Consider the following 55,654-nt stretch of genomic DNA (forward strand, 5'->3'; position numbering starts at 1 on the left):
TAGGACAGAAGTGCTTGGTCAGTCAACCAGACTCAATGGGAAAAGCAACCAAAGTGTGTGTGTACACTTTATGGGAAAGTCGGTGGCCTCGCTTCGGCCTCAGAGTCCTTGGATCACACCAGAAAGTCCCATGATCAGAGTTCCTGGTGAGTTTCCAGATGAGACACCTTCATTCACATGTCAAGGGGATCGCTCAGAAACGAAACTAAAAAGTAGTTGGAACATTTCCTCGGCCAGAGGCAGAGGTGAGTTGATTTGGCCCCTAAGGACTCATTGTTTTCTATGTAGAGCCTTTAAAATAGAGCAAAGAGAAGCAGCAAAAGAGTGATAAGCGGTTGATTCCCTTTACTGACTGCACCAACGAACCCCAGAGATCCCTCAAGAGATGATACTGGCCTTTTCCTTAACCAAAGGTGTTGAAGCGAAAGAGACAAAGGGTCTCTGGCCAGCCGCCAGTCAAGTGGCGGAATCCTGAGCCACACCTCATGTAAATGAGGCATAAGACAATCGACCAATCAGAGGAGACCTGTGAGTCACGGCAAACCTGAAAACTACAGTCCTCACGCAGGTCTGTTCAACCCGCGAAATTCAAGCGTTGCTGGGAGAAGCTGGGGGTGGAAGGAACACTCCACATTCCGCGGTGGGAATGTTTAGACCTTTTGGAACATGCAGCCGTCCACCTTCCGGGTTCTGGCGGCTTAGGTGATGGGGAGGCAAATAGCAGTCCTCCTCCGTTGCGATGTTTCCTAGGGGGCATGTCCTACTCTGGAATTGTCCTTAGGGCCCTAGTTAACCTACCTATCAATAGGAGCGCAGCGTAAAATCCGTGCACTTGCGTGCCAGCTCGTGTGGCTTTGGCCGCACGCCGCTCCCGGTCCCGAGAAGATACCCTTGGCTCTGGGACCGAGGCCCCGAGGGGCGGGGTCGAGCGTGCGTCACTGCGTGCGTCAACCGCGGTGTGGCCCACAAGTCCAAGTGGGGCTGCCAGCAACTTCCGGGCGCAGAGGGGCGGGCAGGGCAGTGAGCATTTCTAGGGAGTCGGTCCGGGAGGCCCTCGTGGCTTCTCCGCTTGGGATTCGGTGATCCTCTGCAGAAGCAAAGGATAGGATGAAGGAAAAGGCTGGAGGGACCGCTGCGGGCCACACACGCCCGGGGAGTCGTCCTCTCCGTCCCGGCTGGCCGAGAAGGGCGGGGGAGTTCGTCCTCAGAGCCACGCCTCGCGCACGCGCGCCAGGAGCCAACCGCACTTGGCGGGCGCTTACGTGACGCGGGGCGGTGCCGTGGAGGCTGAGAGGGAGGGTAGCTGCAGGAGGTGGGGAGGGAAGCGCAAGGCGGAACCGACGGCGGCGGCGGCAGCAGCAGCATGGCTGCGCTCTACGGGGGTGTCGAGGGGTGAGTGCGGCTCGACGGCAGGAGCCCGGGACGAGCGGCGTAGGGCGTCCCAGGCCAGAGGGCGGGGCAGCGGATCCTTGTCAGGCCGGGAGGTGAGGTGGCCTTGCACCTCAAGGTCCGGCCAGTCTGGGCTGCTGGGCCTTGTCGAGGAGAGGTGTGTGCACGCGCAGGGGCGCCCCGGCGAGAGCGACCATGCGTGCCGCGCAGGGAGAACGCAGTCTCCCGGGCACACCTCGGGTGGGGGTCCTTTGTGTTTCGTGGCGGGACCACGCCCCTTTTCCCTGCAGGAACTACCCACTCTGCGGTGTTGTCTGGGGGAGCGGCTCCTTGCCTCATCCCCGGTCCCAGGGAGAGTTGCGGAACAGGTGTCAGGTGTGAAGTTGCATGGTGGAGAGTGGGAAAGAGGTAGAAGCTAGAACAGAGATTTTTTTTTTCCCTTTTTATTGCCAGAAGGTATCTTGCTGCCAAAGCCTCGGGGCTTCAGTTACCACAGATGTCAAGTGAGGACAGGGATGAACAAGATGATTGATTACCAAGCCTCCTGACAATGACAGAATGTGAATTTGGTTGTGTCAGATCGGGGCAAAATAGAAAGCTCTTATCTCAGCCAAAGCACTTTTCATTTAAAGATGGTCTAAGATTGGATTCACTCCCCTGGCAGCCACATCTTCCTGACTTTCATATGGGTTGTTAAGGTGGATTCTCTCTAGCCTGTATCCATGGCACTTTTTTTTTTCTTCAATGTTTGCATTCAGCCTTGTTATATTCATCTAAAAGAACTTGTCAAGAGATTGTTTTGGATGTTGAATCTGCCACCCCTTGAAACTCATGCCATCTTTGATTAGTAGGTCATCTTTGTTCTCTTAATTTTAAGATACTCCTAAAAGTACTGATCAGGAAACACAGCTCACCACCACAGATCTCTCTCTAAACTCTCAGGTCTCCCCTGCCATTACCATTAAAATACTTAATGGCTTAAGCATGTATCTGTTCTCCCTGATATTGGGTAAGCATTTCTCACAAGCCTATCTTGCAGCTGAAAGGCAGTCATTAGTTACTGTGAGAGGAGCAGAGGGGGATATTCCATTGTCTAGCTATATTGCCCAAGTATTGCTTCATCCAGGCTGTGGTGTGGCTTGGAGCTTGAGCTAGTGAACATCATAATCTAGTAAGAAGCAGAAACGACCAAATGTGCGTGCATGTGTATGTATGTGTGTGTGTGTATATGTATGTGTGTGTACATGAGCACCAGGACTGGGGTTGAATGTAGGACCTTGAACTTTTCCTGGGCATTTTGGCTCATTGGTTAGTGCTCTGTCACTTGAGCCATGCCTCCACTTCCAGGTTGTTTTTTTTGCTGGTTAATTGTAGTTAAGAGTCTCAGATTTGTCTGACCAGGCTGGTTTTTAACCACAGTCCTGGGATCTCAGCCTTCTGAGTAGCCAAGATCACAAGGGAGAGCCACTGATACCTAGCTTGAATACACTTGATAAAGAGGAACCTTACATAGCAATGATGCACTGTGAAGGCTTAACTAACGTGGGCCTTGTATCAGAAAAGTTTTTAAGGTCCAGGTCACAGTTAATTAGGTTCTCACAGGATAGATAGAATATCTTCAAAGGAAGGTAAGTGTGACTTACATTTCAGTTTCAAGAGCACAGCAAACAACTAAACCATAAAGGTGGGTTTGGGAGTAGTTACTGGGTTGCAGAAATTGTCTCTTCTGTTACACTGGCCTCTGCCTATAACAAGGACTACACAAGCTGAGCTCTTACCTGCAGGTTTTCCTGGGCAGAATTAAGTGCCCTCTTATGTTCTGTAGGGGAGGCACGCGGTCCAAGGTCCTTTTACTGTCGGAGGATGGGCAGATCCTGTCAGAAGCAGATGGACAGTGCACAAACCACTGGGTAAAAAAGTTATACTGATGGTACTAGAGGGCTTTTTCTGATTTTATCACTTTAACTCCTGTTGAGGTGGCTGGGATTCAGAGAGCAATCAGTAGGGGCTATACAGGTCCTCAAGCCTTCATAACTTCTCCTTCCCTGTTGGAGCCAGCTCATCGGGACAGACGCATGTGTGGAGAGAATCAACGAGATGGTGAACAGGGCCAAACAGAAAGCAGGGGTGGATCCTCTGGTACCCCTTCGGAGCTTGGTGAGTCTAGGGTAAAACTCAGAAATTAAGCCAGCAGCACTGAATGAAATAGGTGGCAAATTTGGACTAGAAGAGTTGATGACTGTAAGAGGATATGGCTTCCAGGTCCTGGTGTGGAAACTTAATCTTACCCATTCTCAAAGCTTTACTTTCCAGCTCTCTTGGAGAGCCATTGAGACTGATCTGAATCCCAGATTTGCTATTTTACATCACTGTGATCCTTAAGAGGTTACTTACCTTAAAAGGTCACTCAGTTTCCTCATTTGGAAAATGTGGATAGCAGTAGCTACCTTAAGAGTTGTTGAGAAAGTAAAGTGACCTGACACATTCCAAAATGGTTAGCATAGTCTGATCCAAATGTTAGCTATTGTTACTTCCAGTTCAACTCTTTCTCCCAAATTGATATAGCATTGTCTGAGAAGACATAGAAGTGAGATGTTCAACCTATGTATTTCAAATTGCCTTTTTTTCCTTTGATTTTTTGCTAAAAACACTGCTAGCTTCCACACTTCAACATGGTGTTTATGAATCTTTCTTTTCTTCTGTCCGTCTCTAGTTCAGGCTGTTCTTGTCTTCTGAGATGTTGTTGAATAAAGTAGAGGAACTAGAGCTGGGTGAACAGGGTATAGCCAGATGGAGAGGGCAGGAGGCAAACATCAGGATAGAAGAGGATTGAGAAAGAAGATAGGTTTTGGGTTCTACTCACTTGCTCACCTCCTCTGTGGCCTAGGGCTTATCCCTAAGCGGTGGGGAGCAGGAAGAAGCGGTTAGGATCCTGATGGACGAGCTGAGGCACCGATTTCCCTACCTGAGTGAAAGCTACATAATCACCACCGATGCCGCTGGCTCCATTGCCACAGCTACACCAGATGGTGAGAACGTGGGGGCAGAGGTGACATTGAGAACTGGTTTTCTTGGGAAAGCCCCAAGATGTAGCTTGAAAAACTTGTTTATAAATATCTGGAAGGCAGTCCCTGTCATATTCCACCCGTCTGCTTTCATGAGCACAAGTCTCTGCTAGAGTAAAGATGAGGGGACAGAAGGAGAAAGAGATGTGAGGAGTGGAGTCAAAGACCAGATTTCACTATAAGGTAGTGCCATGAGAAGCAGGCTGGGGGAAGCCAGGAGTATGTAGGAGAACATGCAAGAGATCTGATAGTGTAAAGAGTACTACAGCATGGGACTGGTGTTTGAATCCCAGCAATACTAAAGAAAAACCCAAACTAAATTCCAGCTTCTGGTATACTAGCTTACAGTCTGGGAGAGGCTAAGGAACTCCTCTAAGTTTCAGTTTCCTTATCTGTAAGTGGGACAATTGTATTCATAAAGTAACTTTCGGGTACTGATGATCACTGTAAGAACAGAGTTTAGCACAGTCTGGCACACAGTAGGCACTCAGTAAAGCAAGGAGAGTTACCTGAACACTGACTAGACAAGGAGCTACATTCTCTTAAGAAGGCACAGGTTATGGTCCTCTTGGAGTTTGTCTGAGATCAAAGCGCTCCCATTTGGAAGCTAGTGTGGTTTGGTTTTCTTATATCTGTTTGATTTTTCAAATTTTCTTTTTCTTTTTTTTTTTTTTTTTTGTGCTGGTTCTGGGGCTTAAAATTAGGGTCTGGGCACTGTTTGAGGTTTTTTTTTTTTCTCTCAAAGGTAGCATTCTACTAGTTGAGCTATAGCTCACTTTCACTTCCAGCTTTTTGGTGGTTTATTGGAGATAGTCTCAGACTTCCTGCCTGGGCTGGGCTTTGAACTATAGACCTCAGATCTCAGCCTCTTGAGTAGCTAGAGCCACTTGCACCTGGCTGTTCCTCTTTGAGATTGGGTGGTGATCTGTTTTTCTTTTTTGGTTGGAGGGGTTCTTTCTGTCCTGTGTTTTTTCAGTTGGAAGCTATTGCTATATGTAGGGCTGTGGCCTCATTGAGCCTCCTGTGCCCTTTCTCCAGGTGGGATTGTGCTCATCTCTGGGACAGGCTCCAACTGCAGGCTCATCAACCCTGATGGCTCTGAGAGTGGCTGTGGTGGCTGGGGCCACATGATGGGTGATGAGGGCTCAGGTGAGTTCACACTGGTATTGGCTCAGCGGCATGGACTTCTTCCTGTCCTGCGGTTCTCCATATCTTACCACTGCCTGCTAATTCTTGGGGCTCTCTGGGGAGAGAGCTTAACCGTGACCATTCCAAGTGCAGGATAATGATTGTCATAGAGATATGAATGTTAGGTTGACCTCTTACCTTGCTCTTCAGGAGTGTCTTGTACCCAGAGTTCAGGTTCATGCTTCAGCATTATGGCTATGCTGCCTATACAGACTTTTGGAGACCTTAGGGAAGAGTTGAATCTGAAGGTAAAGCCCATAGGTGTCAGGAGATGCCACACAAGTCTCCTGGTAGCAAAGGGGTATAGAAACATCTCCTACCTTTATTATGTTTAGCCCATATACATTTCCATAGGGGCCTTTGGGTCCCAGTTTATGCCATGACTACTGGTGTTTGTATAGCTGACCAATGTCTTTGAGTAGGAACTGGTATGATACTGGTTCACATGTTCTGTTTTTCCTCTCCAGCTTTTCTTACCTGGGTCAGTCAGATACAATGTAATTGAATCATGAAACTTAATTTGCTGTAAAATTGAAGCAGACCACTGACCTTGTCTTAGTCTGTGTTTTTTTTTTTTCCTGGTGAGTAAACTCCCTCGAGAGATTTCCCTAATATCCTTCTCTGCTCTCTGCAGCCTACTGGATTGCACACCAAGCTGTGAAAATAGTGTTTGATTCCATAGACAACCTGGAGGCGGCTCCTCATGATATTGGCTACGTCAAACAGGCTATGTTCAACTATTTTCAGGTACTCACCTACTCCGAGTGAACACCTGGAATAGAACACTGGGGACTGACTGTAGGACAGTACTTGAATGAGCCAAGGGTGGGTGAGAGACTCAGAGATGTGGGGTAGAGAGGTTGTACGTAACAACAGGGGTCACATGTGAAATGTGAAAAGTGCATTCCAGAAAGGGGTCATGAGGAAGATGTGATTTGATAAGTGGTTAGCCAGATTTCCTTCTTGGGCAGCTAAAACCTATTGGGAGGGCACAGCAGAAGGTCTGGGCTAAGATGAAACCTGCATGGGGAGGTTGGGAGGCAGAGATAGCATTGAGTCTGAACAAATGCATTGGGTTATGAAAGCCTGTTAAGAGGTGGGCAGGCTGGTGCCAGTGGCTCATGCCTGTGATCTTAGCTTTGCAGGAAGGATCGAGGATTGAGGTTTGAAAACATTTTGGGCAGGAAAGTCTGTGAGACTTTTATTTCCAATTAAAAACCAAAAAGCTAGAAATGGCTTTTTTTGGTGGCTCAAGTGGTAGAGCAGTAGCCTTGCACACAAAAGCTCAGGGATAGGGGCTGGGAAGGTGGCTCAGTGGTAAGAGTGCTTGCCTTGCATGCATGAGGCCCTGGGTTCCATTCCTCAGCACCACATAAGCAGAAAAAGCTGGAAGTGGTGCTGTGGGGCAAGTGGCAGAGCACTAGCCTTGAGCTGAAGAGCTAGGGATAGCACTCAGGCCCAGAGTTCAGGCCCCATGACTGACAAAAAACAAACAAACAAAAAAACAACCAAAAAACCCCTCAGGGATAGTGCCCAGGTCCTGAGTTCAAGCTCCAAGACTGGCATACACACAGCAAAAGGTGTGCAAGGAGACTTTAGGAAAGAACAGCCTGTACTTAGGGCATCAGGTGTTGACTACGCAGTATTCATTTGTAATGGATTAGGAGAAACCACTGCTTTCAGGTGGAGCCAGAGGTAAAAGGGAGAGAAGGAACATATGCTCATTTGATAGCATCTCTGCTTGACAGCTAGTCTTTTGTTCAGCCATTTAGGAAAGGTAGGACTAGGGCTAACATAGGAAATTGAAGATGTTGGAAGGGAGGGCCTTTCTTCTCAGAGCTGAGGGTTGGTGATTAAATAGGAACCCTGGCCTGTACCTAGGAAAGCAATAAGGGAAAGTGCAATGAAGTTGTCCTGATTCAGCCAGTTGGGTCAAAACTGTCCATTACTATGTCCATCAGTTGCTCTTAATACCATTTACTACTTTGTATAAGGTTGTAAAGGAGATACTACATTGTTGTGGATCTTGGATCTTCAAATTTTAGCCCCTCCCTAAAATGTATTCTGGTGAATCCCTGGTGCCTTATCGGGGACTTAGTTATGGATGTGCAAATTTGTTAAAAGACCTCTTCTGGAGTTTGGGAGAAGTGACTCTTTTTCTTGGTTGCAGTACTTCTCAGAGCCTTTGATTTGTAATGTGTATTGTGACTCTCAGGGGAATTGCCTGGTGTGTTTTCCTTAGATTCCTTAGTTTTTGTTTTTGTTCTTGTTCTCTTTGCCAGTTCTAGGTCTTGAACTCAGGGCATGGACACTGTCCCTGAGCTTCTTTTGCTCAAGGCTAGCACTCTACCACTTGAGCCACAGCACCACTTCCAGCTTTTCCCGTTTATGTGGTACTGAGGAATTGAACCTAGGGCTTCGTGCACTCTACCACTAAACCACATGCCCAGTCCCTAGATTCCTTAAAATAACTCTTTCCCAGAATGTTTCAGGAAATACTGAACACTCTGATGAACACAGATCTGTATTCTGCTGCCTTCGTCTTTAGTAAGCAGTGAAGTCTGAATTGGGAAAAATCACAACTTTTCTCACGTGAGAAATTTCAAATCTCTACACTTTCTAGACCTAATGAAACACAAACTCCAAAAACTAATGTAGAGATATTAGGAAGACAACTAGGGTGAACAAATTGGAGATTTTTGCTTCTCATGACTGTCTTGTGCTCCTTTCTCTGTCTCTCAGGTACCAGATCGGCTAGGAATCCTCACTCATCTGTATAGAGACTTTGATAAAAGCAGGTTTGCTGGGTTTTGCCGGAAAATTGCAGAAGGTACTGGTGTCAGGGCAGTTCCCTAAAAATCTCTTAAGTAGTGGGTAGAATGGGGTTCAGATGGGGCTTAGATGCCAGTTTCTCTCTCATCAGGTGGCCTCAGTGGTCTGCTACCTCGCTCCTAGGCTTTTATTTGTGGCAAGAACCTTGAGAGGCTGAAGGACAAGTGCACTGTACTGACAATGGTTTTATAATACCTTCCTTTCTGTCTATGATAGTTCTCATGGCCTGTGTAAACTGCATTCCTGTTTTTAAGAAATTTATGAATTTGTCCTTTGGACACGTAACTTTTTCTTTTTAAACTGATTATACCTAAAGAACTAGGGGATTAAAGAGAGCCCAACATAGAATTTACAGGTCTATACATTGCTTTCTCCTCTGGAAAGGCCACATTCTCTTCATTTAAATACCTTAGCCTAAGGGGATTCTAAGGCTCTCTTAGATGCTGGGATTGAGGTTTATTCACAGCACTGAGTCAGGAAAGGACAGACCAACAGCAACTGGCGGTAAGTAGGGTACTAATAAGGATGTTAGTCTGCTGTTCTCAGCCAGAGTCCTGAGTCCTCAGAACTGAGAGACTCATAGAAATGCAATATGAGCATTATTAGAGTCCAATGCCAGTACCCAGGTGCTATAGTGGGGGCAGTGGGGTGAGCCACCTCTGGCACCGGGTACCCGGTACCTATCTAGGGAAAATGGAGAGGTGGCAGTGAGACTTGCTTAACCCTGAGTTATGAGGCATGCAGTCATCCTGATCTAGACTTACTAACTACAAGTGCTCCTGAGGTTGCTGCTTTACCACAGAGAGAATAACCCAGGACAGACCACTCCTAGGCACTCTCCAGCCACCTTCCTTCCTCCCTGCCCCAGGTGCACATCAGGGAGACCCTCTTTCCCGTTACATCTTCAAGAAGGCTGGGGAGATGCTGGGAAGACATGTTGTAGCAGTGTTGCCTGAGATTGACCCGGTGAGTTGTGGGGAGCAAGATGGGCAGCTGCTAGCTAGGTTTGGCTCTTTCCTTTGTTGATGAGACCATCCATTAAGCCCTGTGTAAATTGGGTACTATGTTAGGATATGGAGAAAAAAGTTCTGTCTCAAACACAAAACCGACTCCTTTTTGTGAGTCAGTCTTAAATGTGTATTTATATTTAGCAAATTGATTTAATGTGTTTTTCTGTCCATCCCCCTCCCTTCTATCCTCTCTATTGTTAAATTTGTATCTTCCTTTTTCCTCCCTTTATGACTAGTTTCCTCCCTCTGCTTCTTAGCTAGAGGGAGGGTGTCGGAGAGGAGAAGATTGGTCTTAGGAAGCTACTCATTGGCTTGCTCAGCCCACAGCATCCATTTTCTGTCTTCTGCCCAGGTCTTATTCCAAGGGGAGATTGGCCTCCCCATCCTATGTGTGGGCTCTGTGTGGAAGAGCTGGGAGCTGCTGAAGGAAGGTAAGCCTGAGTATAGGAGACAGAGGGGTTGGGTAAGAGCAGAGGATGGGCTGGAGAGGGCCCTGGGAAACCTGCATATCCTAGGTGGGCCACTGATGCCCCAGGATAGGGCATTCAGCCTTCACTGCCATTGAGCCATTTTACTCTGTCCTATCCAACTTTCTTGAACTGTTTGAAGTCATGGCTAGTACATACTATGTATGTGCTCTACACTGAGCTACACCTTCAGCCTCTTGAACTCTTGAAAAGATGTCACATTCTAAATAATTTATTAATCATCTTTTAAAGATCAAGGTCAAATCTAGCTTAGAATGTGATAATTCTCCATGATGTGTCTAGTCAACATCATTCTGGCCAGAAGGAAATTATTTCTAAGTCTGGCAGCATTGTCTCAGGCATTTACATGGCTTCCACTAGGCATTCTGAAGTAGCTCAAGGACTGTCATCTAAGTTTCCAATATTAAGAAGTTCCCAACTCCACAGGCTTCGGAGCTGAGAGGGAGGTAGGTCTCTCAGGTTTCTGGCTCCAGAACCTACAGCTATTACTGGGTCCCTATGTCCTGGTGCTTCCTGAATACTGGGGACTTAATGGGCCTCTTCAGAGAAATGTCTTGGAATCTTTGTTCTCTCCTCCCTGTTGGTCCCCACATTGACTGCCAGTCTCTTCTCATCCTAACCTTCCTGTTTTCCAGGTTTCCTTTTGGCACTGACCCAAGGCCGAGAGATCCAGGCTCAGAATTCCTTCTCCAGCTTCACCCTGATGAAGCTGAGGCACTCCTCTGCCCTGGGGGGTGCCAGCCTAGGGGCTAGGCACATTGGGTACCTCCTCCCCATGGACTACAAGGTCAATGCTGTTGCCTTCTACTCCTATACCTTCTCCTAGGGGGCTTTGCCCTGGCTCCACCTGCCCCAAACTCAGTGGACATTGGGTGTTGGAAGGGAGGTGTCTTTTCAACCACATATAGAAAATAAAAGCACTTTACCTACTCCACAAACCCAGTTGGATTGTGTTATCAAGCACCCTCACTGTGTACATCTTCAGTACACCTCAAGGAGGTATCCCAGCATTCTCAGGAATTATTTTGTCCTGAATTTATTTCTAAATGCTTGGTCAATGATCTGTGTCACTCACTACACTCTTGGGCAGGTAATTTATGCAATCTAGTACATCCTTATTGCCTTACACCATATGCTTTATGGCTTCAGGTAACCTGTCATCTGTTTCCTGCCAGAGTAAGGAATAATTCCTGACTTACCAGACAGTGGAACTCAGTGGTCTCCATTCAGAACCTTAACCTTCAATGTGTATCACACCCTCTCCTGAGACTCTTACCTAGGCTATAGAAGTTAGTACAGTTCTAGCCTCTGAGATTTTTTTTTTGTCAGTACTAGGGTTTGAATTCAGTGCCTTGTGCTTGCTAAATAAGCAGGTTATACCCCTTGAGCAACTTTAGTATTCCCTTTTTATATTGGTTCAGGATCTTGAAACTAGGGCTTTGTTTTATGCCCAGGCTTGCCTGGAGTGTGATCTTCCTATTTGTGCTTCTTTTGGTTGCTAGGTTAACAGGTGCACGCCACTATGCCAGTCATAGATTGAGATGGAGTCCATTGAATTTTATATCCAGGTTGGCTTTGAACCATGATTCCCTGATCTCTGCTTCCCAAGTAGCTAGCATTATAGGCTTAAGACTCCATGCCTGGCTAGGAGAGTTTTTTTTTTAACCTCACTGGATTTGGTAATTGTAGGTAACCAGGAACTGCAGTTTTTCAAAATGAATGAACTCTTGAAAATTTATGAGGGTTGCTGAGATCCAGAAAAGCCAGTTAGGCACTGTTCAAGTGGCCTGCCCACCTACCGATTACTGGTTACACATGACTGTTTTTGTTGTGTGGTCCTGGGAGTGATGAACATCTGTAGAGAGTAGATATGATTCCTGTCCTGGCTTCTGTAGTGTAATCAGTGAAGACAGGTCTAAAGCTTCCTGTTCTGTCTGTGTTTCTTGAAGAATGAAGATTTTTTTTTTTTTCCGGTTGTGGGGCCTGAACTCTGGGCCTGGGTGCTGTCCCTTAGATCTCCAGTTCAAGGCTAGCGCTCTACCACTTGAGCCACAGTGCCACTTCCAGCTTTTTTTTTTCTGCTTATGTGGTGCTAAGGAATGGAACCCAGGGCCTTATACATGCAAGGCAAGCACTCTACCACTGAGCCACCTTCCCAGCCCCAAAGATAGTTTTGATTCACAGTGGCTACAACCACAGGGATCAAGACGATAAGCTAATAGAAGGTATGGCCATATCCTGGACATCAGTTCTCAAATGTGTACATCAATTCTAGAATTTAAAATTTGCTTTTGTCTTCTGCCCTGCCCCAACACCTCAGGATGTTTGATTCAACAGATCAAGGATGAGTAGGGTAGGTGGAGGATTTTTATTTTTAAGAGGGGGGGGTCACTGTGTTTCTCAGGAAACCCTTAACCCTTAGGCCCAAGCATTCATTCTGCTTCAACCTCCCAAGTACCTGGAAGCATAGTCATGTACTCAATGTCTTTCTAGAAATTTTCCTTTCTGCTAAATCACTTGGGTAACTATTACTGCAAATGTAAGCATCTGTACTTGAGGTAGCTTTATCTTACAGCTTTTGACTCCTGACCAGGTCTTATTAAAGGTCTTGGATACAACCTTGTTGGCCAAGTCAGGTGACACAAAGTAACATACAGAACACAATGGTCAAGGCTCTTCAGTTTCAACCCATGCAGTGAACTGGTCCTTTGAGCAATTAGAACTTAAGCTAAGGCCATTCTGAAGTGACAGCTTCCAATGTTTACATCTAGTCTTGACCAAGCTAGGGGCCAACTCTCAGCAGTCTATAGGACCTCACCTGGCAAAAAGCTTGCAGGTAACAAGGACAACAGAGGTGTCATTGCTGTACCCTGTAGTCTTAATATAGTTAAGTTGTAAGCTTGGTAGTTTTTGTATACCTGTATTTCTCATGTTTTCAGGTCTAGGCTCAAATAGTGTAAGAGTGTAAATACTGAAGCTATTAATTTCTTCAGGTAATGACATTCATTACTGTGTAGACTTCACAGTTGCAATTGGACACTGAAGGAGCAGAGTAAAAAGCACATGTTTTGGTTTTTGAAAGTGCCCCTGTACCTGAGTATTGAAGAACCATTAGCTGAAGAAAATGAATCATTTTTGTTTTTCAGGGCTGGGAATTGAACCCATGGCCTCATGTATGCCAGGCTGTACCTCTCAGCTATATTCCCAGCCCCCCAAAATGAAGACAGCTTTAGATATAGTCACATTTGTTTCTGGATAACATGTGATAAGGTTACTTATTCTCCACTTAGGCTCTATTACACAAGTTGTACCACTTAAGACTCCTACAGAAATTGTGGTACAGAAAAATATTTGTTATACCCACTTTAAACTAATTGTATTCTCCTTCTCCCAACAATATCAGGAGCAGTTCATGTGATTCTGCGCCACCTGCATCTGAGCCTAGAAGGCAAGAGCAGTAAGCACTGGACTTGGAGGCCAGCACTGTTTCCACATACCTGTGGTCTCATGGATGGCAGTCTTGGTTCATCCAGCTGATGTTGTCTTAGGTATGCTGAATGCTCTAAGAATTAAAAATGAGAGCTGGGCACTAGTGGTAGACTCCTGTAATCCTAACTGCTCAGGATCATGGTTTGAAGCCAGTCCAGCCAGGAGTCTGTAAGACTCTTATCTCCAATTAATCACTAAAAAGCTGGAAGTGAAGCTGTGGCTCAAGTGGTAGAGGTTAGTCTTGAACTCAAGGACAATACCCAGGTCCTGAGTTTAAGCCCCAGGACCAGCACTAGAAAAAAAAAATTAAAAATCAGTACATCAGGACTGGGAATGTGGCTTAGTGGTAGAGTGCTCACCTAGCATTCACAAAACCCTGGTTTTGATTCAACATACACAGAAAAAGCCAGAAATGGCGCTGTGGCTCAAGTTGTAGAGTGCTAGCCTAGGGAAAAAAAAGCTTAGGGACAGCGCCCAGGCCCTGAGTTCAAGCCCCAGGACTAGCAAAAAAAAAAAAAAAAAAAAAAATTCTTTGCAGTCTCGGGACAGCATTTAAAAATACCTGCACTTCAATATATTCAATTACATTTAGTGACATTTAAAAACTGCCCACAGTCCACAACTTCAAGGGTTATACAGCCCTACATTCACCCTAGCTATAATATTTCAAACAGTTCTAAGTGGGCAAGTCAGCTCAGTTTTCTTGTTTTGGGAAAAAGGTAGTAATAGCCAATTCTAGTCTGGTCCCTAGTCTGGTCCATGATCTTTTGGCTATATGATAGCCAAAATGACTGGGAGATTTTCAAGTTAAGTATTAAGTTGAAATAAGCACAAACTTCTACTAAACAAACCTCGGTAGCAGCCTGTGCATCTTACTAATCTGGAAGCCCAAGTGTCTAAGATTGTGCTTGGTATATAGCACATAATTGAGTGGGGTAAAGCAGATATGAAATCTCCTGTTTAGGTAGGAGCTGGCTTTTCCCCAACAGGAAAATAACTATATAGTTTGCCTACTAGCCCAAGGATTCCCTTTTTACTACCTTTTGATTCAAAACATTTCTATTACTAGCTATTAGTAAGTGCCTTTACATGCCAGTCAATATTTAAAAATTCTAATTTTCATAGCAGCTGTGAGGGTATCACACCTTTACAGAGACACAGATTCAGACCAAAGAAAGTGAAAGTGGGATTCGCTCAGTCTCCCAAGCCCATGCTTTTACTACTTCATAATCCTACTTGGAAGGAAAGCAGTTCAACTGTGTGGCTCCATTGTGTGACAAATCTTTCATACCACACAAATCCCCTATAATATAGTGAAAGTGACCTAACCTTAGAAAAGTATCACTTCTAGCAAATGCATTTTATTGAGATTTTCAACAGCTGCCATTTGGCTTATAACTTTGAAGGCCTGTCCCTTATCCAGAAGTTAGCTAGCATATAATGTTTAGGAGGAGGAAACAAACACTTGTCTAACAAGGGTCCAAAGTCTTGACCTGAGTTGGCTGGAAGAGCCCAGGAACCATCAACATTTCCCTCAAAAGGACATTCAACAGTTGCCGGTGCACTGAGGGCTCTACTGCCCATCTCCTCTGCCATAGGCTCTCCTTCTTGCCACATATATCACATATATCTACCTGTAATACATACAGCTTTGCAAATGGAGAGGACGCTGTAATTAGATCAGATTCCTCCAGTCTGGGATAGGAGAAACCACAGCCCTGACGGTTCCACTTCCTTGTTCACTCATATACTCATAATTATTAAATGGATTTATCAGATGAGTCAAAAGTCCTGATGTATAGTAGGTAACACAAAAAATTTATTAAAAAGTTGCAAATTATAAAAATGTTTGCAGCAATTAAGATTCCTGTGGAACCTATGATGACAAATCTGGTTCTGAAAAGTAGTTCCTTTAACACAGCAGCTTCCATTCCTGTTTGGAGGGTTTGATTAAGACCACAGGAATGGAAAGTCAATGTAAAAGGCTCTCAGGTCAGAAAATGTAACCTATCCATCAAAGGGATACAACTCAGCAATAAAAGGAACACACCTCCAAAACAAGTTACATGTCAAATATAACACTGAATGAAGAGTGGAACATGTGACCACACAGTATATGATTCCATTGATATGAAATGTCCAGAAAAGGTAGGTTTTTGTAGAGACAGAAAGTTAGTGGTACCTAGAGCTGGGGTGGGGACAATGAATAAATGAGTATAAAGTTTCTCATTCCAACATTCTAAGACTGAAGAAAGTTACTAAATCACTGATATGCATATTTTGAGTGAATTAGTGTGTGTGTGTTTTAAGGACTCCATCTCCACTCTTCAAGCTCTAACCATTATTAAAGGCTCACAATAAGCAGAAAAGGATTCTCCATTAGTATAGATTTAAAGTGACACCTTAGTTTTATTAGGGGTCAAGAACATAGCTCAGAAATAGCGTTCAAATCCTGAGTCTAATCCCCAGCACTCCAAAATGAAAAGTTATTTTTCTTTGTAGTATTAAATAGCTTAGCATCTTTTTTTTTTCTTCTTCTTCTTTTTTTTTTCCCCAGTTGTGGAGCTTGAACTCTGGGCCTGGGCACCTGAGCTCTTCAGCTCAAGGTGAGCGCTCTACCACTTGAGCCACAGCGTTATTTACTGGAGATAAGAGTCTCACGGACTTTCCTGCCCAGGCTGGCTTTGAACTGAGATCCTCAGCCTCAAGAGTAGCTAGGATTATAGGCGTTGAGCCACCAGTGCCTGGCTGAATGTTTCTTTTTGCATTTAAAAAAGAGAAACCCAGCAAGAACCTAGACCTAGGGAAGAAATGCTCAGCAAGTGTTGAAAATTACTTTTTCTTTTTTGTGTGTGTGGTACAGGGCCTTGAGTTTACTAGCCAGGTGCTCTACCACTGTGGCACAACCCAGCCATTTTTAGTTAATTTTTCAAATAAGGTCTTGGTTTAATACCCCCAGATAGCCTGGACCACAACCCTCCTACTTGTGCTTCCTATGTAGCTGACAGGGCATGAACTACATCTACTACCACATCTAGCTTTTATTGGTTGAGATGCTAGGTCTCACTTTTTGCTCCAGTGGCTTCAAACTGTGATCCTCTTGATCTCTGCCTCCTGATGAGCTAGGATTACCTGGAGTGAAGTAGCAAGTCCAAATAACACTCTTAGCAACAAAATCTGAGAGCTTTTTACAAATAAGAAAACAAAACAAAAACCTTTAAAAGATTGTGCATATCTGTCCTTTACAGATTTCTACCCTGTGTCATAGGCCCAGGAAGTATGAATCTCTTGGCACCACAGAGATCAGCATATCAAGTCCGGTTCTCATGACTTCCTTAAAAATGAGGTTGACAGGGCTGGGAATGGGGCTTACTTAGTGCTTGCCTTGCAGCCCTGAGTTTGAGTACTCTGTACCACATAAACAGAAAAAGCTGGAAGTGGTTCTGTGGCTCAAGTGGTAGAGTGCTAGCCTTGAGCACAGAGAGGCTCAGTCCCTGAGTTCAAGCCCCAGGACTAGGGAAAAAAAAAAAAAAGCTGAGTGGGAACAGCAGTAGGGGTTGGGCAGTGAGGACTGAAGGCTAAGTAGCATTCAGTAGTAGAGCTGCTTCTCTGTCCCTGTCACCCATAGCAACTGCAGCCTGGGAGAAATAACGGGGGAAAGACTGAACTTCTTCCTGACACACAAAGTAACTAGGGAACTCACAATCTCTAGGGGCAAAATGAGGTGAAAAAATTCACACAGGCAGAAAGCTATATGCAGAGGCAGGAGAGATGAAGGTCCTTGCTACATACAAGTCAGGGTCAAGCCTCCTGTTCTTGCTACCTACTTGCCAAACTAATAATGCTGACGTTCTCCCAGCAGTCTTCTACCAGGTGGGCATCGCCAAATCCTGGACAAACTTGTCAAATCTGTATAGATTGTCACTCCCAGCACCACCTAAACCAATATCGTTAGCTTATAATACCAAGACTTTTATTGAAGGGGCTTGCCCTTCAATAAGCACTAAGTAACCCCATTCCCAGCCCTGTCAACCTCATTTGTGTTTCCAACAGCTCTAATCCAAGATTCTTTGAGGGGATTCCCTTTGGTGAGCTCTTCACAATTTTCTCTCTAATGTGTTCATTACCAGGGTGTTTACTAGCCTCCTTCTCAGCCTCTTTAAAATCAAGACAAAACTCTGACATTATAGGAATAAACAATCTAGGAAAGGATGCTTGATATTTCACTAAAAACTTTTATTTGTAAACCATAGTTAACATTATAACCTTAAAGAGATCCCAGCTGTTGTGATTTTGAAAACAAAAAGGTACTACACAGATCCAGCCTTATCTTTATAATCTTTTTCTGGTTTGCTTATATATGATTTCCAAAAGTCAACTATTGTAGAGAGAACAGTCCCAGACCCAGAACTGCATGTGTCCAGGCTTAGACTATACCCTTACATTTTCTGTTGCAGTTCAAAGGTTTGGAGAAACTGAAAAGGCATTACCTTAATAATTTTTTCTCTTTAAAGAGAAATTATACTTCTACTTTGCAGTTTCAGAATCAAATAAATACTTGGAACAATCACAGTGATCAGAAATCACTAAATAAACTAATACTGGGACCAGTCAGATTGACAACTGTTAAACATACATGTTCCATTTCCATACAAATTCTCAAACTGCCAAAAAAAATCTGAACAGAGTAGCGGCTTAAATTCGACATCAACATTATCACTTATAAATACAAAATTTGACATGAAAATGTAAAAGTGTTCAGCCTGGCTTGTACCCAGAACCTGTAAGGAAAAGTCAGAGGCACCCAGTCTTTCTCTAATGAAGACCCAGAGAATTTTTCTGCTAAGAAGCTGATAAACTCCCAACTAAGACTGGACCTGTTGGCCTAGGGGATAACTATACTCCCAACTCATAACATAAAATAGATGATGATAGAGTTGGGCCACAGGAGGAGCTCTTGAATGTAGAAATGCTTAACACATTAAGCAAAAGAGCATTTTGCTACACGCTTCCAAGCCTGGAGTTAGCACACACTGCGCCTGAGTGAGACTCAGAACTTCAGCCCTCAGATCCCATGTTCATCTGGCAAAATTTTCCTAGACAAAATACATATAGTGAAACCATGCTAAAGACATCCAAAAATATATAAAAGGAATAGGCCAGCACAGCAGAGGGTGAGATAAGCCTACTCAGGCATCAAAAGATCAGGATGGAGTAATGGCTAGACTTTTCGGATGGGTAGCCAAATGAGTACATTGTACTCTGTGACAGAGATTCCCAAGGTCTTAACAAAGGTTCTTCTTAACAATCCAGACACATTTCCAACAACCTTCAGCATTCTGAGCTTGGGCAGGCTAATGGAGACTGCAGCCAATAGCAGCAGCCCCAGGACAGGTAATTGTACTTATGCACTGCTAACACCCTTTCCTTAATAACAAGGTTTCTATATTCAGACTCCTCTCTGAAAAAGAGTTAACAGTTTCACTCTTTCGAGGTAGAGGCTTTGGGAATTAATGTGCTTATATGGCACTCTTAAGTTCCCTAAGCGACTTTCCTATGACATGTTACCTAAGGAGGAAGGCTATGGGCAGGGTGCTTGCCTAGCAAGCATGTGACCCTCAGTTCAATCCCTTGTACTAGCCCCTCTTCCTTCCCCAAAAAAGTCAACAATGGAGCTCATATTAAAAAAAGAACTTCAGCTTTCCAGACCCTTAGTCCTTGCCACCTCTGTCCCATATCCACATACTGAATTTACTCTGACTTTATTTCAAGTTACATTGTCTTACCTTAGAGACCCATCACACAGCACAGTAGCAGGTCATACAGAAGCCACTGTATCCTCAGGCCCCTATAGTCCCTGGCCTGGGAGAATGACCATTACTAGACACATTCTCTTTCACACATTGCCATCTACAAAGTTCCTGGTGCCCAGTTTAATTCCTCAGGAGTACAGCAAACCTACCTTATGCATGGGTTTACTTTAAGTGGCTTTGTCCTAGCCTGTCAAAAATAAAATGAAATCTCAAAATGAAATTTAAATTCCTGTTTGCATATTACACAGCTCAGTTGCAAACAAAAAAAAAAGTCAGTCCATGTCATCATCAGTTGTGTTTGTTCTGTGATCTACTGTTTTCTTGCTCTGAATTTTGTGAAAATAGCCCTCCCCAAAAGCAAATGGTATGCCCAAAGCAAGGGAAATGTTAATGTACTTAGGTGATAAAATGAAAATTTTAGGTTTGTTGAACAGTTGTATGTCTTCACTGAAGTTGGGAAGCATTATAGGAAAAAGTAACCAAACATCTTGCAGTATGGTACTGAATTCTATGAATCCTGAGCATTCTCAGTTTGTCTTCAGTGGTGTTCCCCTTGGAACCAAAGACCTGCTAAGAAACCCTAGTGAATTAGTAACAGATAGGAAAGACAAAAGAAGCACATCTAGAGTCAACTTAGCAAACTGGAAAAAACTTGATAATAACAACTTTAAATATCCCAGAGGGTCTGGTACCTTGTCATGTGAGTCAAGCAGGACCCAGAGGGTGTTTTTGTGTTACTTCACATAATTCTTTAGGGAGAAGGATCTGAATAGGGAACTGAGTTTGCTTGTGTCTGTGTGTCTGTCTCTATCCTTGAACAGTGCAGAAACCTTTCTGAGGGAATTAAGCTACCAGGAGAACTATTAGATCTGGAAAAAAAATTGTCTAAAAAAAATTAAGACACAACAGGATTACAAATGATTTCTCCTGGCTTTTGCTAGAACAAAAAACCTCTGTTAGTGTTTCTGGAAAAAAAAAATACAGTTAGGTATAAAGGAGACAGAATAAGACATTGTCAGGGTGAATGTGGTAAATCAACCTAATGTCTCTTTCAGTTTGTAAATGATAAATCTGATGGTAGCTATAAACTGTGGCTTAACAATAGAGGACAACAGCATCTAAATGACTCACATGACAATCACCATCATAGCCTTCCCATTTTGATATACAACTTTCATCAATCATCAAAAGGTACCATAAACAAAGAACTTTGAAGTAACTTTAAAGTCTGTGTTTTCTTAAATGGGGGGTTCAGGGCAGGCAGACACCAGCTCAGCAAGCCACTGTTTAATCCCAGTTCACTGTAGAAACTCCAAGGATTGGGGAGCTTCATATTCGTATTTACACCACTCATTTCTTCCACTTGTCCCTCTTACCGTCCAGCTTTTTAAGACTCCAGAAGTAGCTCTTCAGGTGTTTCTTGCGCATGATAGGCATACAGTAGGATAAAAATGGTATTTCTTAAATACCCAGCTTTCCTTGGTCAGCTTATTTTGCTTAAATACAGACAATAGACTACTCCTGACAAAGGAAAAACAATCACAATTTCCTTAACTCAAAAGAGACAATTAAAAACAAGTACAATAGGAAACTGCTCCAAACAAAAATCAGTAGAACAAAAGAGAAATACTCAAAGGTTTGTAGAGTAAGACTGAGCACATGAGTTACTCAGGATCACAGTATCCAGTTAAACCACTATTCCGCTCCCCTGTTGTGCACCCTTGCCCACCCACCCCCCTCTTCAGTTTTGTGCATCACTATCCCCAGATGTGGGGAAAGATAAGTCCTCTCAAAGCTTCTGTCAGCTCAGTACTTCACTCCTGGAATAAACTCCTTGGCATCTGGGTTCAGGTTACTTTTGCTCTGAAATAAGGACCAAGAAATAACACATTTCAAGTCAAGCTGTATTTCAAATTGTATTTTTTCCCTCCACTTAAAAAGTTTTGGCCTGGTGCTAGTGGCTCACATCTGTAATCCTAGCTACTCAGGAGGCTGAGATCTGAGGTTCGCAGTTCAAAGCCAGCCTGGACAGGAAAGTAACTCATCTCCAATAAACCACCCGAAGTAGACCTGTGGCTCAAAGTAGTAGAACACTAGCCTTGAGCAAAAAGGAGTTCAGGGGAGCTGGGAAAGTGGCTCAGTGGTAGAGTGCTTGCCTTGCATGCACAAGGCCCTGGGTTTGATTCCTCGGCACCACATAAGCAGAAAATGCCAGAAGTGGTGCTGTGTCTCAAGTGGTAGAGCGCTTGCCTTGAGCTGAAGAGCTGAGGGACAGCGCCCAGCCCAGAGTTCAAGCCCCATGACCAACCAAAAGAGAGAGAGAGAGAGAGAGTTCAGGGACATTGCCAAGGCCCTGAGTGCCCCATGACTAACCAAAAGAAAAAACAAAAAATATTCCAAATCTTGGCAAACTTCCAGGCATAATTATTCAAAATATGAGTTGTATGAGAACTATATAAAGTTCATAGAACATAGAGGCTGGAAATTCACTTATAGGGTTTAATTCTAAATAGAAAATAGCTTCTTGAGACGATCTTCTTTCCACAATGAACAGAATCATTCAGAACTATAGTATATAATGCAGATAGTATAAGAGAGGGACCATCGCAAATGATCATTTGAAACTAAACAAAAAAGAATCAGATTTTTATCCGGTATCCTAGCTCCTTTGAGAAATCCACCAAGGGAAGATAAAAGTTGGTAATGTTGGCAACAACACTATTTCCTGGGCTCTTTGATGAGTAGTCCATCTTTTCATTGCACTTTTTCATCAATGCCTATCTCAGAGATAAGACAGGGCAACTCAAGAGAAATCTGAGAGTCTGATTTCCAAACCCTATATTCTTCTTATACATCATCTGTGGAGCTACATCTTACCAAAATATCTTCAGAATCATGGCCATCACTGACTGACAATCCATTTAGCTGCTGCTGCAACTGTCCCATGGCTTGAGGCAGGTCTCGAGCTGGAATGAACCAGTCTTGGTCTTCCTCATCAAGCATCTCTTGGAAGCAGCGGTCCAAGAAGTCTTGTTCCTGTAGCTCCTCTTCCACCTGCAAGCAGAGGGCAGTAGCTCAGATGCACATCCTGTCCAGGGTTTTCCCCAACCTTTTCCTTCAGAAGTCTTTATAACTCACAATGATCCTCTATGGGTTCTAAGTATTAAGATACTTGTAAAAAACAGTTAGAAAAAATATAATTTCAACAATGAGACTGAGGAAATAGTTATTCAAAGTAACAGAAATTTCAGGCCTTTACAGATCTTTTCAGAGCTGTAATATTCATGCAAATATTTTTCAGTTATAGTCTTTTTTTTTTTTTTGGGTCTGGTTGTGGGGCCTGAACTCTGGGCTTGGGCACTGTCCCTCAGCTCTTCAGCTCAAGGCTAGCACTCTACCACTTGAGCCACAACGCCACTTCTGGCTTTTTTCTTTTTGCTTATGTGATGCTGAGGAATCGAACCCAGGGCCTCAGGCATGCAAGGCAAGTGCTCTACCACTGAGCCACCTTCCCAGCCCCTCAGTTATAGTCTTATGGACAATCATTTTTAGAAATTCTTTTCTTGATCTTGTTAAAAAAGGGTTTTTTTAGCTTTTCTATTTATTATCTTTAAGTAGTTATATAAATAAGTTGCCATTAACAAAGAAGTTTATGAATACAATGTCGCTTGATCAGTGTCATCCCTTTCAACATTTGTTATCCATCCCTCTTCTAGCCACCCTTTCCCTCACTCTTCTTAATTTTGTAGGATATACATTGGATTCTTTTTTTTTCCTTTCTTTGTTGGTCATGGGGCTTGAACTCAGGGCCTGGGTGCTGTCCCTAAGCTCTTTTGCTTAAGACTAGTACTCTACTCCTTTGAGCCACAGTGCCACTTCTAGTTTTTAGTGGTTAATTGGAGATAAGAGTCTCATAGTCTTTCCTGCCCCAGCTGGCTTTGAACCATGATCATAAGATCTCATTGTCCTAAGTAGCTAGAAATACAGACGTGAACTACCAGCACCCAGCTACATTGCATTCTTGACTGCATTCTCCCTCTTCATTTGTTTACCCCTTCCCCCTTGACCCCAACATACCCCGTTTGAGTACGTAAAGAAGGAATCTTCTTAAATTCTCCATTTTATAGGAAGTATGCAAAAGATGTAGGAAGTATTGTCATTAAGCCTACTACTTGGACACTGGAGATTAAATCAAAACCAATTCTCAGCTTGGCCTACTTTCCTAGTAATGAGACCCCCATGGCAAAAAAATACTTTCAGAACTTTAGAAAGATATAAAGAACACTTCTGAGTATAGCACTAGAAAATTATGTTATTAATGCAGTATTCTTGCAACAAAAAGAAATTTATGAGCCAGGCACTGTGACATAGGTCTACAATTGTAGCTACTTGGGAAGCTGAAAATAGGGGAATCATGGTTCAAAGCCAGCCAGGGCAGAAAAGATTTTTAGGCACTTTTTCAATCTATGGCTGGGTACCTACTATCATTCCAAGGTACATGGGAGGCTGAGATTGGGAGTATCCAGGTACCAGGCCAGCCTGGGTAGAAGAATCCATGATATTTCCTCTCTATGGAAGGAAAGCTTTTGGATGCAGTGGCATGCTTGTGATTGTAGCAATGAGAAGTCTAAAAACAGGCAACCTGAGGCTCAAGTGACATTGTCCAAAAAGAAATGTATTCTTTACCTGACTTATGTAACCCCTCTGTACAGCACTTTTATAATAACAATTTAAAAAATTAAAAAAAATAAGCACCTACATGACCAGGAAGCAAGACCCTATCCTAAAAATGGCCAGTGAAAAACGAGACCTAGAGGCATGGCTCAGCAGTATTTTATCAGCCTAGCAGGTGCCAAGCTCTGTGTTCAAATCCCCATTACTGGTGGTCTTACACAAAACAAACAAAAAAAATTATGAATGTATAAAAAGCTGCAGGAAGGGGAGCTGTGGCTCAAGTGGTAGAGTACTAGCCTTGAACTGAAGATCTGAGGGACAGCACCCAGGCCTGGAATTCAAGCCCCACAACTGACAAAAAAGAAAAAAGACAATAACAACAACAAAGTTACCTTACTTTTATGTAACTGTAACCCCTCTGTATATCATCCCTCTGTAACCCCTCTGAATATCATCCCTCTGTAATTGTAACCCCTCTGTATATTTAAAAAATAATTTAAAAAACTCCATAATCCTTAAATATTGCCCCAAATTAAAGCACAATAAATATATCTAGGCTATTTCAGAATTCTTTGTAGACAACGTTTACTACAGAGTACGGTTAACTCTACAGATTTTAATGTGACTTTAACAAGACAGACTCGCTTCATATCTGGCGAATTATTTTCCTATAGCCTGCCTGGTGACAAATTCATAGCTTACTATCGCCACCTTCAGGGTGGAGGTCAAACAAAAGTAATCATTAAAATTAGCTTGTATAGGGTACCTTAAGTATTCAAAAGAAAAGTCAATGGTAGCAAGACTTAAGCAAACTATTTCAACTTCAACCTCACAATTATCTACACACTAAAAAAAGATCTCAAGTAAGCTGTATGTTTATGAAATTTTAAAAAGAAATACAACAATTTTTTTTATAAATTTGTGTTTGAAGTCAACCTGGAATTTTCTCTATCCATTCTTTTATATATACCCTCTCTGAAATTTTTTACTTGAGATATTTCTCATTTATGTCCTTGTCCATGTGAATCTGTTTCCCTTACTATAGCAATAACCAATTTTCTTAGTATAAGAGTCAGGAAATCTATCTATCTATCTAGTGTGTGTGTGTGTGTGTGCATATATTACTCAAAGGATTTAAAAATTCATTATGGCTGGGTGCTAATTACTCATGCCTGTAATGCTAGCTACCCAAAAGGCTGAGATCTGAGAACTGTGGTTTGAAGCCAGTCCAGACAGAAAAGTCCATGAGACTTTTATTTCCAATTAACTACCAAAATGTTGCTCGAAATACAGTTGTGGCTCAAGTGGTAGAATGCTAGCCTTGAGCTAAAAGCTAAAGGAACTGTGCATAGGCCCTGAATTCAAACTCTAATACCGACACACAAAATATTCATTATGCATTTTCATCTCTTTCTACATCATAGTGACAGCACATTTTGCAAACTGCATTTAAGTAATTTTTTTTATCCCAACTTAACTCATTTCTCCTGTCTTACAAATTATGTGTGTAGCTAGGCACCGGTAGGTCACACCTGTAATCCAAGCCATTCAGGAAACCAAGATCTAATAAACATGGTTTTAAGCCAGCCCAGGTAGAAAAGTCCATGAGACTCTTGTCTCCATTAACCAAAGCTGGAAACAGAGGTGTAGAGAGCTAGCCAACAGTGAAGGAGCTGAGCATGAAGCCATGAATTCAAGCCCCAATACTTGGAAAAATAAAATAAAAACTATCTTAAAAATTCTGTGTATAGGGGCTGGGAAGTTGGCTCAGTGGTAGAGCGCTTGCCTTGCATGCCTGAGGCCCTGGGTTCGATTCCTCAGCACCACATAAGAAAAAAGCTGGAAGTGGCACTGTGGCTCAAGTGGTAGAGCGCTAGCCTTGAGCTGAAGAGCTGAGGGACAGCGCCCAGGCCCAGAGTTCAGGCCCCAGGACCAGACCAAAAAAAAAAAAAATTCTGTGTGTATTTTTGGAGATACAAACCATCCACAACTATAACTAACACAGTTGATATTACTTCTTCCTTTCTTTCCTGAGTTACACTTTCTAAGATCTTGAGTGATATACCTTTTTTGAAATCCTTTCTTCTTTCAAAACTCCATTTCCATTTCTATTAACTTCACACTAAAAGATATCTTTTCAAAAAGCTCAGTGACCATCACTCTTACTTTTTAAGGTCTGAAAAGTTTTTTGCCCATCATGACAACTGAGTTGAATTTTAAGGAGGAAGAATTTGGAAACTAGCTAGTAACTTTGATACAGTATCTTCTGACTTTGCAATAAAATAAGAAGAGAGAATAAGATGAAAGAACTTGATGGTTGTTAAGAAACGTCCAGCTTGCAGGGGTTTACGAAGAACTGACATCAATAAAAATCCTAGATCCAAAATATTCCTGGCTCTCAAATGAATAAAGTTCCTGAAATTCTCAATCTTCTGGCTGAATATAGAGCAACAGTTTCAAGACAATGTTGCCAAGCTAATATTACCTATGAATTATTAGGGTTAAGAGAATTTGAATATCCAATTATTAACTAGCTCAATCCTTCTAAGGGCCTGGAACACAATCCTTGAAGCTGTCATTGCTTTTCTAAAATAAGTTATAGTCAGTCATATCTCTAATCTCAGCACCAGAGAGGATGATGATAGAAGCCAGATTGGGCTACATCTTGTCAGAAAGAAAAGCAAAGAAGGAAAAAAAGGAAGGAAGGAAGGGAAGGAGGGAGGGAGGAAGGAAGGAAGGAGAGGAAGTGATTGAATTATTGGAATTTTTTGCATATTAATCTAGCAACAGTAATTCAAATTCACTCCTTTCTTGTTTTACATCCATCAACAGAAATTTACCAAAGTGTCATGATAAGATTGTAGCTTACAGTTAATCAGGAATATGAGTCTCAAGAAATTCTACCATTCTGAGGAGAGTGTTAGATGTTTATTTTCAAACTAGAGAGCCATCTTCAAGTATTGTTACAGAATGGATTAGAGGTTAGATTATAGTGAAAAAGTGTCTTTCATAAATGTGGTGGTCAATTTAATGCTTACTTAACTGAAAAGAGATATATATACAGATTACTTTTGAACATAATCATGAAATGATTGATTGAATCATCAGTGTGCAGTTTCATGATTGTAGAGGAAACCACTTAAGTATATCTCATCTATAAAGTTTCTTGATTTTAATACTTAAAAATACAAAATTTAAAACTTAATTTCAGGGGCCGGGAAGGTGGCTCAGTGGTAGAGCGCTTGCCTTGCATGCCTGAGGCCCTGGGTTCGATTCCTCTGCACCACATAAGCAAAAAGAAAAAAAGCCATAAGTGGCGCTGTGGCTCAAGTGATAGAGCGCTAGCCTTGAGCTGAAGAGCTGAGGGACAGCACCCAGGCCCAGAGTTCAGGCCCCACGACCGGATCCCCCTTCCCCCCCAAAAAACTTAATTTCATTCTCAAATATTCATTTCACATAACCATATTTCATTGTATTAAAATATTTTTCTCAGTGAAAAAAATAAGTTATAGTGTTCAGAGCTTCTAAACTGTCTTTCTTCAATAACTATACTTGTCTATATTTCTGAAAGTTACTAGTTTTTAGTATTATTCCACCCATCCTGCCTCAGTTTACTAAACTCCTGCACACAGAGTTCACAGAGGATCTACAGTGTGGACATCTGAATCTTAAGAGTCCCAATCCTAATCAGTGGGATTAAAAGGATATCAGTGAGGCCTTCCAAGGCCAGGAGAAATGATTTATACTTTCAACAACCTATTTTTCAGTTAGAGCTAGATAAAGACAAAATAAAACAGGTAGGTAAAAAAAAAAGCCAAACAACTACTCTCAAATGGAAAATATACCTTCACTCAGAGTTCTTAAATATCTATTATGTCCACATTTGTTTTGTTGTTTTATGCCACTAATGGATCTCCAACTCAGCGCCTCATGCTTCTGCTTAGCTTTTTTGTTCCAGACTGGCACTCTAACACTTAAGCCACACTTCTATTTCTGGCCTTTTTTTTCTGGTTAATTGGAGATAAAAGTTTTTCAGATTTGTCTGCTCAGATTGGCATTAAACTTTGATCTTCAGATCTCAACAATCTTAGTGGCTAGGATTACAGGCATGAGCCACTGTTAACCAGTTATATTATTTTTAAAGATGACTTCAGACTTTCATATTTCCTATAAGCAAATAAAAATCAATACAATCCCCAAAGTATAAAAAAAGGAACTCTCTACCATTCTGTGTCCACAATGCATGCAATTAATTTCACATTGATCTTTGTAGAGAGAACCACAGTAGTTCCTAGGATTAACACAAGTCAGGGCAGGATAAAGGAACTCAGCTATAATGGTTCTCTGGGTCAGGGAGAGTCTTGTTGGATTTAAATTATAGCAATCTCCTCCAGTAGTTTACAGTCCTCTAAAGAAGCTCAATAAACAAATATAGCCAGAATGAGGCACTTTTCTGCAGGAGTTACTATGTAATACAAATTACACATCGTCACAGTGTGGAGATCCCTACAAAGCTAGACATTATCAAGACTTCTAGATCAATTGATTAATCTTTTTTTTTTTGGTTGGTTGTGGGGCTTGAACTCTGGACCTGGGTGTTGTTCCTGTGCTCTTCAGCTCAAGGTGAGTGCTTTACCACTTGAGCTACAAAGTCACTTCCGGTTTTCTGGTGGTTAAATGGAGATAAGAGTCTTACAGACTTTCCTGCTTGGCTGGCTTTGAACCACGATCCTCAGAACTCAGTGTCCTGAGTAGCTAGGATTACAGGCTTGAGCCATTGGTCGGCTGTGGCCTTTTTAAAATGAATATAAAATTATAAGTATATATGATCATTCTGGTCTCATGCCACCTGAAGATGCTTCTTGATCATTCCAGATGAGGCCTCCAAATATTTTTAAGTTATTTTACTGCCAATAGTACCCATTTATTATTTATTTTGTAACAAACAGTAAAATAGTGTAGCTGTTGAGCTACATATATTGAGACATGTTTATGTTGTACTTTAAGTCTTTATTGTATGCACTCTATAATAATTTGTTCCTGTGAATGAGTGAAACCTCAGGCTTGGCTGACCTGCAGTTAAAGCCTTTGAAAATGGCAGTAGATTAAAAAAAAATGGTAGTGGATAGACCCTTCCTTTATGCTTGGCAGGGAAATGTCATTAAGTAGCCCATATTTGGTAACAGGACAGACTACCGTTATGTTAGTTCTTACACTATATGATTACTCTGTATGATTACTCTGAGAACATGCCAGCTTCAAGGATCACTGTAACTGAAGCCATTATACCTTGCCAGGAGGCCTTGTCCTAGTTACAAGCATTCTAGAAAACCTGTACCGGCCTTTGAAGGCAGCATCCCAGGCAACACATGCTTGGGTGAAATTTGGATGACCCTGCATCTCATTTAAGAAGGAAGAGGGAGCACTTCCTCAGTAATTTGGCAAGAAGCTAGCAACTGGTGTAATACAGGATTTTTGATGGGTCTTTATGTAAGACCTGTGTTTGGTAGAGCTGGAAGCTATTCTGTGATTGATAAAACTACAATCCTCCATTTGTGTGCCACATCTCCCCTCCTCTTGCCTATATAACCAAGCTTTTCTAGTCAGCCCAGAGATAGTCTCCTGTGCTACTTTCTAGTATTGCAATTTTGAGCCCAATGAAAGTGTTTTCCCAAGTGGTACTTTGTTAGTGATTTTTCTCATAGCTAGAGTGGGGTGAACTGATTAACATGAAAAAAGCTGACTGCTGTTATCATTTGCTGCTAATCAGAACTAATCATTTCATTATCTGGTGAATGCTGAGCCCCTGGTAGTTGGAACCCAGGGCAGTAAGCTCTAGTTTGCAGGAATTTGGAGATATAGGCCTCTGAGTCTGTCAGCTCTGCCTATAAACCTTCGCCACTTAAGGGCCCCGGGCTATCAATATTAGTGTGATTGCCATGTGATTACTGCAGTTTATAGGAAACACTATCATTAATCTTTCACTTCTTTCTTTACCTGCCTATTGAAATCCTCTTCATTCTCCATCCACATGTACTCTGCAAATGGGTTTTCCTTCTCCTCATGCCCATTTAACCCTTGGTCTTCTTTGGATTTTACACTGGGTGATGTACTTGCCACACTGGATCCATTCATTATGGAAGAATCTGAACAGGAACAGAAGAAGGGGGAAAATGAATATAAAAATCAAAGAAATGTAAGTCTAGAACATCTATATTCTTTCAAGAGTTTCTTTAGCTGTAAGCCAGATTTTTTAACTTAATAAACAGAAACACAGTTGTTCTTCAAGAATTAAGAGAGAAAAAATATTTAGGCCTAGTTCTTCTAGACAAGTACTATAAGCTAGGGTTAGAGGTAGGAGTTTTCCAATGACAAATTCCTAAAGATCCTAGAATCTAATCTGGACTAGCTTCCTTAACTTTTGCTTTTTGAGAGTGGTACTGAGGTTTGAACTCAGAGCACTCACTCTACTACTTGAGCTACATCCTTAGTCTTTAATTTTTAATAGAAAAAATGCTTTTTTTTTGGTACTATGATTTGAACTCAAGGCCTTATGCTTGCTTAGTTTCCTTGCTGGTGCTCTACTACTTGCATGATGCCTTCACCTCTGCTTTTTTCTGGTTATTTTGGAGATGGAGTCTCACAAACTTTTCTGCCTTGACTGGCCTCAAACCACAATCCTCTGAATCTCAGCCTCCTGAGTATTTAGGTTAAGTCATGGACTATTAGAGTCCAGCAAAAATGTATTTTTAGTAAACACTGTAAGAAGCCAGTTGGTGCTGGCTCCTGCCTGTAATCTTAGCTATTCAGGAGGCTGAGATATAAGAATTGAAGTTCAAAGCCAGCTTAGGGAGGAAAATCTGTGAGACCCTTACCTCCAATTAACCACCAGAAAACCAGCATGGTGCTGTAGCTCTAAGTGGTAGAGCACTAGTCCTGTGCAGAATAAATGAGGTCAGGGACAACAGTCAGGTGTCCTGAGTTCAAATCCCCTGACTGGCAAAAAAATAAAAATAAACATCGTTAAGAACCTGCTCTTTATTCAGATTCTGAAGCCTTATAGTTCTTTAATATGTAAGTTTCAAAATAGTTCCTGTTCATTATATTAATAACAAGGAGAAAAAATTCACTGTTCAATTATATGGAGTTAAGAGCAACTAACAATGTGATGCATATGACCTCCAGGCACAGCTATGTACTTGTAGATACATACATACACAAACATTGCCAAGGTACCCATTCTCAGTAACAGGTTCTATGATGTTGTACCATTTGTTTTTTCTTGTCCTTCCTCTCTTTCTCCCATCCCCCTTTCTCTATTTTTGGTAGTACTAGAATTTGAACTTGCACTTACTAGGCTGGTACTCTACCACTTGAGGCACACCTCTAGTTTTTTTTTTTCCCCTTGTTTCTATGATACTATAGCAATACTGTTCTTTGTAGGTATGACTGATGTTTTGTATGATAGTTTGGCTGAACAGCTTCTGTTTATCTTTTTAAATTTCCTTAGAAACTCTCCTAGAAAAAAAAAACTGCTGGGTAGAATACTGAGGATTAGGTTTACTTGTTGCCACATTCCCACAAGAATTTAAATTCCCATTGGTAGTGTGTAAGGGTCAGTTTTCCCAAATTCATGTTATTTTTTAAGCCATTCCTAGTCTCCTAAGAGAAAAACCTGGATTGTTCTGTTATCAGTTTTCTGATTTTTGGTGAGGCTGAATATTTTCATATTTTTTGGCCATTTTTTCTACTGAGGTGTATACTTGTGTGTGTGTGTGTGTGTGTGTGTGTGTGTGTGTGTGTGTGTGTGTGTGTGTGTGTTCCTTTTCCTTACTGTTTGTAAGAAGTTTTATTGCATTTGTCCCAGTTTTTACACAATTATAAAATGAGCTATAAATTAAAATATAACTAAGATATATGCCCGGCTTGAATATAATGTAAGGATAGGGGTACAAAGCTAGCCCAGGCAGAAGCCAGAAGCAGAGCTATGGCTCAAGTGGTAGAGCACTAGCACTGAGCTGAAAAAGCCCAAGGATAGTACCCAGGCCTTGAGTTCAAGCCAGGCCTGAGAAAAAAATTATTATGTTGCCTTAATCCCCTCTAGCCTTATTTATTTATTTATTTTTATAGCTCTTTATGTCTGTCTGTAGTTTTTAAAGGTGAACACAGAGCTGGATTTGTAACTCAGTGGCTCAGAGTTTGCCTACTGTGCAAAGTTCTGAGATCAAAGACAGCATGACAGGGGCTGGGAAGGTGGCTCAGTGGTAGAGTGCTTGCCTTGCATGCCTGAGGCCCTGGGTTCGATTCCCCAGCACCACATAAGCAAAAAGAAAAAAGCCAGAAGTGGCGCTATGGCTCAAGTGGTAGAGCACTAGCCTTGAGCTGAAGAGCTGAGGGACAGTACCCAGGCCCAGAGTTCAGGCCCCACGACTGGACCCAAAAAATAAATAAATAAATAAAATAATTTGGGGCTGGGAAGGTTGCTCAGTGGTAGAGCGCTTGCCTTGCATGCCTGAGGCCCTGGGTTTGATTCCTCAGTACCACATAAGCAAAAAGGAAAAAGCCGAAAGTGGCGCTGTGGCTCAAGTGGTAGAGCGCTAGCCTTGAGCTGAAGAGCTGAGGGACAACGCCCAGGCCCAGAGTTCAGGCCCCACGACCGGACTGGGGTGGAGGGAGTGTGGGGAGGGGGGGAAGAAACCAGCATGACAAATAATTAGTAAAAATAAAAGTCCTGTATATACTAAATAATTGTTTACTTGGTTTCTCGATCTCTGTATTTTTGCTACCATGTACATCTCTTTTTGCTCTTTTATCTAAATCTTAACTGTTCCCTAAAAATCATTCCAGGCTCAATTCACTCATTTCCTGCTTCTAAGCTACTGTACCTACAGAGTATAATGTTAATGCTATCATTTAATTGTTCTCTTTCAAATGCAATTTTTTTCTCCTATCAATTAAAATTCTCTACTCTTGAGAAACAAGACTGAGGTTTATACATTTTGTAATTCATCACATTAGTTAACCCATAAATAACTGTCATTTAATTGTGCTATGATAATTTTTTCCTTTTTCTCCTTCACAATTTCAAGCCTATTCCCATCTACCTGAGGGCTTTCTTTACATTTCCTCTAACAAATTGTTTTCCTCTTTTTTTCCATCTTGGCAATACTCCTGAAAGTTTTATCTGCTTCTGAGTATAAAGAATTCCTGCTAATCATCTTTAAAGTTTCTACAATTTCCTATCTACTATGGACATCAGAAACCTCATTATGTATAAGTATGAAAAGAGAATAAATGGAAAAATGACTCACTGACAGTTCCAAAATAATTTCATTTAAAATAGAACTAATTTAATTTACCATAGGTTTAAGTAGGGCACTTAGTATGAAATATATCTTTCTTGCATATTTTAGATAGATACAGGCAACTCTGTATAGATAGTATGCAAGTACAGAGACTCTCAGAGGTCCTCAACTTCAATGGGTAGCAGGTTATACTGTACTTTTATTTCCGAAGACTTTTTTGAGTGCAGTGATTTCTGTTACTATGTTACATCCATGGAAAATGAGTTCAATTTTCTAGAGCATCTTTCTTTGTCCAAAATAATAAACCCTGAGTGAATATGATTGTGAGGAAATAGAAGGCAGAGAAAGAATAACCCTTCTGATTCAAGGCAAAGCCCAGACAGCAAATTACAGATGTACTAGTTCATGAGAAAGGGGATGGACAATGACTATAAGTGAATGTGGGGATGTTACCTTTGATTTTATGACATCTGTATCTTGAAGGCTTCTAACAATCATAACCTTTATTATTTCAGTTTGGCTTCAGAGTAAGAAAGGCAAAAATAGTCATTTTATCTTTTCTATTTTATTCATTTTTTTCCAGTGCTGGGGATTGAACTCTGGGTCTTGTACATCCTGGGCAAGAACTCCACCACAGACTAGCCCCCTCCACTCAGTCTTTTGTTATAATGCAGAAGTCCTTTAGGCTTCAGAAAGAAAATTTTTCTCTGACATTCTGCCCTCCCTTTACCGCTTCCTTTTTTTCTTTAAAGCAGGCCACAGAAACTACAATTTCTCTTTCCTGGCAGGTCATAAAAGCTAAAAATATAATCTTCCTCTCTCTTGAAATTGGCTACAGAGAAATTTTCTGGCTTACCTTGTCTAGTCGTAGACCAAAGATATCCCTATTTAAGAAGAGTCTTCCCCCATAGCTAGAAAAGAGAATGCTGCACAGAGAGGCCAAGAAGAATCTGAACAGACAAGCTTTACTGGATTTCTCCAATATATTAGCATTAGATCATATCCTTTTGGTCCAATCACATTGTCACATAGTTCTTTATAGTCATGTTATACAATGAAATCTTCATTTAAAAAAACCCAAAGAGGCAGGGTTCAGAGAGCTGGTGAACAGGTAAACATGTGGAGGCATGCAGGAAGGTGAACAAGAACTCAACCATATCCTGAGAGGGTGCTGTGTTCCAACTCCATGGAATCCTTCCAATCCTCAATCTATATACCTTTTCAGCTGGATAGTTGTGTCTGATAAAATACTCTTTTTAAAAAATTTATCTGTGGGTCAGGCTCTGGTGCCTAATGACTGTAATCCTAGCTACTCAAGGAGCTGAGATCTGAGGACTACAGTTCAAAGCCAGCCTGGGCAGGGAAGTCATAAGACTCTTATCTTCAACTGACCACCAGAAAACTGGAAGTGGCTCAAAGTGATAGAGCATCAGCCTTGAGCAAAAGAGCTCAGAAACAGTGCCCAGGCCCTGAGTTCAAGCCCCATGACCGAAAAAAAAATTTTTTGTATGGGTTTTGTGCATATCTATTTAAAATTTTTAGCATAAATTGTGCAAAGTGGTTTAATTGTAATATTTACAACATGCATATAATATTACTTTGATCACACTCATCCCCCTTTTTTTTTTGTTTTGTTCGTTGTGGGGCTTGAACTCAGGGCACTGTCCCTGAACTTTTTCACTCAAGGCTAGCATTCTACCACTTTGAGTCACAGTGCCACTTCTAGTTTTCTGGTGGTTAATTGGAGATAAGAGTCTTGCGGACTTTCCTGCCTGAGTTGACTTTAAATGGTGACCCTCAGATCTCAGCTTCCTGAGTGGCTAGGATTATAAGTGTGAGCCACCAGCACCTAGCAATAACATATTCTTTATAGTCAACTTGTAAACCTGCAAAGTTCTGTGAGCTGGTTTAGAAAGTTAATTAAATTCAAGGATGGAATTGTGAAACTCTCAACTAACTGGTATCTAAAGTGGAAGCAGTGTGGTAGGACAAAGCATCTAATCTGTGGGACCTGCTGCATGCTATCTGCAGGCAAAATGTCAGAGTATAATTAAATTAGGAGATGCCCAGTTTGTGTCTGCTATAGAATGATTCACTTGCTTGTGAGGAGAAATCTTCACAAATTTTGGAATCACAGATGTGATCTGTATTGTGAACATGTATAGAAGAGACTGAGTTTGTTTTCCTTCAGATCACTAAACTTAATTTAATACATCAAAGCAGTTGCAAACACTGATAGGGTACTATCAATACCAAGAAAGTCGTTCCCTTAGTGTTGACACAGTATTGGATTGTATTTTATACCATTCCACCCATGTTTCCTACAAAATTGGAAAGTGCAGGTTTTTCCAAACACTAGTAATTAATCCATCAACAATTTAATTGTACAGTGTTTAAAAACTAATAAAGTGTTTTACAACTATGCTCTGAGGACATAATCTATTCATCTTAAAAAAAACACACAGTACTATAATAGGACCAAATAAAGTACCAAATTCAGGGGTTAAGAATACTTACTACTCTTAAGAAGTGATAAAGCTCCCTCACCCCTACCCTCAATGTTAAGGATCAAACTCAGGGCTTTGGATGGCTATGCAAGCCTCTACCTACGTTTCTCAACCCTTGGTTTTCTAGGACAGAGTCTCTCTATGTAGCTCAGTGGCAAAGGTTTATGACAGAACTCTTCATCGAGTATAAACATATTCGCCCAAACCAGTGACCAGGCCATTCAAAAATCTGTTTTGATAGGTTAAACTACTCAACAGGGAAAAAAAGCTCATGCTTGGAAACTTTCAATATGCTCTTATTTACTATTTTAGCATGTAGTAACAATAACATTTTTCTCATTAGCTTCAGGCAATGTATAAAAGCTCAATCATAGCATTATTTAAATTGGAAGAAATCCACACCAGTTTTAGTTGTAACAAAAAAATTATCAAAAGAGACCACTTTCATTTTATTTAATATATTTTTGGAAAAAGGATTGTTTTCCATAGCACACTGGGGAAAGGAGAGCTTAACAGCCCAAATATGTATATAATGAAGTAAAGACTTTATTCATTAGAATCTTTCCAAAAAGAGCAATATTTTGGGTGGAAGAAACTTTTAAAGTTAATTTGTTGGAGAAATGTGTGTCTGTGAAAAACCAGAGACCCTCAGGCTTACGGGAAAACAATGAACATTGGAAAAAAAAAAGTGGTATCCTTTACAGAGTGAAAGTTCCTAATAACTGGATTACACTTTAAGGCCTTTGGTAAAACTGATAGGCCCACTAAAAGCTTAGGAGCCTATGGATTTTTCTGTGTAAACCACTGAAGAGACAGGATTTTATGTCTAAGTTGTAAGAATGGAACTAAAGTAGGTCATGAATTAGGAAACGATTTAAGGCTAGCTCCCCATAGCCTCTAGCTCAAGAGAAGGCCTCATTGGGTAAATTAAGTATAGAGAGACAACAAATAACCAAGTGGAAAGGACAAGAAGAAAAAATAACTCTTATAAGCACTGAACTAACATTCTTTTGTTTGTAGACAGGATCTTGCTATGGATCCCAGACTGGCCTTGAACTCATTACTTAGCCCAAACTGGCTGACCCATTCTAGTTCTATTTCAGCCTTCTAGGCTCTGAGAGAATAGGTGTATCCTATCACACCTAGCTTCATCCTCTTTTTAAAATTTTCCCAATAATCCTACAAGGCAATGGCTGTCTTTAACTTGGTTTTCCCAATGAAGTCTCTGTAGTTCATTAAACACCTTGCTGCCAGGCGCCAGTGGCTCACGCCTGTAAATCTTAGCTACTCAGAAGGCTGAGATCTGAGGCAAGGCTGAGATCTGAGGATTGCAGTTCAAAGTCAGCTGGGCAGAAAAGTTTGTGAGACTCTTATCTCCAATAAACTACTCAGTAAAAGCCAGAAGTAGCTCTGTGGCTCTAGTGGTAGAACTCTAGCCTTGAGCACAAGGAGGGAGGCTCACTGGTCTCTCTTACCTGAACTCAAAACAATGCTGGATGTGTCCCATACCTAGGGTGTTTCTTATACTCCAAGATGAAACAAAGCTTCTTTCAGAACTAGATTTTTACAATTTACAGGCAGTTCTACAGTCCCTTTTGCTTATTCAAACTCTTTTTTTTAAAAAAAGGTTGGGGAATCTGCCCAACCCACAGTATGTAATACAGCAATTTCTCCAGTCTAGCCTGCAGTAACTGGTCAACTTGAAAACTGAGGCTAATAGCCGAAGAGCAATAGAAATTACAGAGTTGACAAGCAAGAAAAACTTGAAGCAAAACTCCTCTACGAAAAGGTGTGGCTTCCAGAGTTTCCTTTCTCTTCATATTATACCTACATTCATCACGGATACCTAAATAACAACTCAAAATTGTGGGCAGCAGACATGTATATATGTATATATGTATCTCCATTCCTTCAGATCTGTCTCCAGTTTGCAGTCCCTAGGCTACGACTATGATTTTGACCTTTTTCATCTTCAAAAGGATTACAACAATTACCAGGATCACCACAAACAATGTAATGAATAGTCACTAAAAAAAAGTTAAGTCTAGCACATATGATATTTTATGAAACAGACTACATTCTCCAATATTCCAGTAGGACTATAAAATAGTTCTAGTGATTTTTCTTTATGGAAAAAGTTGCTCTTATTCTCTCAAATTATTGTTTTTAAAAAACCAAGGCCAAACCTTAACAATAAATATGGCTAACATCTTTAAAAACATATAAATAAAACTTTCAATTTAATAAGCACTTAAAAAACACTTTATCAGTTAAAAAGAACTAAGAAAAAGTACACTTGTTCTTTCTAAAGTCAGGGTAAAAAGAAGTAGAAATAAATACAAATAAATAAAAAAGAACTTCTATTTTCATAAGGTTATTGACTAACTCTATTTGACTAGGTCTACAATGTCTCTCTGGTCTCTCTTACCTGAACTCAAAACAATGCTGGATGTGTTCCATACCTAGTGTGTTTCTTATACTCCAAGACCAAACAAAGCTTCTTTCTGAACTTGAATTTTACAATTTACATGTAGTAAACAGCAGTGGTTCTCAAAAATGTAGTGCCTGGACCAGTAATATCAGCATTACCAGACAACCTATCAGAAAAGCAATTTCTCAGGCCCCACCCTAGACCTGCAACTGAGGTGTGTTGTAATAAGGCCTCCAGATGATTATGATGCATATGTTTGAGAAACTAAGGTACTTAGCAGGTGGAAAACATTGTGTTTTCTTCTGTAGGTAGAAAGCCAGGGAGGATGTGTATTTTATCTAGCTATGAAGTAAAGGTATTTGCTTAAAATAACTTCTTACTACTCTCACCTTCCCTTTATCTAATTGTTTTATCTTTATGACTTAAATAAGAAAACAACCTACAGTGAGAAATTTTGTTAAAAAGTATAATCACAGCTAGGCCCTGGTGGCTCAAGTCTGTAATCTATTCAGGAGGCTGAGATCTGAGGATCACAGTTTGAAGGACAGAAAAGTCTCCAATAAACTACTCAGAAGAAACCAGAAGTATCTCTAATTAACCACCAGAAAACTGGAAGTAGAACATTCCCTTACACCTAGTAAGGAGTTAACAGTATGAATTTTTTTCATCTTCATAGTTTCAAGATAGTAATAAAATGAGGATAACCTATCTTCAGAAGCTTCTAAGCTTGGCAAAAGTTTATTTCATTACTTCTTGCTTTCTGTGGGAACCCTAGACACATTTTGTGTATCTACAATGCTACAAAATGAACAGTTAGATCTGTCCAATGTTATTAAGGATCTTGTAAGCCTTGGGACAATGAGTTTAATAGTTCTGTACTAACATCACAGCCTAGATAGAAAAAAGAGACACCAAAAACCGACTAGTAAACAAAACTAAGCTCTCACTATAAAACTAACTTGTGTTATGCTCCTCTAAACACCAAAATTACTACATTAAAAGTTCACTTTGAGCTGGGGGTATAGTTCATGGGTAATGCTTGTTTAGCATGTACAAGTCAGTGGATTCTATCAAACCAAAAATATTAACATCAACACACATAGCTTCATTTCCATGAGACAACTACAATTTAAAGAATGGGCAAAACAGGGGCTGGGAAGGTGGCTCAGTGGTAGAGTGCTTGCCTTGCATTCATGGGGCCCTGGGTTCGATTCCTCAGCACCACATAAGTAAAAAGAAAAAAGCTGGAAGTGGCACTGTGGCTCAAGTGGTAGAGTGCTAGCCTTGAGCTGAAGAGCTGAGGGACAGATCCCAGGCCCAGAGTTCAGGCCCCACAACCGGACCAAAAAAAAAAAAGAATGGGCAAAATAAACCTATGGCTCAGAGAGTACCTCATTTCAAAAAGCTGGCAATGGGCTAGGAAGGTGGCTCAGTGGTATAGCGCTTGCCTTGCATGCCTGAGGCCCTGGGTTCGATTCCTCAGCACCACATAAGCAAAAAGAAAAAAAAAAGCCGGAAGTGGCACTGTGGCTCAAGTGGTAGAGCGCTAGCCTTGAGCTGAAGAGCTGAGGGACAGCGCCCAGGCCCAGAGTTCAGGCCCCACAACCGGACCCAAAAACAAAAAACAAAAAGCTGGCAATTCCCAAGCAACTGTTTCAAAACATAAAGAAATGAAGAAAGCTTCTAATTATTTGCATATAGGTAGTTCAACACATCAAACTAAACAAAATTAGCACAAAAGAAAAAAAAACAACGCCTATTTCTATGCAATGTACACATTTCAAACAGAAAGTAAGATAAAGGTGTAACTACTGAATATTACTTTGATTTCTCAGCAAGACCAAGAATTAACAGATGCTAGACTCACACCTGTAATCATAGTGAGTAGGAAGGTTGAGATCTGGCCAACCAGTATGGGCTGGGAATGTGGCTTGGTGGTAGAGTGTTTGCCTAGGATGCATGAAACCCTGGGTCTGATTCCTTAATACCCCATAAATAGGTAAGGCTGGAAGTGGCACTGTGGTACAAGTGGTAGAGTGCTAGCCTTGAACAAAAAAGAAGCTCAGGGATAGTACCCAGGCCCTAAGTTCAAGTCCCAGGACTGAAGAAAAAAAAAAAAAAGGCCACCCAGTAAAAGCTAGGTGTGTTGGGCTGGGAAGGTGGCTCAGTGGTAGAGTGCTTGCCTTGAATGCATGAAGCCCTGGGTTCGATTCCTCAGCACCACATAAGCAGTAAAAGCCAGAAGTGGCGCTATGGCTCTAGTGGTAGAGTGTTAGCTTTGAGCTGAAGAGCTGAGGGAGAGCACCCAGGCCCAGAGTTCAAGCCCCATAACTGACAAAAAAAAAAAGCAAAAGCTAGGTGTGGTGTTATGTGCCTGTCATTTTGGCTGTGATTAGAAACTTTGGCCTGAGAAAAAAATTGAGATTTTTTTTATCTCAAAATAAACAGAATAAAAAGGCCCAGAGGCCTGACTCAAATGGCAGAATGCCAGTAGACCAAGCAAGCCAAGCAAGTTCAAATCACTAATACTCCAGTCTTACTCATAACAACACAGAAAGAATGAAATGAAAACTATTAAAATAGTATCAACTCAATAGTATAAGATAGATTATAAAGTAAACACAAAATTGCATGTAACCCTGGACTAGGGGCTGGGAAGGTGGCTCAGTGGTAGAGCGCATGCCTTGCATGCCAGAGGCTCTGGGTTCGATTCCTCAGCACCACATAAGCAAAAAGAAAAAAGCCGGAAGTGGCGCTGTGGCTCAAGTGGTAGAGCGCTAGCCTTGAGCTGAAGAGCTGAGGGACAGCGCCCAGGCCCAGAGTTCAGGCCCTATGACCGGACCCCAAAAAAAAAACAAAACAAAACCCTGGACTAGGTGTCATCTAATCAGTGAGAAAAGATTTAAAGAAAAGCATTTTCTAAACTGAAGCCATTTTGCTGGAGGATAGTTTGAAATTTTATATTAATACCCTCCAAATGTTTTTATACTCCTTTCCTTTACTTACTTTTTTCTTTTCCTCTACTCTTTTTTCTACTTCTGGGAAGTATGAAATGTACAAAGACATTCACCAGGCAGGGGTAGGTATGGGGCAATGATTAATTTAATACATGTCTAACTATTAAAATGATGATACTGGGATAAATGTATTGCCAGGGAAATATGCCAAAAATACACCAAATAAGAAAATGAGGAGGGCTGGGAATGTGGCTTAGAGTGCTTGCCTAGCATGCATGAAGCCCCGGGGGGTCGATTCCTCAGTACCACATACACAGAAAAAGTGGGAAGTGGTGTTGTGGCTCAAGTGGTAGAGTGCTAGAAGTTCAGGAACAGTTCCTAGGCCCTGAGTTCAAGGCCCAGAACCAGCAAAAAAAAAAAGAAAAAGAAAGAAAGAAAGAAAGGAAGGAAGGAAGGAAGGAAGGAAGGGAGAGAGAGCAAGAAAGAAAGAAAGAAAGAAAGAAAGAAAGAAAGAAAGAGAGAGAGAGAGAGAGAGAGAGAAAGAAAGAAAGAAAGAAAGAAAGAAAGAAAGAAAGAAAGAAAAAATGACTATGTTACAGTTCTCCATTTTTTTTAAAAGCAAAACTTGTGATTATAAAGGCGATATACAGAGGGGTTACTGTTTTGTAAGTCAGATAATTAGTACATTTTTTTTTGGACAATGTCACTCCTGCTTTCACTCTCTCCCAGGTTTTCCCTCCTGTCTCCTGCCTACAAGTTGTATAGTTCATTCTCAGCATAGTGTCTACTAAGTATCATATAGTTCTACTTTTTAAAATGCTTATATGCATTAAAAAAGTTCTAAAAGCAAAAATGAGAATACCTAAAGAATTTGGCAGGCCTGGGACTTTGAGGATATCCTGTGTAACCCAGGATATCCCACTCCCACCCCTACCCTCCATCCAAAGGCCATCAGCCAGGAAGGATATTGGTGTTGAAGGCAATAACTTCCAATTGGAATCCTCAGATGTGTGTCTATGATTCATACTACTGGAAGATTCATTATCTCTCTGGGGTTTTATAAGTTTACTGTAAACTAAACTAAGAAGATATACACAGATTTCCACAGAAATTATACCATGAAAGATTTCAGGAAATAAAGAAGGGTGGTATCATTCAGAGTGAAAAGTGATTTTGATTTCTTTTATTTATTTATTTATTTTTGGTCAGTCATGGAGCCTGAACGCTGTCCCTCAGTAATTCGGCTCAAGGCTAGCTCTCTACCACTTGAGCCACAGTGCCACTTCCTGCTTATATGGTGCTGAGGAATCGAATCCAGGGCCTCATGCATGCAAAGCAAGCACTACCACTGAGCCACCTTCCCTGCCCGCAAACTGATTTTGGAATGTAAACAATTTCTTTGGCCAGGATCTAGTGGCTCACACATGTAATCCTAGCTAATTGGAAGTCTAAGATTGGAAGGATCCAGGTTCAAAGCCAACTCTGTCATAAATGAGACCCTCCTTCTTGTCACCAGAGCCATGTGGGTGGGAGGTTGAGACTATAGGGCTGCTGAGGCAATAGTCAGAAAAATCCATCTCAATGGCCCAAACTAAGCATTCAGTGTATGTCTATTATCTTAACTACAAAGGGAAGGAAAAATAAGTGGTAGGCAAAGGCCAAGCAAAACTCAAGATGCTCATGGAAGTCTAATAAAGAAGACATAGCCATATGAACATACAATCACATTATAATAATATTAAATATAACACCAAGAAGATATATTTAAGATTTAACATATGCCAATTATTGTGTTGTTTAAACACTATAATTTTGTTAGATAAGCTTTTGAACAACAGGAAACCCTAGGACTGGTACCCTTCAGTTATCTTCTGAAGAAAAGAAACTATCTGCAAGAAGTTCTTTCTAACTCATGCTGCAACCTGTGACATAGATGATGAATGAAACCAATCCAATTTCTTTGAATTAGAGTAAGTAAGACTCAGTGTCTCAGTTAAAGACAACAAACAGGCTGAACTTGAAAGTAATTCACAACTGAGAGCCTATTTTGGCTCAAAAATTCTGCTTGATACAGGGTTCTTCCATTTTAGAAGTTTCCAGATCAATCAAATCAGATGTTATAAAAATGTTGATGGACAAAGTGCAAGAAGACAGGTCTTTCGAGCTCAAATCCTATCCTAAATACTGCTAAACTATTATTAAATAAAGTTTCAAATGCACTCAAACCAAAAAACAACATGGATGATGAAATGATCTCTCATTTACATTTATGTCTACCCTCATCACCAAGTTAATAGTATACCTACTTCTTCCCTGAAACTTACAAGTTTTTAACAAAATTAGGAAACAGACTCAAAGACCTTAACCAAAGTTGATCACTTGATAGTTGACAGAGTCCAGAATTATGATTCTTCTATAGTAGTTCTACCAGTTACTTGGGCAAATGTCCTCAAAAATCAACAAATGAAAATACGGGTTGACATAGGCCAATGGAGAGAAGTTTGGAAGAGTTTATGTACAAGAGTAGAACAGAAATGTTCTGGAAGTATTCTTGGGGATGTGAACTAAGAGGTAGCACACCTCGTTTCGTTTTGGTTAAGTAAATTTATAGTTGAACCTCTCCCTGAGCTCCAGTCTTAGCTATCTACTTTTCTTACTAGAATCTACAGGGTAGAATCTCAGTCTCTATCTTGTTTGCCACCATCTAAAGCAGAGTATGATTTATAGTGCTTCATAAATACTTGCTGAATGAATAAATAACTGGAAAAATTACCAAAGAAGCTATAGGAATATTTTATGGAGGATTTGGTAGAGTGTCATGAAATAGTATCTAGGGGTCACCCACAAGCATAATTGGCCCTTATTATTTGTGAATCTCATATTTGCACATTTGCCTTGCTGATAAAATTTATGTGTGGCCCTAAAATTAGTACTGGTAGTACTTCGGGGGTTATTCATAGATATGTATGTAGTGGCAAAAAATGGATTCTTCCTTGCATACATCCCAAACTAGGGTAGAATAAAGCATGATACTGGGCCTTCTTGGTTGGCTCTTATACAGAAATGGTAAAAGCACAGAGACAGTAGGGGGCAGTGCGGTGCAAGAAACTAATTTTGGGGTCAATGGGACACAGTTTAAATCCTAACTCCAGCACCTGTTAGTGGGGGCGGCCTCAGGTAAGCACTTTTCAACCTCATTTTCTCCTTTGTAAAATAAAGAAAACAATCTACCAGGATGAGTTGTTTTTAGGATTTAAAATTATGTCTATGTAAGACAGGTAGATCAGGAAATGGCACTTTAGGAAGTCTAGAGCCCTGGGAGATAAGGCCAGAACATAGGTGCTTCTCTGTACCCTGTACACACCCTGAACTTCAGAACCTCTCTTTGCACTTAATTGGTTATTAGGCCTTTTTTCACTAAACTGTGAACTCTTCAAAGTCCAGGTCTCTAGGAAAACATTATAGCTACATGCTCTAAAGTTGCAAACCAGTAATTACTGAACACAAATATACCTGAAAACACAACACAGAAATAACTGGTTCTCTGTGTGCGTGTGTACATGCGTGCGTGTGTGTGTGTGTGTGTGTGTGTGTGTGTGTGTGTGTGTGCGCGCGCACGCATGCGCACTGGTCCTGGGGCTTGAACTCAGGGCTTAGATGTTGTCCCTGGCTTCTTTTGCTTAAGGCTAACACTCTAACACTTGAGGCACAGCTCCACTTCTGGCGTGCGTGCGTGTGTGCGTGTGTGTGTGTTAACACTCTAACACTTGAGGCACAGCTCCACTTCTGGCGTGCGTGCGTGTGTGTGTGTGTGTGTGTGTGTGTGTGTGTGTGTGATTAATTAGAGGTAAAGAGTCTCACAGATGTTTCTGCCCAGGCTGGCTTCAAACTGAGATCCGCAGAACACAGCCTCCTGAGTAGCTAAGATTACAGGCAAGAGCCACTGGTGCCTGGCAATAACTGGTTTTCAACTGCATTCATATCAATTCAAAACAGTGACTAACTCAGAGATGTCCAATTTGTCCATGACTTTGATAACTGCTATAATCTTATTATAGAATACTTTTATTTTATTTTTTGGGGTCCGGTCATGAGGCCTGAACTCTGGGCCTGGGCGCTGTCCCTGAGCTCTTCAGCTCAAGGCTAGTGCTCTACCACTTGAGCCACAGCGCCACTTCGGGTTTTTTTTTCTTTTTGCTTATGTGGTGCTCGAACCCAGGGCGTCATGCATGCAAGGCAAGCACTCTACCACTGAGCCACCTTCCCAGCCCAGAATACTTTTATTTTTAATACTGTGGCATTTGTTAGAATGGCTTTAAGATCTTGCTCTCTTTAGAATAATATTAACAAGCCTCAAACATATGGCTCATTAGATTATGACGTAGATCTACAAATGCAAGATAAAATTTTACCATAACAAAACACAGGAAAGAAGATTGATATTTAGATATATAGATATGTTACAAGTAGGATAAAGAAAACAAGATTTTTTTCACAATAGCTTTCAAGCTTCTAGCTAAGATAGTGAACATGATGTTAAAGTCATAGCTTACATTTCTCTACTGAAAACTAACAAAAACAATTCCAGTTTATATAAAATCATGAGACTAAACACTGATGATACACAAGGTTTTGTGTGTATGTATATATATATATATATATATATATATGTATATGTGTGTTAGCTCTCTCCCTATGTCCATCCCTTCCCCTCCCCTCTATCTGTCATACACACAGCCTGAGTCCTATCGATCTTACTCTAACACTTCAATTTCCTCTTTCACAATAAAATCATCACTGTCCAATTTCTTAATATTCTTAAACCTCTTTCAAAACCAAGAGTGCTACATTAGCTTTCTCCCCATAAGAACCTCAGCATAATTTTCTTTAAGTACAAGATACTGTGATTAACTAGAAACATATGGTTAGAACCAGCACAATTGGAAAGCAAATGACTACATAATGAAGGTAAATACCAATACTCTATAAAAATAGAATGGGCAATGTTGTTTTTAAACAGACTCACTGTTACTATTCATTCATAGGTTGGTGATCAAATCAAACGATGCTGCAGTATTTCCTATATTTTATGACAAACTAGGCTGGCCAGGTCCTTACACTGGAAACTCTTAGGCTTTTTTTACTTAAGCTCTTTAAAACACAATCCAATTCCATCCACTTAAACAATGACAAATTTTATCTGTTGCTGCCAATAATCTTTTTCACCTGCATTGTCACCAATTACCATCAAAAGAACTTTTACTGAGGTATCCAAGAAAGGTATAACGATCAAATACCATCTCAAGCAAAATAATAAATAATAATCCTATTTAAGTTCCCAACCTTGTAAAGCTCCCAGCTCAGTGTATTTGGCTTGTCTCAACTTCTGCCTCTCTGGCGTTCACCTTTCAAGTACCTAAAAGAACCAAGTAGTAAATGTTGGTTTCCAAGAAAGGTGCAGGTGAAATTTATGGGTGATGGGAGAAGGGGTTAAAGGACTCACTCGTGGAAGACCTTGTAAGGAGCAGTCGCGAGGGTTTGTGTGTCAAATGACGGATGAAGAATAAGGGACGAGTAAAAGGGAGTAGCAGAAACGCAGAAAACGCGTGGGAGGGGGGGCGCCCTCTATGGGGGAGGGGCCACACACGCAACTCCTCACAGCTCCGCCAGGAGAAAGGGCGCGGGGCCGAGGTGCGGTGCGGCACTGGTCAGTTTGCCTCGCGGTATTGACCTTAGTACCAGGAATCACAAGCCCAGGAACTCGATCCACGTGTTAGAAGAGGATTGAGATAAACAGAGTATGTGTGAGAGAAAAAGGGACTCGGCACCCAGTGGGATCCCAAGGGACAGGGGTGACCCAAGCGGACGCCCGTTCTCTCGGGCGGCCCCGACCTGGGACCCCGCGGGCTTCCTCTCCTCACAGGCTCTCCAGCGGGCGCGCGCCGCTCCCTCACAGTCTTGACGGCGGCGGCAAGAGGGGCGCAGAGACACCCCTCACCCCCGAGATCCGGCGGTCCTTTCCCCGCAGCCCGGACGCCGAACTCACCTGGGCTGATCAGAAGCCTCTCCTCTGGACTGTACTCTGCCACTCCTAGGAAAGTCAAAGCCGGCCCCTCGAAAAACGCCGTCACCAGGACAGTCTCGGCCTCTAGTACCAAAATGTAAGCCTCAGCACTGGACAAGCGCCACTAACACTCCTGGTTACCTCTTACTGCACACTGGCTTCTCACCCCGCCCCCGAAACCAAGCTATTGGTTGCTGGGCACCGCCCCATTCACCTATTGGGCCGTAGAGGATGCCGCTCAGGCGCCTAGAAGAGAATATGTGATTTTTATTGGTCTACATGTAAAGCAGTGCCCACCCACTCCCTCAGAAGTTCCGGTTTGTGATTGGTTTTAATGTATGTCCTTTCGTTCTCCTCGGTGGAACACCGCCTTGCGGGAGACCCTGGCTCTGATTGGCTGAAAGGACGTTACGTTAACCCATGATAGGCATTGGGCCAAGTATGCGGCCGGCCCCAACGTGGGGGAGGAGCTCAAGAGCAGCAACTCCAGGTTTGTTTACACAGGCTTTTGCTTCTGCTTCGTCCATTGGCTGAAAGGGCAGCCATTCCTACACAGTTTAGCCACTCAGTGTAAAAGGAGGAGGGCAGGGGTGGTGGAAAGACTGGCTTTAGTGGGATTTACCTTGCTGTCTATTACCTAGACCGGATTTTGAGTAAAACTGGCTCGAATGTGGCTTTGTTTAGTCCCAGAAAATTAGGGAGTCTGCTTACTTGGGAGACTAAGGAAGCTGAAGGCACTTCCACATGTTTAGAAAGAAATCTGCCTTCTTTGGTGCTTTAAGCAAAACCTTCCCCATCCCCTTGGATTTGGGACATCCAATCGTTGACTGAGGATTTCAATTTTATTTTTCAGGAAGTGGAAATACTTTTTTTTTCTTTTTTCCCCAAGTCCTGCCGCTCGAACTCTGGGCCTTGGCGCTGTGTCAGCTTCTTTTGCTCAAGGCTGGTGCTCCACCACTTGAGCCACAGTGCCACTTCTAGCTTTTTTGAGTAGTTTATTGGAGATAAGAATCTCACAGGGACTTTCCTGCCCAGGCTGGCTTTGAACTGTGATCCTCAGATCTCAGTCTCCTGAGTAGCTAGGATTACAGGCGTGAGCCACCTGCGCCTGGCTAGGGAGTGGATATATCTTTATGGGTTTATTACTTTACACATCACTATCTCCCCACTCCTTCTGCTGACTATATACAGGACACAAATTAGAGGCTTAGTGAGTGAGTGAACAAATGATAAGGAAGATAATTACATAATTTCAGATAATTACATGCTATTTACTTAAATAACATTAGAAGTAAATAATACTTTCCCTATTTCCTTCCCTCCTCAGGGAATCTCCACCCCTCTTTTACTCTTTGTAACCTCTAGAGAGCTAATCTAGTTGGAAGGAGTTCTTTTAAAAATTAACTTATTTTTTATTAGTGTATGTTAATTGCACAAAGTAAGTTTTTCATTGTCTTATTTCCATACATGCAAATAATGCATTTTGATCCTATTCACACTCTCTTATCTACCCTTGTTTATCATCCTTCCCTCATCCCTCCTTTTCACTTTCTTATACCTTTTAGATATCTTTTTTTTTGGTTGGTCATGGGGCTTGAACTCTGGGCTTGGGTGCTGTCCATGCGCTCTTCAGCTCAAGGCAAGCACTCTACTGCTTGAGCCACAGCGCCACTTCACTTTCTTATACCTTTTATACAAGTTTCATTATGATCCTTTTTAGTACACACAGTGTACTTTGATCATTTCTTCTCTCTCACCTCCTACTGATTAATACACACTCTCAGGTAGCTCTGTTTTTTTTTCATGTCCTTTTTTCTTTAACTAGAAGTGTGTGAAAAATTTTCTAGAAAAAGATAGTACTTTCTAAGAGGAAAAAAATATAAATTAAATGATGCCAAAATATATCTCATAATTGCTGTTATATTTCATAAATCCCTTAATATAAAAAACTCAACAAGGTATTATTTATAATAACTAATGATTAAGAGTTTGTTATAGCCAATAACTAATAATTATTGGCAATAACTTTTATTGATGGGCCAGGTATCACATGAAGCCCTTAATGTATTAACCCATCATTTAATCTCCAAAACAACAGAACAAGTACTGTTACAGTTCTCATTTTATAAACATACAAACTGAGGCAGCTCATTTAATTAAGCATTTATGGCTCTCAGTGTTCCTACAGATGAAGAAGGGATTTAAAATTTTCAAAGGAGGGAGCACTGGGACCTTTCCAGTTGGTCTACTTACATGGGAAGAGGGGAGTGGGAATTAAAGGCTGTTATCATTCAAATATAAAAAAATGGAGTCAGACTCATTACAAGCTGATGAAATCACACACATACCAAGAAGGCAGGAAGAGATATATCACGCATCTAATGAGGTTTTCACGTTGAAGCCTACCAAGAAAGTCAGGAAATGCCTTAAAAGAGTCAGTAAGGTGACTGGCTTAGCCTGCATTGTTGTTAGCTGGGAGGGTTTGGGTAAGAATTTTCATACTCAGGCTAAGATTTCAATTTTGCAAACAAGGGAACAGTGGTTATAGACATATATGGGGAAAGAGTGATGGTAGGGATTGAAAGCTATTAGCAGTTAGATGGAGTTGTTTTTTAGTGTTTAGTGAATTTTAACATATTGATAGATTTGTTCAATAATCACCTTGGAGAGAAACCTGAAAAAAAAAATGGAGTTTTTATCACAAGTTCTAATTCATGCCAAACCATTTGCAAAGCAATGGAGTAAAAAGACCCTATAACTTTCTAGGGATAAATAGATCATACAAAAGTGAATCAAGCAATCTAAAATATCATGGTAAAACCTCAATGCAATTCATACAAACTAAAAAGAAATGAATGACAGAAAAAATAATGTAGGCTGGGCCCTAGATCCTAGCTACTCAGGAGGTTGAGATCTAAGAATCATGGTTCGAAGCTAGACTGGGCAGGAAAGTCTGTGACTCTTTTCTCCTATTAACAACTAGAAAAGCAGAGGTGGAGCTGTGGCTCAAAGTGACAAGAATACTAGCTATGAGCAAAAAAGCTCAGGGATAGCACACACTCCTGAATTCAAGCCCCCATGTCTTATAATTATAATCACATGAGTCAAGTAATGAGTACATTTCCTTTTGTACGATGTTGGTTCCCTTATTACCTCCCAGTCCCTCTCATCTCTACCCACAAGTTGTATGGTACACTTTAATCAGTGTCCAGTGAGCTCTACTGCTGCACCTTTTCACCATTTTTCCCTCGAGTTTTGTACCCTGCCCCCAACCCTTTTGAAGATCTACACTTGAACACATCATACATAAGGTAAAGAAGGCTGAATCACCAAAAACTAAAAATTAAAAGAAAAAGAAAGAAAAAGAGGCCTTTTGGAGTTCGTTTCAGTATGTATATTATTTTATATAAATACGAAGAGACACTTAGGCATTATACCTTTGTGTTTCTTTCTTAAGAGTAACATCTTTTGGTCTCACTGTGTGTATCTAGAATCTTGCATAATAATCGTATGTCAGTGTGTTTTAGATCTAATTTCTGTATATCAGAAAGAACACATGTTATTTGTCTAAGCTTTGCTTATCTCACTTAACATGATTTGTTCTAGCCCCACCCATTTCCCTGTAAATGACACTATTATTATTATTATTAGTAGTAGTAGTATTATTATACAGTCTTGGGGCTTGAACGCAGGGCCTGGGCAATGTCCCTGAGCCTTTTTGTGCTCAAGGCTAGGGCTCTACCACTTGAGCCACAGCGCCATTTCCAGCTTTTTTGAGTAGTTTAGTGGAGATAGGAGTCTCACAGACTTTCCTGGGTGGGCTGTCTTTGAACCCCAATCCTCAGATCTCAGCCTTCTGAGTAGCTAGGATTACAGGAGGGAGCCACCGGTGCCTTGCTAAATGACATTATTTTATTCTTTCTAGTGGCTCTGTAAAATTCCATTGTGTATAGGTACCACATTTTTTGGATCCACTCATCTATTGTGGGGCATCTGGGCTGTTTCCACATCTTGGATATTGTGAATAGTGCAGCAATGAACATGGATGTGCAGGTGTCTTTATTATATCCTGGCTCATGATGTTCAGGGTAGATGCCCAGGAGTGGTATGACTGGGTTGTAGGGAAGGTCTATGTTTTATTTTTTGAAGAATATCCATACTGCTGACCACAGTAGTTGTACTAGTTTACATTCCCACCAACAATGCAGTAGGGCTTCTTTTCCCCACATCTTGGCCAACATTATTTGTTGTTTAAATTCACAATGTTGGCCATTCTTTTGTGTGTGTGTGTGTGTGTGTGTGTGTGTGTGAGAGAGAGAGAGAGTTGTGGGGCCTAAACTCTGAGTCTGGGTGCTGTCTTTGAGCTCTTCAGCTCAAGGTTAGCGCTCTACAACTTGAGCCACAGTGCCACTTCTGGCCTTTTCTGTTTATGTGGTGCTGAGGAATCGAATCCAGGGCCTCATGCATGTAAGGCAAGTACTCTACCACTAAGCCACTTTCCCAGCCCCATGTTGGCTAGTCTTACTGGGGTGAGATGGAATTTCAGAACTGTTTTGATTTGTATTTCCTTATGGCCAGGGATGATGTGCATTTCCTCATGTATTTGTTTGCTATTCTTACCTCTTCTGAGAAGTCTCTCCTTAGCTCCCCTGCCCATTTAGTGATTGGTTATTAGGTTTGGGAACTCCTTATGTATATTGGATATTAGGCTTTTGTCTGATATATTGCTGCTAGTAAAGATCTTTTCTAAGTCTGTTGGCTGTCTTTCTAGTTTAGTAACTATGTCCTTATTGGTGCAGAAAGTTTTTATTTTGATGTGGTACCACTTGTCAAGTCTTTCTCCTATCTGTTGTATTCCTGAGACTCTATTCAAGAAGTTTCTACTTATAAGTTCTAATGTTTCTCTTACTCTGTCTTGCAGTAGTGTCAAAGTTTCAGGTCTAATGTTGAGATCTTTTATCACTTTGAATTGATACTAGTGCATGATGACAAACAGGGATCCACTTTTAGTGTTCTGTATATGGCTGCCTAGTTTTCCCAATACCAATTATCTAGGAGGCAGTTTTTCCCCCCACTGTATATCTCTGGCTCCCTTATTAAATATCAGATAACTGTAAGTGTATGCTTTTATTTCTGGGTCTTCTAATTATTCCATTGATCTTTGGGTCTATTTTTGTGTCAATATCAAGCTGTTTTTGTTATTATAGCTCTGTAGGAGAGTTTGAGGTTTGGCTTTGTGATATCACCTGCACTGCTTTTTTTTTTTTTTTTTTTTTTTGATTTGCTTAGAATTGCTTTGATATTCTAGGTCTTTTTTTGGTATTCTAGGTCTTTTGTTTCATATGAATTTTTGGATTGTTTTCTCATCTCAGTAAAGAACATCTTTGGGATTTTGATGGGGATTGCATTGGATTTGCATATCATTTTTGGCAGTATGGCTATTCTATTGATTCTATCTATCCATGAACTTGGAAGTTTTTCCATTTCTTGGTGTCCTCTGATTTTTCTTCAGATTTTTATAGTTTCCATTATAAAGATCTTTTATGTTTTTGGTTAGGTTTATTCCTAGGTATTTTACTTTTTCTGAGGCTATTGAAAATGGAATTATTTTCATGATTTTCCTTTCTGATGGGCCTTCTTGAGTCTCTTAGTTAGAATTCATTTCCTTCTTATAGAAGTCAGTCACATTTTTTGACTTGTGGCCCCTTCCCCCATCTTGCAGGCCAGAGTTGTAGCATTTTTTTCTCTTTCTGTCTTCTACTTCCACCTTCACATTTATCTCTGAATCTGATTCTTCTACTAATCTCTTAAAAAGACTCTTGATTACACTGGGGACACCCAGTACTCTAGGATAATATCTCTATCTGAAAATCATGAACTTAATCACATATATAAAAATCTCACTTACTAGGTAAGGGTATATAATCTTAGATTTTGACAATTGTGTAAAGCTAGGGTTAGAGGCAAAATTCAAATCCAGGAAATACACAGCCAAAGTTCCTACTCTTAACTAATATGTTCTGCTATCTCTGATAATATTTACATAGTTAATATCAAACATAACAAAATTTGGTATATAACCACACTGAGAGTATACAGAGTAGGAAAGTATGTAGTGAGTGGCATATTCCCCATATTTCAGACCAGGGAGGCAACAGATTGGATAATCTAAGTGAAGACATTCCAACAATAAATACTTAAGCATATTATTACTATATGCGGCTATAAATATATGTATATCAAAAGAAGTAGCTACTTGGGTGCTAGTGGTTCATACCTGTTATCCTAGCTACTCAGGAGGCTGAGATGTGAGGATTGCAGTTCAAAGCCAGCCTGGGCAGGAAAGTCCCTGAGACTCTTATCTCCAATTAACCACCAGAAAACTGGAAGTGGCCCTGTCCCTCAAAGTGGCAAAGTAAAAACCTTGAGCAGGAAAGCTCAGGGACAGTGCCCAGGCCCAGAGTTCAAGCTCCACAACTGACAAAGAGAATGAGAAAGGCTAACCAGGAGCTGGTGACTCATGCTTGTAATCCTAACTACTCAAGAGGCTGAGATCTGCAGATGGTGATTCAAAGCCAGCTCAAGCCAGCCATTTGGCTCAAGTGATAGAGCACCATCCATGAAGAAAAAAGCTAAAGGTCAGTGTCCAGGCCTGACACAGGAAAGAAAGAAAGAAAGATAGATAGATAGATGAAGCTAAAAATGTTGCAAGTATTGCTTCAAAGGCAAAAGCAATCCTTGAACATAAACCTTGTAAAACTGATTAATTTAACGAACTACATGTAGGTATTACTTTGACTAAACACATTTATATTTAAGCCAGCTAAGCTAGCAAGCTAAGATTCTTTGTAATAATCTACAAGTTATATTGGACCATGCCTGTTTAATATGACCCCTTTTTAAAAGAAAAAAAAGATGTGACCTTCTAAACTGTGAGGTAAACTAGGAGCTAGATTAGAAATCTTAAGACCTAGTTGATAGATTGGCTCTTTGTGTGTGAGTAAACAGGGTAATATGGTCCTTTTTAGGAATTTGAGTAAGAAACATTCAAGGAAGAACTGAGTGTTAGAGGAGACATTACTTCTTCAAGCCCTTCTGGCAGTTCATCATCAGTGTGGAAGTCTACAACAACAATGTGCAGGGTGTGTGTGTGTATATATATATATATATATATATATATATATATATATATATATATATATATATATGTATATTTTGGTTGGTTGTAGGGCTTGAACTCTGGGCCTGGCTGCTGTCCCTGAACTCTTTCACTCAAAAGCTAGCACTCTACTACTTTCAGCCACAGCTCCACTTCTGGGTTTCTGGTGGTTAATTGGAGATAAGAGTCTCATGGACTTTCCTGCCTGGGCTGGCTTTGAACTGTGATCCTCAGATCTCAGCTTCCTTAGACCCTTAAGCTTCTGTGGCATCTCTGATCTTGATTTGAATTTCTTCTCTACTTTTTTTCAATAATCTCCTAAGTGGTCTGTCAATTTTATTTTTTTTTCACAAAATCAGCTTTTTGTTTCATCGATTTTATGTATAAATCTTTTAGTTTCTATTTTGTTGATTTCTGCCCTAATCTATCTCTCTCCATCTAGTAGTTTTAGATTTGAATTTTTTTCTAGCAGTTTTAATTGCATCATGAGGCTATTTACTTGAGTTGTTCCTATTTTCTTTATGTGTGCTTAGGGTTATGAATTTTTCCCTCAGCAATGGTTTTGCTGTATCCCAGAGGTGTGATGTGTTTTCATTTTCAATGAAGTGTAAGAACTTTTTAATTTCTTCTGCGATCCAGGTGTTATTCAGTAGTATGTTGTTCAGCCTCCATGTATTTGAATAATTTCAGCGGTATGTTTTGTTGTTGAGAACTAGTTTGATTCCACTGTGGTCAGAAAGGATACAAAGGATTATGCCAATCCTCTTGTATTTGCTTAGGTTCTTTGTGTGTGTACTATGATATAATCTATTTTGGCTAATGGTCTGTGGGTGGCTGAGAAGAATGTAAAATGGGTTGTTGTTGGGTGGAATACTCTGCAGATGTCTGTTAAGTCCATTTGGGTGATGGTGTGTCATTTAGTTCAGAGGATTCTTTTCTTATCTTTTGTAATCTCCCATTATCCTTGTGTTTGGGTCTATCTTTTCTGTAAGTCCAAGAGTATTTGTTTGGTGCATATTGGCCACTGTAATTTCCTCTTTGTGGATCATTCCCTTTATTAATATGTAATGACCTTCCTTGTTTCTTAATACCAACTTTTAAGGAGAAATCTATTTTATCATATCAATATGGCTACTCCTGCTTTCTTGCAGCGTGTATTTACATGAGAAGATCTTTTCCATCCCTTCACTTGGAGTTTTTTATATTTGACAGTGAGATAGGTCTCTTGGAGACAACAAATGGATGGATTTTGTTTTTTGATCCAATCTGCTGTTCTTCTTCTT

The 55,654-nt window shown here is 41.0% G+C and overlaps 2 protein-coding genes across 5 annotated transcripts; one reads left to right on the forward strand and one right to left on the reverse strand.

The window, feature by feature from the left end:
* The first annotated feature begins 1,315 nt into the window (after window positions 1-1,315).
* Nagk (N-acetylglucosamine kinase) lies at window positions 1,316-10,905 on the forward strand. Of its 3 annotated transcripts, none has more exons than XM_042699768.1 (10): window positions 1,316-1,392; window positions 3,215-3,299; window positions 3,444-3,546; window positions 4,277-4,418; window positions 5,493-5,603; window positions 6,277-6,389; window positions 8,385-8,472; window positions 9,343-9,440; window positions 9,837-9,915; window positions 10,608-10,905. In XM_042699768.1, exons 2-10 carry the CDS (start codon window positions 3,253-3,255, stop codon window positions 10,796-10,798), a joined length of 972 nt encoding a protein of 323 aa, XP_042555702.1. In that variant the 5' UTR covers window positions 1,316-1,392; window positions 3,215-3,252; the 3' UTR covers window positions 10,799-10,905. The 3 variants fall into 3 exon arrangements, with proteins under 3 accessions (XP_042555702.1, XP_042555701.1, XP_042555703.1); XM_042699767.1 differs by having other exon boundaries at window positions 3,448-3,546; XM_042699769.1 differs by lacking the exon at window positions 4,277-4,418.
* A 6,771-nt stretch (window positions 10,906-17,676) lies between these two features.
* Paip2b (poly(A) binding protein interacting protein 2B) lies at window positions 17,677-47,354 on the reverse strand. 2 transcript variants are annotated; one of them, XM_042699761.1, is made up of 5 exons: window positions 47,195-47,354; window positions 46,492-46,564; window positions 29,946-30,094; window positions 22,152-22,328; window positions 17,677-21,137 (listed from the first exon to the last, which is right to left on the reverse strand). In XM_042699761.1, the coding sequence occupies exons 3-5, from the start codon at window positions 30,081-30,083 to the stop codon at window positions 21,081-21,083; spliced, it is 372 nt and encodes a 123-aa protein (XP_042555695.1). In that variant the 5' UTR covers window positions 30,084-30,094; window positions 46,492-46,564; window positions 47,195-47,354; the 3' UTR covers window positions 17,677-21,080. The 2 variants fall into 2 exon arrangements, with proteins under 2 accessions (XP_042555695.1, XP_042555696.1); XM_042699762.1 differs by having other exon boundaries at window positions 29,946-30,097; window positions 46,477-46,564.
* Between the last annotated feature and the right edge of the window lie 8,300 nt (window positions 47,355-55,654).

This window comes from Dipodomys spectabilis, unplaced genomic scaffold (assembly GCF_019054845.1).
Source record: "Dipodomys spectabilis isolate Male_0828 unplaced genomic scaffold, ASM1905484v1 ptg000262l, whole genome shotgun sequence".
Classification (NCBI taxonomy): Eukaryota; Metazoa; Chordata; class Mammalia; order Rodentia; family Heteromyidae; genus Dipodomys; species Dipodomys spectabilis.

Excerpts from the sequence above, each read along its gene's own strand:
- Nagk (XM_042699767.1), top strand. The coding sequence starts at position 1,364 with ATGGCTGCGCTCTACGGGGGTGTCGAGGG. Across the intron at positions 3,547-4,276 it reads TGGTACCCCTTCGGAGCTTG|GGCTTATCCCTAAGCGGTGG; the intron begins GTGAGTCTAGGG and ends TCTGTGGCCTAG. Across the intron at positions 9,916-10,607 it reads CTGGGAGCTGCTGAAGGAAG|GTTTCCTTTTGGCACTGACC; the intron begins GTAAGCCTGAGT and ends CCTGTTTTCCAG.
- Paip2b (XM_042699761.1), bottom strand. The coding sequence starts at position 30,083 with ATGAATGGATCCAGTGTGGCAAGTACATCACCCAGTGTAAAATCCAAA. Across the intron at positions 22,329-29,945 it reads AAGAGGATTTCAATAGGCAG|GTGGAAGAGGAGCTACAGGA; the intron begins GTAAAGAAAGAA and ends CTCTGCTTGCAG. Across the intron at positions 21,138-22,151 it reads ATGATTCTGAAGATATTTTG|AGCAAAAGTAACCTGAACCC; the intron begins GTAAGATGTAGC and ends TCCTTATTTCAG.